The sequence below is a fragment of the Salvelinus fontinalis genome, chromosome 10, assembly GCF_029448725.1.
Source record: "Salvelinus fontinalis isolate EN_2023a chromosome 10, ASM2944872v1, whole genome shotgun sequence".
Classification (NCBI taxonomy): Eukaryota; Metazoa; Chordata; class Actinopteri; order Salmoniformes; family Salmonidae; genus Salvelinus; species Salvelinus fontinalis.
The window spans coordinates 14,316,534-14,388,622 of NC_074674.1; the positions used below are offsets into that span (position 1 = coordinate 14,316,534).

Sequence of the window (72,089 nt, forward strand, 5' to 3'; positions counted from 1 at the left end):
GACAGACGGGCGGCTCCGGCAGCTCAGGACAGACGGGTGGCTCTGGCAGCTCCTGACAGACGGGCGGCTCTGGCCTGGAGAGAGAACCTGGAGGGAGGAGACGGAGAGACAGCCTGGTGTGTGGGGCTGCCACAGGACCCACCAGGCTGGGGAGACCTACAGGAGGCCTGGTGCTTGGAGTAGGCACCGGAAGACCGGCTGTGGGGGAGCACTGGAGCTCTGATGCGCAGCCTTGGCACCACTCCCCCAGGCTGGATGACTACTCTAGCCCGGACCCTCCAGAGTGCAGGCACAGGTTGAACCGGGCTGTGGGTGAGCACTGGAGATCTGGTGCATACTACGCGCACCTCTCCTTTAGGCTCAATTCCCACATTCGCCCGGCACGAGCGGAGCGCATGCATAGGACGCACTGCACCCTCCCAGCGCCCCGGAGACACAGCACGCAGAGCCGGCGCAGGATACTCTGGACCGAAACGGCGTACCGGAGACCAGACACGCTGAGCCGGCACAATACGCCCTGGCTGGATGCCCACACTCGCATGACACTTTCGGGGGGCTGTCCTATAGCGCACCGGGCTATGGGCGCATACTGGCGACACCGTGCGCTTAACCGTGCCTGACCAGTACAACGCTGCTTACGATAAGCACGAGGAGTGGGCTCAGGTCTCCAGCCTGACTCCGCCACACAAAAATTTGGGGGGCTGCCTCTCGTGCCTGTCGCGCTGCCGTGCTACCTCCTTATATCGCCGCCGCTCAGCTTTCGCTGCCTCCAGTTCTTTCTTGGGTCCCTTACCGTCCAATATCTCCTCCCATGTCCAGGAGTCCAGAATCCTCTGCTTCTGTTTACCACGCTGCTTGGTCCTTGGTTTGTTGGGTGGTTCTGTAACGGATTCCTTCTTCGTCTGAAGAGGAGTAGCAAGGATCGGACCAATGTGCAGCGTGGTAAGTGTCCATAATGAGATATTTAATAAACCAACAGAATACTTAACAAACAACCGAAACAGTCCCGTAAGGTGCAAACACAGACACAGGAAACAACCACCCACAACACACAATAGAAAACAGGCTACCTAAATATGGCTCCTGTATCAGAGACAACGACTGACACCTGCCTCTGATTGAGTACCATACTAGGCCAAACACATAGAAAAACAACATAGAATGCCCACCCCAACTCACGCCCTGACCAAACTAAAATAAAGACATAAAAAAGGAACAAAGGTCAGAATGTGACAGTAGAGCAGCGCATCTGTAGTGATGCCTCAAGCACTGCGATGGAGTGCCTTAGACAGTTGCGCTACTTGGGAGGCCCCTGAGTAGATTATTATTGCAAACGTAATAAAATGGTGGTCCAATATTTATTCCACGGGACAAAACTAGGACCAGGGTATGACTGTGATAATGCGTAGGTCCAGAGACACGTTGGACAAAACCCAATGAGTCTATAATGGCTCCGAAAACCCTTTGGAGTGGGTCTGTGGACTTTTCCATGTGAATATTTAAGTAAACCAAAAATGTGAATATTTTCTGCCATGACTACAAAATCAGCGAACTCAGTGAGGAACGCATTGTAGGGCCCAGGAGGCCTGTAAACAGTAGCTATAAAAAGTGATTGAGTACTCTGATTAGATTTCATGACTGTAAGCTCAAAAGACAAAAAGGCAGTCCTATTTTTTTTTGTAAATTGAAATTTGCTGCCGTAAATGTTAGCAACACCTCCGCCTTTGTGGGATGCACAGGGAATATGGTCGCTAGTGTAACCAGGAGGAGAGGCCTCATTTAACATAGTCAATTCAACAGGCTTGTGACATGTTTCAGTCAGGCTAATCACATCAAGGTCATAATCAGTGATTAGTTCATTGACTATGATTGCCTTATAGGACTGAATAATTGAAATACGTTTAAATCGCTAATCTCGTTACATGACCCTATGTGCAGACTTAGGCCTAAATGTCTTTATGGAGAACTTTTGCACGTCCATAAGAAATACTAGGCTCCTGTCAATTGTATCATTGCCTACGTGCCAGGCAGATTCTCAAAATAATCTGCCACTGATATGGCATTATAGGAGGACTGAATAGTTTGGAGGAGCTTGTCTTTGGTAATCAGACGAGGGCACACTTTGAAAATGGGGATGGATAGCCTACTTAAACAAGTGAAATGTGAATAATGAAAAAGCATGAGGGCGAAAAACCTCCAAAATATCTCAAAGAACTCTCAGTATACCATTTAAAACCCCTTTATTCATACTGTAGGCTACTTGGCTAATGGCCTGTATAAAAAGACACACCTACAGTGCATTCAGAAAGTATTCAATACCCCTTTTTTCACATTTTGTTACTTACTGTAACAGCCTTATTCTAAAATTGATTTCCCCCCTACCAATCTACACACAATAGCCCATAATGACAAAGCAAAAACTGGTTTTTAGAAATGTTTGCAAATTTAATTTAAAAACCTGAATGCACATTTACATAAGTATTTAGTCCCTTGACTCAGTACTTGTTGAAGCACCTTTGGCAGATTACAGCCTCAAGTATTCTTGGGTATGATGCTACAAGCTTGGCACACCTGTATTTGGGGAGTTTCTCCCATTATTTTCTGCAGATCCTCTCAATCTCTGTCAAGTTGGATGGGGAGCGTCGCTGCACGGCTATTTTCAGGTCTCTCCAGAGATGTTTGATTGGGTTCAAGTCTGGCCTCTGGCTGGGCCACTCAAAGACTTGCCCTGAAGCCACTCCTTCGTTGTCTTGGCTGTGTACTTTGGGTTGTTTTTCTGTTAGAAGGTGAACTTTCACCCCAGTCTGAGGTCCTGAGCGCTCTGGAGCAGGTTTTCATCAAGGATCTCTCTGTACTTTGCTCCGTTAATCTTTCCCTCGATCCTGACTAGTCTCCCGGTCCCTGCTGCTGAAAAATATACCCATATTCTCCAATCAAGTTGTAGAAATCTCAAGGAAGATCAATGGAAACAGGATGCACCTGAGCTCAATTTCGAGTCTCATAGCGAAGGGTCTGAATACTGATGTAAATAGGGTATCTGTATTTAATTTGTACAAAATTTGCAAAAATGTCTACAAACCTGTTTTTGCTTTCTCATTATGGGATATTGTGTGTAGACTGATGAGGATTTTTTTTAAATTTAATACACTTTAGAATTAGGCTGTAAGGTAACAAAATTTGGAAAAACTCAAGGGGTCTAAATACTTCCTGAATGCACTGTATGTCATGCTGCTAAACCAGCCTTGATTAAGGGGAGGGTAGGCTATGCTTGGTTTTTAATCAAATTACACAAAATGGGGGGGAACCAATCGTTTTCATGTTTCACTGGCACAAAAGGCACATCTCTCTTCCATGGGCACTGTGCGTCATGGCTGGATAGGCTCAGTCCTTTGCGTTATATTGTCACGCTGGCATAAATGGTCGGGAGACAGGCGCAGGAATGCGTAATCGTTTTTAAAATGTCTTTACCCAAATTCCAGCGTGCCGTGTACAGACACGGGGACGAAGACCAAACAAACACGTTACAAAACACAGGGTTGAGACCCAAACAAAAGAGCGAGGAGTACCTTGAATATATACACAAGCGCACAATGATTATCACACATGACGAGACCCGTAATCATCTGCACAATACACGTGGCACGAAAGCCAAAACAACACAGCACAGGTACTCACACGACCACCGGACATTGTAACAATAAAGACAGCCCAATGGTTAACCAAAGGGCACATTTATACAATACAATCAGTGGGAATGGGGACCAGGTGTGCGTAATGACTCGGTTCCGGAGAGATCCGTGACATATATCCCTCCTCCGCGACTCTCGGCCCCTGCTACCAGCATTAGGACCAGATGGAGGCCGTTGCATCACTCGTCCACAGTGCTGTAGAAGTTCTTCCCGGTCGGGATCTCCTGCAGAAGAGTTGGGAAGTTCAGAGCAATGAGTCGCTCCGCCTGTGACTTTGCCGATCATAGATAGATCCTGCTAAACCTTTCGTTGCTCCTTAGCCTTTGTTTCTGCCGAAGGGCAGCCACTTTCTCCTGGACAATGTAGTTCCATGTATGAGAATGTGTGCATGCATGCGTGTGTGTGTGTGTGCAGGTGAGAATGTATGTGTGTGTGCCACAGGAGGTTGGTGGCACCTTAATTGGGGAGGGCAGGCTTGTGGTAATGGCTGGAGCGGAATATGAAATGGTATCAAATACATCAAACATATGGTTTCCATGTGTTTGATGCCATTCAATTTGCTCCATTCCAGCTATTATTATGAGCCCTCCTCCCCTCAGAAGCCTCCTGCGGTTTGCGTGTGTGTCAGTATGAGAAAGCGTGCGTGTGTCCAATTGTCCATCCCTCTGGCTTTCCATCACACTGTGTGACTCCGGAGCTGAAACAGTGTGTGTGTGTGAGTCACTGTGAATGACCTGGTGTCTGCACTCCCAGGGGAGATTCTAGGATTGTTTTAATGGGGTGGCTAACGGGAGACAAAAGAAACAGTCATGGGTGGCCATGGGAAAATAGAACATTGTATCATATATACTTTGAAAATTGGCTTGAACTATTCAATAACTGTTTCAACTGTTAATTTGTATCTGCACTAATTTATTCAAATAAATCAATTTGAACTGATCCACATTCAAGTTAGATTCATGTTCACTGGTAACTTGCTCTCCAAGGAATGTAAAAGCTCAAAAATGCTATTTCGACAACAGCAAAAACACTGTTAACTCCAGTCATTATCATCATGGCTGCTGTTGCTTCATTCACCTCTGTCAATAAGGGACATGCATAACATTCTAGAACAAACTCATGCCATAGCCTACAGGAATGACCTATTAGCTAGCTCAGCACCGAGATTAAAAACTAGTTTAGTTTCCTGTCAGCAGTTACCTAGACATCTTCCATCTTTGCACTGCTTTCGTCAACTCAAAAGAGAGAAGTAGCGCTGTTCGATCACTATAGTTGTATTCCTATAGCCAGCCAGCCAATCCAATAGCATTCCCGCCGGCTCTGAGACTTCTGCATGGTCCTGAAGCAGTGTTTCCTAACTCCGGTCCTCGAGTACCCCCTGGACCAAAACTGATTCTGGTGGCCACAGATGGGGCTTGATGATTAGTTGACAGGTAGAATCAGGTGTGCTTGTCCGGGGCCACAACATACTGTTGGCATCAAATATTAATACGCCCCCTCCCCATTATCTCTAAAGGACATCTTATTTCTCATTAAAACATCTGTGGCCACCAGCTTTTCTATTCGCCACTAGCGGGAATGTAAGGTCACGTTTTGAAGTCTCATCTTATCTCTGTTTTTGTAATTTACAGATTATAATACCAGACAATCCTTCCATTACTGATGCTCAAGCAGAGACACTGCTAGAATATTAAACACTTATCTGCATAGCTGTGATGTTGCACAGCCCAAAATGGGCTAGTTATCACAGCAGCGAACACTCTGATTTGTGTGCCTCTTGTTAGGGATGTCTTTTCAGTTTTGGACCAGTCTCGCGTTGCCATACCGACCAAATGACGTTGTTGTCATGCCTTCCCTTGGAGGTCTGGGGAATTTTTTATTGCAAAATCGGTTTGAATGGTCTGTTGGCTCCCAGAGACAATATTTTTTATTGGGTGTTACATTTCAAGAACCCTCCCCTCACATGCCCAAGAAGAGGTGCTGTGTGTTATCTGCATCACTGTTTGTTGTTGCCTATAGTAGTTTCAAGTGTTAGTTTTGAACTTATCAAGTGTGGCCGACAGTCTGCGATTGAAATTTAAATTGAAAGTGGATTACACTGGTAAAGACAAATGTCACAACATGTTCTAAACTGCTCTAGTGACAGACTTTTTTCCTCGTTTCCATTCGTACACATGGCTGCTGGCTGAGCTTTGCTATCACAAAATTTAATTAATATTGCCCATTATTTTGTTTTTATAAGGACCCAAAAAAGGGAGAACCTATTCAAGTAAGTAAGCACATTTTGGGAAAAAAACAAAAAACAATCTATTATTAGCTACCTAGCTAAAGTAGGGCACTTTGTAGGCTAACTCAACTGAGCTGCTAGCGAGCTAGCTGATTTACACACTGTTTAGCTAAGTTAATTAAAAGTAATCAGCTAGCTAACTTCCTATTAAAGGATGTGGACAGCTGCTCGTCGAACACCTCATTCCAAAATCATGGGCATTAATATGCCCTATTCTGGGAAGGCAGTTCACTAGATGTTAAAATATTGCTGTGAAGACTTGCTTCCATTCTGCCACAAGAGCATTAGTGATGTTGGGCAATTAGGCCTGGCTCACAGTCGGCGTTCCAATTCATCCCAAAGGTGTTCGATGGGGTAAAGTCCAGGGCTCTATGCAGGTCAGTCAAGGTCTTCCACACCGATCTCGACAAACCATTTCTATATGGAGCTCACTTTGTGCATGGGGGTATTGTCAAGCTGAAACAGCAAAGGGCCTTCCCCAAACTGTTGCCACAAAATTGGAGGCACAAAATGGTCTAGTATGTCAATGTATGCTGTAATGTTAAGACTTCCCTTCACTGGAACTAAGGGGAAATATGGAAATAAGCCCCAGACTGTTATTCCCTCTCCACCAAACTTTACAGTTGGCACTATAAATTGGGTCAGGCAGCGTTCTCCTGGCAGCCGCCAAACCCAGAATCTGTTGTCGGACTGAAAGATGGTGAAGCATGGTTAATCACTCCAGAGAACGTGTTTAAACTGCTCAATAATAAAATGGGGGCGAGCTTTACACCACTCCAGCCAAAGCTTGGCATTGCGCATGGTGATCTTGGGCTTGTGTGCGGCTGCTCTGCCATGGAAACCCATTTCATGAAGCTCCCAATGAACAGTTCTTGTGCTGACGTTGCTTCCAGAGGCAGTTTGGACCTCGGTAGTGAGTGTTGCAACCGAGGACAGGCGATTTTACACGCTACACGCCTCAGCACTCTGCGGTTCCGTTCTGTGAGCTTGTTTGGCCTACCACTTTGTGTGGACTTAAGAAAAAACTAGGAGTCATCGGCATTCATTGACACTTGTTTTTATCCCCAGGATTTCTAATCTCTTAATGTTCTCGTTGAATCTAATTTTAATTGCTAGCATTTCAATGGCCATAATAAATAGATATGGATCCAACGGACAGCCTTGTTTTTCTCCTCTTAAACACTAAACACTCTCTGAGAAGTAACCATTGTTTACCATTTTACATCTGGGGTTCCTGTGCATAACTATATAAGAGATTCACCAAAATGAAAGTAATCCAGGCATTTATGTATGAATTCTAGTCGTGCTTTATCAAACGCTTTTTCAAAATCTGCTATGAAGACCAGGGTTGGTATCTTCGATGTTTCATAATGTTCAAGTGTTTCAAGTAATTGTCGTATATTATCTCCAATATATCGTCCATGTAATCCTGTCTGATCAGGATAAACAATATCTGGTCAAACCTTTTTTTATTTTATGTGCTATGCATTTCGCCATGAGACACAATTGACTGCTGTATTCGCGTAGTTAGGACAGTTTTACATTTTAAAATGCAGAGGTTTTATCATCTCAGAAATCCCAAGTCAACAAACCAGTGCAGGCATGTTGTGGACTGGGTAATAGGGAACAGTTACACTTTGTGTAAAACACAATTTTCAGAAGCTCAGGCCAATGAAAACATCATAAGACACAAATATAGTCCAATCAAAAATATATTTGATTTATTCCAAATGGACCCATGAATGTCTTGATTTAGTGAGACGACATAGGATAGACACTATTTTGAGCTAAACAAAAGCTAATAAGATTATGTTAAGCAGTAGATGTGAATAAACATCTACTTAGTCGAATGCCCAACTGCATTGTGTGGGGTTTTGCAAAGCCTAGCGTGCTAAAATAACTATAAACTAGAAGGATTTTGCATTAATTAAAGTTTAAGCTACTGACTCATGTAGGCCTGACATTTGTCTTTGTTCTCAGGAGTAACAGCCTAACCATGGGGCCACAGCCTGAAATATGTGTGTGTATGCAACAATGTACAAGACCCAAGATATGAACAATAATGTGTGTGTGGCAAGAATGGCTCTGTACTATGTGACCGAAACTGTGCTAATCTTAGAGAGGCACAGGAGGGGTGTAGAGGGAGGGGGGTGAATCAGGAGACTGCTGACTATGGTGTACAATAGACAATAACAGATAAACTATACACACAAAGAACATCTGTGAGGTTCTGAGTTATGCACTATAACCCAATACTATAACACGTGATTGAATATTAGCAACTGTTGGCCTGGGAGCCTGGGTGTGTGTGCTGGAAGTAACAGTTAGCCTCAGATAAGAGTGCTGGGAAGCTGTAGTTAGCCTTGAGCGAGAACAGTGGGCTTTGTATACAGGTGCATATAGCTCAGACAATGTTGTAAGAGCTGTCTGACCTCAGTCTCTGGGGTGAGGGAGCGTAATCTACACAGCAACAGCGACGGGACACCAGAGAGCGCAAAGGGGCTGGGACCAGCTTATGCGCCAACACCAACGATAGGCTGGGTGAGTCTAAACCACGCCCAGTCTCTACTCTGACAGGCCGGCTCGGAAGCGGGAACTATCTCTGTCATGAGTATAATATAGTATCTTTGTCAGGAACAAATCAGTTCTCTGTCTTATCCTGCGTGATGAAACATTGAACCCGTATATACGGAAATTGCATTTGCCATTTATTCACTTTTGAATTAAACAATTATTTTAACCAAGTTCAGGTGTGCTATTGTTCCTATCTCAGTTGAACCTTCGCAGCCTTAACAATTGTCCAATCCGTTTTGAAATTGTGTATTTTTCTCCAGTGAAACAATTGACTGCATTTAGATAACGCATTGAAAAATCTGTTTCTCTCTTCACTTATTTCTCCCTTATTCCCACATCCCTTCATTCACTCATTCAACAGGAAGTGCATGTGCTAACCCTATCTATATGTCTCTGGACTCTATTATAAAGGAGCCAGACCTTAGTGTCCTGAGAAGGCCTGATGTCCCACTCCTGTATCTCGCATAGCCCCCAGAGCTACACACATCTAATGTAAACCAGGCTGTACTGTAGACAGCTCTGGAGTAATGGGGAATTGAGGGGGAGGTGGGAGGTTTTAGGCCTGATATAGACTCTATGGTGGGAGAATAATATTGTGCTGCCTGCCGTCAAAATGTCTGTGGGAATTGGCTACATTGGGGGCTTGGAAGGTTGGGAGTCTACATTCTCTCATTGGATAGAGAATGGGTCACAGGGGATGGAGGAGTTTGGCTATCAGTGAGGGTTAGGAAAGGTACCAGACATACCTTGGGGTTTGATATTCGGAGTCTTATTTTTGATTGGATATTCATTTAGCGTCTTGAATGGATGTAACTGGCTATCGAGGGATGTCCTAAGCCTGTAGCTAGACCTATATACCCAAAAAGTTAACGAGAAAATAACAAAATATCCAATCAAAATCGGCCTTTGTTCTTTTTCGGTTTTTAATAACCCCCCCCCCCCCCCCCCCCCTAAATTAATCCACAAAAGAGGGAGACGGGGGATGGGGTGGTAGTGAGTTTGTGTGAAGCAGCAGGCTGCGTTAGCTTGGATTAAAGAGGTACTGAGGCCCCTTTGGGTGTGTGTTTACCGTATGTGTGTGTACAGTGTGTGTATGTGTGTGTGTGTGTGTACAGTGTGTGTTTGCGCACGTGTGTCTGTGTTACTAGGGCTCCGTATGGGCCTGGTTTCCATTTGGGGGCTCCCAGTAAACGCCGCTGTTGCTTTCCACTGGAAATTATTATTAGTTTAAAAAAAAAAGTCCAAACTAAATAAATGTGAATGTGGTCGCAGCTACATTGGAAAAATGTTGATTACCAGCGTGGTTACAATTTAGAACGAAATAATTACAGATTAGCTCGACATGGCTCTCGCAGGACTAACTCCAGTTAACAGGAGCAGAAATGAGCTAGAATGCAGATTCAGGGGTCATGTCGAAGTGGACTTGTTTGGGGTTAGCAGACTGACTGGCAACAACAAATAAAGGTTGCTCAAGCGGATGCTCAATTAAATAAAAGTTCTGCTGCACTAGTGGTCATGCATCACATTTTGGCACGGGATATTAAGACTCATATTCAACTACAGAAGCACCACTATTTTAGACAGGGTACTGATTGCCAAATTCAATCTGTGCAAAAGAAACTACTGAACAGTTTTCTATCCTACAAATAGATCAAATTACGGGGCCATTTGATCTCTCAGTTTCAAATGGACATAGTACCGGAGTCTAACTAATTCATTGCAGTTTAAAAGGAGCCCCTTAAGAACAAGGTTATGTAGGGATTTAGAGCAGGCCTGTATTTTCCAGTAGCAAACCCTTGACTTAAGCTCACGAAGCAGTGTTGTTACTACTCCTCTGTCCCCGATTGGCTATACATTGAACCGCCCCGCTTGAGTCCTCTTCATTGATTGGTCCTCGAGGTGTTTGAACCGCAGTGTTCATTCATTGATCGGTGAGTTATATTCACATCAAACCCACCGACAGCAATGAATGTTTATCGCAGCAATCAGCTCATGAAGGGAGGAGATCCAACTGGAGGATCCAAATAGACTTCTGTCAAACCAGGGAGACAGGAAATATGTACACTACCTTTCAAAAGTTTGGGGTCACTTAGAAATGTCCTTGTTTTTGAAAGAAAAGCACATTTTTGTCCATTAAAATAACATTTTTAATCAGAAATACACTGTAGACGTTGTAAATGACTATTGTAGCTGGAATATCTACATAGGTGTACCGAGTCCCATTATCAGCAACCATCACTCCCGGGTTCCAATGGCACGTTGTGTTAGCTAATCCAAGTTTATCATTTTAAAAGGCTAATTGATCATTAGAAAATAATTTTGCAATTATGTTAGCACAGCTGAAAACTGTTGTCCTGATTAAAGAAGCAATAAAACTGGCCTTCTTTAGACTTGTTGAGTATCTGGAGCATCAGTGCCTGGATTTGAACCCGATTGAACATCTCTGCGCAGCGACGCTCCCCATCCAACCTGACAGCGCTTGAGAGGATCTGCAGAGAATAATGGGAGAAACTCCCCAAATACAGGTGTGGCAAGCTTGTAGCATCAAACACAAGAAGACTCGAGGCTGTAATTGCTTTTATTTTTTTGCAAACATTCTAAAAACCTGTTTTTTGCTTTGTCATTATGGGGTATTGTGTGTAGATTGAGGACAATTACATATATTTTTAACCCATTTTAGAATAAGGCAGTAACGTAACAAAATGTGGAAAAAGTCAAATGGTCTGAATACTTTCCAAATGCACTGTAACTCAGTTCTTTCTCCATGGCTAAACTAGGCTTGTAATTAAATGTTTTTATTCATATTTACAGATCACATTTCAGCTTGTCATTAATGCACATGAAAGTTCAAATATTCAATTAGGCTTTTGTTGTGTATTGATATTCTAGTTTTGTCCCTTTAGGGCACCTGTAACCCGCCTTGAAATGCTTGGAATGTTCTTCCTGTGAAACGCATTAAACAATGCCCACGTTAATTTCTACTCCTGTCCTTATATTAGTTGTAAAAGTAATACAGTGTGCTATACAACAGCTTTTTTTCTCAATTGTCCCTACTGTGATGTAGGAACTAGCGCCAAACGCCCACCTTCCTGAATCCGGTGATGTGTTTGTGTGTGTGCGTGCGTGCTCTTTAGAATTCAAGTTTGTGTGTGTGCCTTTAGGATTCAACTTCACGTTTGTGTGTGTGTTTAGGATTCTCAGTGGCTTCCATGCATGAGCGTGTGTGTTCATCCACCTGGACGGGAACAGTGGCTCTCAGGGTACAGTCAACCGTCGATGGTTTCTGTCAGAGGCTCAAACTCACCGACAGCGTTGAATGTTCCCCGAAAGCACCGGAGTTATAGCTAGCTCTCTGCACACGAAATCAGAAGCTATTCTGTGTCACACCCTGATCTGTTTCACCTGTCTTGTGATTATCTATAACCCTCACTAGGTGCCTCCCATTACCTCGTGTCTATCTATAACTAGGTTTTCTGTTTGTCTGTTTCCCGTCAAGTCCTACCAGCGTGTTCCCGTGTTTCCTGTGCTCTAGTTTTTTACCTTTCTGCCTGTCCCTGATCCTGCCTGCTGTCCTGTATCTGCCTGACTCTGATTTGGATTACGACTCTTTGCCTGCCTTGACTACACTTTCGCCTGCCCCTTGTACTATAATGAACTCTGAGACTCGTACTATCCACCTCCTGTGTCTGCATTTGGGTCTTCGCCTGAGCCGTGATCGGCTGTGTATTCGGTTTACTCACTGTGCTGAGGGCTGATCCTGGATCTGTTGTTCGGTCCATATGGCCTGTTTTACTGTATTTCACTATGCTAAGGCTGCTCATACACCTGTTGTTGGGTCTATGGCCTCTCTTACTACTGTTACCTGTCCTGTACAGGCTTCCTTTCCGTTAAAACATCAGGCTCTCTGACCACAGTCACCAGGTGTTCGTGTCTATGCAAGTGTGTGTGTGTTCGAGACAGAACTATCAATTAGAATGGTCCTCCTTCAGGGATCTCTCTCGAGGTGTCATGGCTGACCCATTGGCACGTGCTGCATTGTAAACGTTCCCCTGGTGCCAACAAACACCACCAAGAGATACCATCTGGAAAGAGAGGGAAACAAAAAGAGGAGGAAATACATCAATGGAGTACTCGTTTCCCCTAAACATCCTCACAATTACTGCCAAAGGACACACTGCGGCTATAATCGTGTAAATCCTAATATAGAACACAAATAATTGAGCATGTTTTAGTTCTAAGTTAGGGTAACACTTTTCTCAGTAGGGTATCACAGTCACTTGATCTTCACAGTTGCATTGATATGCAAGCGCATGCACACACAACTTGCTCTTCCTGTGGTGCGCTGAAGTTTACAGTGTTCCATGTAGGGGCATAACTTTGTGCGGCAAATTGGGGGGGGGGGGGGGGGGTTCAGGGTCAATGGGATCAATACCCTCCTAGGGAAGTCCAGGGCATGCTGGATCAGTGTGATTTTATTTTGAAAGAAACAGCTGTGAATTGGTTATTTCTGGAGAATTTGTAAGGAAAAATAGCCAAACCCATCTCTCAGAACCTCCCCTATCATTTCCTTGTAACCATATCTACTGTTTGTTTGTTTATGCATTTCTGTGATAACCAACAATTTACGAAGTTTGGAATGAGACTAACGTGAGGTAAAGAATAATTCATTAATTGGAAAACTAATTGATCAGATATTAAAATATCTGAAGTTATATTAGGAAAATTATAATTTTGTAATCTGAAGATTTTCCTTGGTGCCCCAACTTCCTAGTTAATTATATTTACATGATTAGTTTAATCATGTAATAAAAATTACAGAGAATTGATTTGATAAAATAACAGTCTTCAATTTAATGACGCCAAAGACACGACAGTGTGATAGCTGATACTTTTTTCTATCAAAATATACATTTCAAATTTTGTTAGTATTAAGACAAATATTTGTGGGGAAAAAGTTGAGATTGTCCCATCTTTCAAGAATCCCTGAGCTCTAAAAGTGTAGCGTTTTGTCTCAGGCTCATGGCAAAATAGCATGAGATTAGCTATGAAACTGCACATTTTTCTCTGTGCCCCATGGCTCTGGTCCTGCCATTGCCACCACACCCGTTTACAGTCTACACATTCAAAAACGAGCTCTCACTCTTTTTCTCCATCTTTCTCTGTCTTCCTCTTCTGAGAGCAGTCAGTGGCATCCCACCAACAATGCAACTCTAACATGCCATGAATGAGAAGGGGGAGAATCTAGGAGGAGAGCCTCCTTGGAGACAGATGGAGTTTGCATCAGTCCCACTCTTTGGCAACCAGCCCCCTACCTTCTAAACCTGGCCCCCTGCCTCACACTAACAAGATTGTATTTTTTCTTCTTCCCCAGAAATCACCCCCCTGCCCAAACCACAATGGCTTCTTTCCTATTTCGTGCATCTCCTCATTTGCATATATACCCGCCCTGCTTTCTCTGAGTGCCTGGCAGAGTCTGCAGATGACTCAAGCTGTCACTGAGCTTAACTCCCAGGTAGCATTTGAACTTTGCTTATTGGCCCCTCATAAATAAAGTGAAGAATGGGCACTAAGCAGAGGGCTTTGATAAGCCTGCATCCAGCAGCGCTGCATGGAAGTCCCGACCAGCCAGCTTGGTGGAGGCCAGCTACCGCCAGCAACAAAGCCGTGAGGGTGGAATAAATAAAAAGTCTGCACCATCAGCGGATTCCGACTGGCAGACAACAGCGGACTGCAGGAAGCAACACCAGCAAAGTATTTTTTCCCCCTTTTTTCACATTGACCCTGTTTTTATCCGAGCCCTGGGCAGTCCACTTAACACTCAAATAGAGTCCCCCATTGCCCATTGAACCCACACTGTAAGTTTTTTGTCGTAGTCTTAACTAAAGAACAGGGAGAGGGGGAGAAAAGCAATGGGGAAATGTTTCTGAGAGAACAATACAGCACCTTATGGGGGGAGCGTTTTGTCCTAGCTGTCCCAGTAGCTGAACGTGTGCAACTGCAGCACTACTGCCCCAGTGATGGCTCATTTGTCAAAGTGGACAGGGAGGGAGAAAAGGTAAACCGACACTGGCTGTCCAAATAGTCAAGATGACAGCAAAAAAAAAGACCATCGCAGAGGAATCCATTCTAACCCTGACCTCTTACATCATCCCACTAGCGACTCATTGCATTGCGCCCGTTTCTCCTGGACCACCAGCATCTAATAATGTTCATTCACAGAGCCCAGGGACTCTGAGGGGGGCATGAGATACATTCTATGATGTGAGGCGTAGAGTCTGTCCTAACCCCACGGCATGGTAAAGCCCTGTCGGGTAAGTCACACTGATTTCTGATCATGCACCTTTATCCTACAGCTTTCGAAATACTGTAATATTTAGCAAGTTATCAAGCGGAATCAGTGTGTTATGGCAATCTTATCACTTGGCACTCTTAACCCCTTCAGAAAAATATTATGTGGGAATTTGACTACCTTGGACCAAGCACTAGGTCCATAACACTTTATTCCCTCACCTATTTGTGCCTTTCAACTAGTAACACATACACACTTTTATACATTACTCAGGTCTCGAAGTTGCACCAACAACATGCAGCAAAAAGATTGGCCATAGTCTATAAATTAAGCAGGATGATGTGATACCTCTCTAATACCTGGTGTTTTAAATTATGTTGAAATAGACCCTTATACTGAGCTTCTACCTGGCTTAGAGAGAGGGAAATGAGACTCATTAGACACGTTTTAAACCAGTCTACATTGCTTCTAAACACTCTGGGTAAGCCAGACTTACGTTTGAGGATTGGATATGCCGAGCACAAACGAATCCTCGGCCATATGACGGCATCCTTTGGATCTCATATGTGGAGGCGTTTCTTTTTCCTTTACTCTTTTCCCCCTGCAGAATAGGTCAGGTGTATAGGTTTCCCTCAATTTCCTTCAAAGCCTTGATATTGTTGGAGCTTCAGAGGCAAAATCCTCAAGAACGGTTTAATTCTCTGAATCATGTGGCGTGACACACCACTTTATTCTTGTCAAAAGCTTTTAAGAGGGGGAGGGCAGCAAAAAGGACTGGCCCCCTCTATTCCTGGATTTGAATAATGCAGTGGGGTTCCTCAATCGTTTCAGGACATATCTCACTTTGAAGTAGTTCACTGGGATATCGCAAAACTGCCGATATTCACGAAGAGATCAACTCGTAGTTGTTAGAGCAGGTTGCTAATGCCTCTTAATAAACGAGAACCATTGTTTTGTGAATGACTGCACATCATATCGGCCAAATTAGCATGAAAAAATATATATGTTATGGACTAACATCTATTTAACATATTTGAATTGAAATTACGTATTTTTTCCAAATCCCTTTAACATATTCGCCACCCTCCCTCTGCGGGAGGGATATGAATAGGCCCACAAGGGCCTGCTGTATCAAGCAACAGGTTGGACGGCACTTGTTTACGATTTGCCTAATCCACAGGTTTTAATCTCCTTAGCGGATGATGGCCTACCGTATAGCGCTACGTCCAGCTGACAGATAATTATCTCTGGACGGCCTTCAACGGTAGTAATAACCATAATCTTAAGAATTATTTGAATATTGGGGCAATAGGGCGTTCTTTCCAGACCTCGCCCCCTGATGGGAATCTGGGATGGGGAGTAGCTATCTTTCAGTAGAAAGGAGGTAATAGACTAGTGAATTGCCGTTGTTGCAGAGCACAACAACTTGTCCTCCCTCACGGGCTAATTACAGACGCAGAGAAAGACAGAGAAAGCTGCACTATGTTCAAAAAACAAATCCCCAAATACTTGAAAATATAGGCTGTACTCCGAGCTAGACCGAGTGCTCCATTTATCACTTCAGCTGGGTCTTGGGGCCTATGGCTGACGGAATGGAGGCAGAAGAAGAGGCATGTGGGTGCAGGCGGGGGTGGAGTGGGACAAGGGGGTTGGGCGAGAGGGTGGGGGTAGTGCGGGGTGGTATTGTTAGTCCCCGCAGTGCTGCCTGCCCACTTCTTCATCTTCAACTTCACTGTAAATCGCAGCGATGGCCACTGACCCAGAAGTGGTGCGGGGGGTTGGGGTAGAAGAGTGTGAGTGTGGGGTGGAGGGCAGGGGTGGGGGGGCTGTCTCCTCGTCACTCCGTGTATAAGTAAAAAAAAAAAAAGAAGGTGGCCGAGCTGCAACTGCAGTAGCAGCCCTTGAGCCAGCGCTGTAGTGCGTGTGTGTATGTGTGTGTGTGGAAAGGAGGGGGCTGAGAATGGGGGGGCGGGGGGAGTTGTCGTGCCCCCCTATCAGAGCATGTGACGAGAGGCTCAGCTGTCAACTCGATGTGCACGCTCCCCTGTCTCTTTCTGGGGCCATGTCAAAGATTCACAAAGTGAGGTTCAGTGAGGCTATTGCTGCTGCACAGGAGCCGATCTAACCCGGACTCTGATTCGGACTTGCTCAGCATTTTGGTTCGCTTTCCCTTGACCTTTGTTCAAACTCTTAGGACTTCACCGGAATGACTACTGACAAAAAGGAATTGTGGGTGCTGTCTCAAATTTGCGGTCGTTCCATCTTCATCCATCATCTGTTTTGAGTAGCTCTGGGCATTTTCAAGACTTGTCTGCGACATCAGATTGAATCAATATGAGTGCTAAGAGTTATTTAACCCCTCACAGCATACTAGACGCCATGAACTCATTATCCCTATCGTAAGGTTTCAACCTGTCAATTAGCAAATTGCTACTAGACCAATGAAGCCTGATTGTTTTCACTATTGCATGTGTTTGCTTTAAACCCCCTTTTATCCAAGTCAATCTTTTTATAACTTGCATCTCAGGGTCAGTCTCCCCAAAGCTCCAGAAATAGAGAAAAAAGTGGGTCTTGAGTCTTATAACAAGACTGTTAATTAAACATGCAGACTGCTGTGCTTTCTCTTCCCCCCCTCTTCCAGAGTCCCTATTTATCGCTTTCTCTCTCTCTCTAGCCGCCATGTGGAGCATTTCTCCTTCTAAAACTCCTGATTTATTATGTACTAATCTGTCACGGTTAGCAAGATTTTCTCCCTTTACCCTTAACGGTCATCTGGACAGCGGATTCGCTTACTGACAATTGACCACAGCCCCAGCCCCTTGCTCCTGACTTCCCTCTCCTCACTTCAAATCTGTTTGGAATTCATAGAGACCCCTGGCATTCCTGTGCCCTTGGTTAAGGCTGGATCCCATCGCTGCCACCAAACGCGGCAAGTATTTCTGTTCTGTGTCTTCCTTCCTCTCCCTAGCATAGACGGATTTTTGACCAGAGTCCCCCACATGGGGATTTACTATAACGGAAAGGCCCAGCTTTTCACCCGCAGAGATTTTTTTTTGTAGCAGATGAGTGCTTAGACTAATAAATGCTGTAGGACAGATATACAATGAAATAAGTCTCCATGAGTTGAAAACACGGTATGCACCAGCCAATAGCTGACAACCGAATCCCCAACAATACTGATGGAATTTATTTATTTATTTTATTTCACCTTTATTTAACCAGGTAGGCCAGTTGAGAACAAGTTCTCATTTACAACTGCGACCTGGCCAAGATAAAGCAAAGCAGTGCGACACAAACAACAACACAGAGTTAAACATGGAATAAACAAGCGTACAGTCAACAACACAATAGAAAAAAAGTCTATATACAGTGTGTGCAAATGGTGTGAGGAGGTAAGGCAATGAATAGGCCATAGTAGCGAAGTAACTACAATTGAGCAAATTAACACTGGAGTGATAGATGTGCAGATGATGATGTGTAAGTAGAAATACTGGTGTGCAAAAGAGCAGAAAAGTAAATAAAAACAATATGGGGATGAGGTACGTAGATTAGATGGGCTATGTACAGCTGCAGCGATTGGTTAGCTGCTCAGATAGCGGATGTTTAAAGAATTGATGCCCCCCCACCAAAAAAAGTGTGAGGACAGTTGATAAGTGTACACGAGGCAACTCCCCTCTATCCCTTCCTCCCTTTCTATATCCCTTGCCCTCGCTCGCCTTTTCTCTGTGTTTCGATTCCATGCCTTCTCCACATTCTCATTCCAAAGACAAAAGGAGAGACAGGAATTGGCCCAAGTAGATGCTCTAGTTCCCCAGTCTGCAGATCAGAGCGACAGGCCTCTCGCTTTCTCGCTTTTTCTTTCAGCCCCTCCTTCTCTCTCTCTTTATTCTCAGTCTTCTCTCTTATCTGAAGTGCTCTGCGCTCTAACTGGAGAGAGCCTTTGATCCTCCACAGAAGCAAAAGTGCATAGGAAATGAGCCTTTGATTCAGAATGAAAGGGCTCGGCCCTGACAGAGCATTTTTCAGAGTGCTCACCTGCAACAAAACAGATTTCTGTCGAGCTATAATTTTTTGGCGGTGACATTTACTGAGCATTATTATTCTGGTGTCCCATTTGAAAGTTATTCAAAATCAAGTTGATTGCCAGATTGGAACATTTTGAGAAGACACAGTCGTTCTGTAAATGGCAAAGTCAATTTAGCCTTAACCAAAAAGCATTATTTATTTAGTGAACATTATTGATGAATCATTTATAATTTTTCTTTGAATTATTGAAAAACCTGGAAGGGTGGGGAGGGTGTGTTGGGGGCTACCACTTTAATCTTTCAGAGTGTTTGTGTTTAGCCTGTGTGTACTTCACCGTGTTATGCTTGGGCGTATGTTTCGCTGGGGGTGTGTGGGCGAATAGGATAGTGAGTGAGGAGCGCCTGGGAGATATGTGGGTCACCCAGGCAGATGACCATGGGCTAGGTCCCCTCCTACTGCACTGTGGGCCTGCTTGCCTAAAATGCACTAATGCGGAGAGAATAGCTGCCAGACGGGATTCATAATTGACCCTGATATTCAGTGAACAGAAAAAAAGCCTGTCAAATGACTCGTAGCCGCTGTGGTGAAAATGTGCTTACGTTTTAGTTTTCGTCATATATGTACAGTGAAATGTACATATACTGTGCCTTCGGAAATATTCAGACCCCTTGGCTTTTCCCACATTTTCTTAGGTTACAGCCTTATTCTAAAATGTATTACATCATTTTTTCCCCTCATCAATTTACACCCAATAATGACAACGCAAAAACAGGTTTTCAGAAATGTTTGCTAATTTATAATTTTAAAAAAATTGGAAAAATCCAAATTCATAAGTATTCAGACCCTGTACTTTGTTGAGGCACCTTTGGCAGCGATTACAGCCTCGAGTCTTCTTGGGTAAGATGCTACAAACTTGGCACAGCTGTATTTGGGGAGTTGCTCCCATTCTTCTCTGCAGATCCTCTCAAGCTCTTTCTGGTTGGATGGGGAGCATTGCTGCACAGCTATTTTCTGGTCTCTCCAGAGATGTTCGATTGGGTTCAAGTCCGGGCTTTAGCTGGGCCACTCAAGGACATTCAGAGACTTTTCCCGAAGCCATTCCTGCATTGCCTTGGCTACGTGCTTAGGGTCGTTGTCCTGTTGGAAGGTGAACCTTCCCCACAGTCTGAGGTCCTCGCTGTACTTTGCTCCGTTCATCTTTCCCTCGATCCAGACTAGTCTCCCAGTCCCTGCCTCTGAAAAACATCCACACAGACTGATGCTGCCACCACCATGCTTTACCGTAGGGATAGTGCCAGGTTTCCTCCAGACGTGAAGCTTGGCATTCAGTTCAATCTTGGTTTCATCAGAGAAGAGAATCTTTTACTGGGAAGTGGCTTCCGTCTGGCCACTCTACCATAAAGGCCTGATTGGTGGAGCGCTGCAGAGATGGTTGTCTTTCTGGAAGATTCTCCCATCTCCACAGAGGATCTCTATAGCTCTATCAGAGTGACCATCTGGTTCTTGGTCACCTCCCTGACCAAGGCCCTTCTCCCCCAATTTCTCAGCTTGGCCGGGCGGCCAGCTCTAGGAAGGGTCTTGGTGGTTCCAAATTTCTTCCATTTAAGAATGATGGATGGAGGCCACTCTGTTCTTGGGGACCTTCAATGTTGCAGATTTTTTTTGGTACCCTTCCCCAGATCTGTGCCTCGACACAATCCTGTCTCAGAGATTTACGGACAATTCCATCAACCTCATGGCTTGGTTTTTGCTCTGACATGCACTGTCAACTGTGGGACCTTATATAGACAGGTTGTGTGCCTTTCCAAATCATGTTTAATCAATTGAATTGTACCACATCAATTTGAATGTACCACAGGAATGTACCAATCAAGTTGTAGAAACATCTCAAGGAAGATCAATGGAAACAGGGTGCACCTGAGCTCAATTTCGAGTCTCATAGCAAAGTGTCTGAATATTGATGTATAAGGTATTTCCGTTATTTATTTTAATAGATTTGCTAACATTTTTAAAAACCTGTTTTCAATTTGTCATTATGCAGTATTTTGTGTAGATTGCTGAGGATTTTTATTTAATTTTAGAATAAGGCTGTAATGTAACAAAATGTGGAAAAAGTCCAAGGGCCTGAATACTTTCCGAAGTGTTAGGTTCTAAATATCTGAGTAAGAAATGTATGGACACTATAAAAGTTCCAACAAAGTTTATTCACCCAAAGGATCGAACAGCTGAACAGACAAAGACATATTTCCACCAGTGGTAATATATGTACCCCAATTTGGGTGGAATCTCCTCAGGCTGTAATGTTACAAAATGTGGAAAAAGTCAAGGGGTCTGAATACTGTATGTGGTGGTTGAAGTATATATAATAGCAATCATTTAAATTAACACATTGTAACAGTAGTCCTGGAAGATCAATATCTATTGATTTAAATATTTATTGATAATTCATTAATTTGGGGTTTGATTAAATTGCTGCGGTTAGATAATACTCGTTAGAAAAACCAAAATTGAGATAATGCCGTCTGTTCATTTCTCATGTCTGTATGAAAATGCTCCATTGAACTAGGTGTCACAGAGATTAGCCACGCTACAACAAAATGGTTGCACGTAATTACATGGACAACACAATGGCGACAATGAGCCAGATGCCCGTCTGTTCCAGAGAGACAGAAAAAATGTGGATTTGACACGCTGTCAACATCTCCCAAATTCATATTTAACTTAATCAAATCCAGAAGAGGGTTCGTTACTGTGACCAAAACAGTCGCACTGGCGACTTTTTGACTTGGCATAGCGTTTTTTTTTTTTTTAAAGCAATTGGAACCAAAAACTATTATGATTTATTCAAACAGTAATGTGCAATTGACCAAAAATATACCAACTTTCTGAAGAGGCAACAACGGCACGGGAGTGCCCCTGTCTGTGTGTGTCAGGGCTCGACATACAGGGTAGCCCACCCCCAGGGCCTGTCGATCATCCCGGTCAGTGGCTCGCTTGGGCCAGTGAAAACAGTATTGTAATAATGCCATTTTTAATCTAGGCTATATAATTGATTAAAAAATGATTAATTCCCGAAGTTGTTTGTCCGTTATGTCCGATTATCTATCACACGCACATTGTACACAGATAATCTGTCAGAAAAGCCTGCAGCTCTCAAACATCCAGTTGTTGCGTGGAGCAGCTCGCCCGAAAACCAAAAGATGTTCTAAGTTATGATATCTACTAGTTAATGTTAAGGCAAGAATGGGTATGCAAAGCAGGTATTTAAAAAGTTAAAAGTCTTGGTTAAATAGTTGCGATGAGCAATTCACTCATCATGGAATAGCCTACCTTGAAAATGTCCTCTAGGCTATTTGGTCCTTGAAAAGCCATTGAAGTTATGGTAGCCAATGTATACGTTCTGCTGCTCCAATATAATTATTCTGTGATGTCATTTCTGATCAGTTTTTATGAGAGATGTAGCCGCTTTCGTTTGTTTCCCACCATTTCAATTGAAGAGTCATGCGCTAGTTGCCATATAAATAACAATGAATAGTTCGGGCTTGGAAGCTCTAACCCTGGCGATTCACTGGTAAACTCATGGGTACACTCGCAATGGCTGCCTGGTATTGTGGTTCAACCATTTCCATGGTATTATGGAATGTTCTATCAACTGATGCTGGATTGCCATGGTAATGTAGAATGTTCATTCAAATGATGCTAACTGATGCAGCTAATTTAGTGGAATGTAATTTTTGTAATGTCAGCTGAGTTGACTCAACAAATCACAGCACAGATAAGGGTACAATTCCTGCTTTTACTTCATGACATAGGTACACTCAAAATGGCTGCCAGTCCATGCATTATGCCATCATTGACTTGAATGGAGACACCCTTTCTATTCATTCTCACTTCTAAGCTAGTTATTATGAACAAGACAACATCGAATGTTGGCTTCAACTTGGTTTTCTATACCGTCCATTTTTGGTCGCTTTCTCATTTTTAAAACATGATGCAATATCCCCCTAATAACTCTTCAACATCTCTAATGGCGAGGCTGACTACTACCAATGACCCCATGTACACTCGCACAGTATTTCGGATAGTAACTCATATCCCACTTAAGGTCTTATTCGGAATAACCTGTTTACGTGCACCTGCCTGTATCCATGAATAAACAAAATATTCCTAATTTAAGTATGGGTTAAATTGAATAGTAACTGAAATATGGACAATGAATGTAGGCCTATAACGTCCCACATGTAGCATAATAAAATATAAACTCCTGCAGAATTAGGCTTTTTTTTTACCCCTTTTTCTCCCCAATTTCGTGGTATCCAATTGGTAGTTACAGTCTTGTCTCATCGCTGCAACTCCAGTACGAACTCAGGAGAGGCGAAGGTTGAGAGCCGTGCGTCCTCCGAAACACAACCAAACCAAGCCGCACTGCTTCTTGACACAATGTGGAAGCCAGACACACCAATGTGTCAGAGGAAACACTGTGGGTGCACTGCGCCTGGGCCTGACACAGGAGTCGTTAGCGCGCGATGGGACGCTGGTTCAATCGTGCGCCGCTCCATGGGTTTCCCGGGTCGCGGCCGGTTGCGACAGAGTCTGGACTCAAACCCAGAATCTCTAGTCACACAGCTAGCACTGCGATGCAGTGCCTTAGACCACTGCGCTGGCTGTGAAATTATACAACAAACTTTAATTTTGTCCCAGTAACAGGAGTTGAGAAATATGATATATTTATTTCAGTATCTCCGGAGAAAATGCGAATGCGCGTGTTGTGTATTCTCTTTAACACTTGTGCAAGCAGACAGTATTTCAATCACATAAAAATATGCACCCAAGACGAATTGAAGTCTTATCAGAAATGTGTTTAGTTATATTCTCAGCTTTTCATATCCTTGAAACTGATGACAAACTGTCTTGCTGGTGCACACCTAAATTAAAAGGTAACTACACAAAAAAATAAAATGTCTCCGATTTTTCCCAGATCTCAAAAATGGTCCCCTGATGTGGTTTAAGCATCAAATGTAGTTGTTTTTCTATTCAAATGTATGATATCATGAGCGAAAACCTGGGAGAAATCACAGTCCTTTTTGCTGTGTTGGTATCAAGTATTGTATTTTTCAAATTCTGCTCTCTAGGGGTCTTATGGCAATATGAATGGCACTATGAAATATGCAATAAGTACATTTTACACTTTATTTTAATAGTCTCTTTTCTTTGCTGTTACAGTAAATCAATTCAAATCAATGTAAGAATACAAGGGTATGTAATTTAAAACATGGCGTGTCACTATTAGCCTGGTTCTGTATGGAATGCAGGCACATTATGGGAAACACGCCTCGTCATTATAAATTCAATTGTTTTTTATATTTAAAAAAAACGGTGCTACCAATTCATGTGTTGGTGCCACCAACTGAAAAAGTTGTCGCCTCCTTTGGAAAAAGTTAGTGTAGAATCCTGCCAAAACTGTACTCCGTGATTAAGTGTTAACTGCGTGTTCCTTTTCACATTTTTTCCAGTACAGGACGAGAACACAGCCTTTTCTTTTGTGTCAAAATAATTTCCACCCTTATGTAAAACAAGATTCGCTTCCCCTCCATCTTTGCTTCATTGTGTTAATCAGTTTCATGCTGCCATTTTTCCTTATTTATTCAAATACATTTTTACTGAAGAGGTATATCACTTTCACTTTAGAACTCAACAGGCTATATTTTGTCCAGACATCCATTTCCCCCGCAAATTTGCTAAAAACTCAATTTAATCTTCTGAGAACCTGTCGCCTCTCTTAATCATGAGTATTCCCGTCCGGGCCCTATTTTTAGCTTTTGTATTTAGCGTTTTGTTTGCTTTGCAGTGCGGCTGTAGTTATTATAGTGCTCAGGAATGCTTTGAGTCACTGAACGAGACTAGAATGGGCTTCTCTCTGGGCATGTGGAAACAGCTTTGCATACTACAGCCTCTCCTGCCATGTCACCTAGCACACATCCCCTCCAAACATAAACACACACACTCACACACATACATACACACACACAATATGTTACTCTTAATCACACACACACACGCCACTGACATTGTCAATCTGTTACTCTTAATCATTAAAAACAAACATCACACACATGAAACGGCAGCTATCGTAACAGTCAAAATGCCTTAATGTAATACATTTTAAGGGGAGCATAAAGGTTTGGAAAGCTGTGAGGATGCTAAAAACAAACAGTTGGTTGTCAGCTATAATGGATGCTCCTGACTGTATAGTATGTTCGCAGATTGACACACATATGCTCAATCCCTCTCCCTTCCCATTCACACGCATACCCTCTAACACACACGTGCACTCTTTCACACACATACAAGCATTTACCCAAAGTCACACTCCGCCCCACGGTATATCACACAACACTCTGTATTAGTCAGTGCTAGCTAACTATATATCCATCCTCACAGGTAGTAGGCCTTAAAGTGAAAAACTGACAACACAATGCTTCCCTGCCTTGCCAAGGTGGCCTCCAAGACACACACACACACACATTTTCCACATCTTCCATGTGGAAGTCCAAGCAGATGCCCGTCCATTCAACACTTCAAACCTGTCTTGCCCAAAGGCACCATGGGAGGTAAAGGGGGTCACAAAGCAAAGGACAGAACAGCACAGGTGACCACAGCGAACCCGAAACACACACACACACACTCACGAATGTCTTTGTCTATAAACAGCGATGCAGAACTACGCTGACAGGGAGCAGTTTTAAGATTGTGCCTTGGCGAGGCGGCTCAATTCCCTCCACTGCAGAAGAAAGTTACAATTAAGGGCTTTGACAAGGTTGGGCCCTTGTCTCGGAAACGTAAACAACGTCTACTTTTACTCGCTCCCTACATTCCCGACCACGCTTAGCCTAGCGGGTTGGAGTGTAGCTGCTAGCTAGATGAAGGGGGTCAATAGTGCGAGATAAGATGTTGCAGATTTTTTTGGGGGGGGGGGGCTGTTTTTTTTTTACCTCATTTACTCTCTTGTGGTTGTTCTTTTCCTTTGTTGTTGATGTATGTTCTAGAGATTACGACTCAAGCGTTCTCCCTAAAGTCTGTGTCAAGCATGTCTGCGGTTCCTCTCTGAAAGAGGGGGAGAGATGGAGGGATAAAAAAAGATGAAAAGAGGAACTGCCGGGAGGAATGCAGATGCATGGCGAGACATAGGAGAGAGAGAGAGAGGACCTTGGAAAGAAGGAGGGGTGGCATAAATTAACCCCCTTCCGAGTGTTTGTTTTTGTGGCACCTGACTTCTTTAACAACCGTGTCATTGGCAGAAGAAGTGGAAGGTAGGTTCTGGGGCTTGATGTCGTTTCTCTCTTCCCTCTATCCCTCGTTCTCTCGCTCTCTCTCCTCACACATTTTTTTTACTGCACCAAATTGGCTGAGAAAGGGCCCCCAGGTGGAAGGTTCAGACGGAATGTTGCCATGGCACGCCCGACTAGCATCACCACCCTGGACGGTTCCGACCTAGAATATGTGGACATCTACAAGTACCTAGGTGTCTGGCTAGACTGCAAACTCTCCTTCCAGACTCATATCAAACATCTCCAATCCAAAATCAAATCTAGAGTCGGCTTTCTATTTCGCAACAAAGCCTCCTTCACTCACGCCGCCAAACTTACCCTAGTAAAACTGACTATCCTACCGATCCTCGACTTCGGCGATGTCATCTAAAAAATAGCTTCCAATGCTCTACTCAGCAAACTGGATGCAGTTTATCACAGTGCCATCCGTTTTGTTACTAAAGCACCTTATACGACCCACCACTGCGACCTGTATGCCCTAGTCGGCTGGCCCTCGCTACATGTTCGTCGTCAGACCCACTGGCTCCAGGTCATCTACAAGAATATGCTAGGTAAAGTGCCGCCTTATCTCAGTTCACTGGTCACGATGGCTACACCCACCCGTAGCACGCGCTCCAGCAGGTGTATCTCACTGATCATCCCTAAAGCCAAAACCTCATTTGGACGCCTTTCCTTCCAGTTCTCTGCTGCCTGCGACTGGAACAAATTGCAAAAATCTCTGAAGTTGGAGACTTTTATCTCCCTCAACAACTTTAAACATCTGCTATCCAAGCAGCTAACCGATCGCTGCAGCTGTACATAGTCCATCGGTATATAGCCCACCCAATTTACCTACCTCACCCCCCATACTGCTTTTATTTATTTACTTTTCTGCTCTTTTGCACACCAGTATCTCTACTTGCACATGATCATCTGATGATTTATCACTCCAGTGTTAATCTGCTAAATTGTATTTATTCAATTTATTGCCTACCTCATGCCTTTTGCACACATTGTATATAGATTCTCTTTTTTTCTACCATGTTATTGACTTGTTTATTGTTTACTCCATGTGTAACTCTGTGTTGTTGTCTGTTCACACTGCTATGCTTTATCTTGGCCAGGTCGCAGTTGCAAATGAGAACTTGTTCTCAACTAGCCTACCTGGTTAAATAAAGGTGAAATATATATATATTTTTTTAAATTGCTCGCTCCTTTTGGGGAGTGCCAATCTGTAAGGGGTTTATCAAAGGCAGACATTTCCTGTCCACTGCTACCACCCTCTCAAATCCTGACCCCCCTTCCTCCAAAAAACACCCACCCTCTGTACACTAACCCTCTAAATCGCAACCCCTCTTTTCTCCCTCCCTCTTTTTCTCCTGCTCGGGGCAGCTCCACTCTTGGTTGGGGGAAGGGGGTTGGTTTTAGGACTGGGTGCTAACTGATCCCCATTGTCTGGCCAGCGTATTTGAATGGCGACTGAGCCCAGTGAATTGCCTGTCTGGCTTCTATTCAAATCCAGGTAGAGGCTGGGAGAGGCAGGAGGACGGACAGACACCAGAGGGAGGAGGGGTAGACGATAGCTAAGGCACTAGGACATTTTAATGGCTGCATGTGAACAAAGTGAAGGTGTCCCTCAGGCCGTAAGGGCAGCTTAAACAAACCGCTGCCCTCCTCTACATCCCTCATAAAGTAGAGAGAAAAAAAAGCAAAATTCTTGCTCCTAGTTTGCTGTCTGGCTGGTTGCCCCCACTGTTGGCCCTGTCATCAACAGTGGTGTGTATTCATGGATGCCAAGAGAAGCCAGGCTTCCCCACATACTTGACCATTAACTTCTTTATGATAGGGGGCAGCATTTTCACTTTTGGATGAATTGCGTGCCCATAGTGAACTGCCTCCTACTCTGTCCCAGATGCTAATATATGCATATTATTATTACTATTGGATATAAAACACTGTGAAGTTTCTAAAACTGTTTGAATGATGAGTATAACAGAACTCATATGGCAGGCAAAAACCTGAGAAAAAATCCAAACAGGAAGTGAGAATTCTGAGACTGGTCATTGTTCAACTGTTTGCACTTCCTACGCCTTCCACTAGATGTCAACAGTCTGTAGAATGTTGAATTAAGTTTATACTGTGTTGTGGGGCCGGATGAGAGGGGGAATGAGAATGAGAAAGTGGTCTGGCAGATTGCCAGTTCCTGGTCACGCGCTTTCCTCATGATATCGCCTTGCGTTCCATAACTTCTACAGACAGACGGAGAATGCTCCGGTTGGAACGTTATTGGATATATATGATAACAACATCCTGAAGATTGATTTGCTACTTAGTTTCACCAGTTTATTTGACCTGTTATATAACTTTTTGAAGTTTTCGTCCGAGTTTGCCTGCATCTGCGCGAGCAGTGGACTAAACATGCTAGCAAAAGTAGCTACTTAGACATAAGTAATGGACATTATCGAACAAAACAACGATTTATTGTTAAACTAGGATTAAACTAGGATTCCTGGGAGTGCATTCTGATGAAGATGATCAAAGGTAAGGGAATATTTATGATGTCATTTCGTATTTCTGTTGACTCCAACATGGCGGAGAAATGTTGTTATTTTTTAGCGCCGTCTCAGATTATTGCATGGTGTGCTTTTTACGTAAAGTTTTTTTTAAATCTGATACAGCGGTTGCATTAAGAACAAGTGTATCTTTAATTATATGTAAAACATGTATCTTTCATCAAAGTTTATGATGAGTATTTCTGTTATTTGACGTGGCTCTCTGCAATTTCTCCGGATATTTTGGAGGCATTTCTGGATATAAATATGCACATTATAGAACAAAACAAATGTATTGTGTAACATGATGTCCTATGAGTGTCATCTGATGAAGATCATCAAAGGTTAGTGATTCATTTTATCTCTATTTCTGCTTTTTGTGACTACTATCTTTTGCTGGGAAAATGGCTGTGTTTTTCTGTGGCTGTGTACTGAGCTAACATAATCGTTTGGTGTGCTTTCGCCGTAAATCCTTTTTGAAATCAGACATGTTGGCTGGATTCACAACATGTGTAGCTTTAATTTGGTGTCTTTCATAGATACATTTTCAAAGATACATTTTTATAGTAATATATTTGAATTTGGCGCGCTACATTTTTCTGGCTTTTGGCCAAGTGGGATGCTACCGTCCCACATATCCCAGAGAAGTTAAATACATAAAAATGATAAAATAATTAATCTTTCCTCTCTCTCTGTGTTTTCTTAATTTCCGTCAATTCGCAAGTGGCTGAATCTCACCGGAGAAATCATCCAAGCAAGGGAAACAGCGCCCCTCTCTCTCAGTATGTGTAGCCCATATACATACTTTCCAAATTTGGTTACGTTACAGCCTTATTATAAATTGATTAAATTGTTTTTCCCCCTCATCAATCTACACACAGTACCCCATAATGACAAAGCAAAAACAAGTTTTTAGACATTTTTGCAAATTTAGAAAACCCCCCGGAAATATCACATTTACATAAGTATTCAGACAATTTACTCAGTACTTTGTTGAAGCACCTTTGGCAGCGATTACAGATTTGTGTCTTCTTGGGTATGACGCTACAAACTTGTATTTGGGGAGTTTCTCCCATTCTTCTCTGCAGATCCTCTCAAGCTCTGTCAGGTTGGATGGGGAGCATCACTGCACAGCTATTTTCAGATCTCTCCAGAGAGAGAGTTCAGGTTCAAGTCTGGGCTGGGCCACTCAAGGATATTCAGAGACTTGTCCCGAAGCCACTACTGTGTTGTCTTGGCTGTGTGTTTAGGGTCATTGTACTGTTGGAAGGTGAACCTTCGCTCCAGTCTGAGGCCCTCAGCGCTCTGGAGAAGGTTTTCATCAAGGATCTCTGTACTTTGCTCCGTTCATTTTTCTCTTGATTCTGACTAGTCTCCCAGTCCCTGCCACTGAAAAACATCCCCACAGCGTTATGCTGCCACCACCATGCTTCACCGTAGGGATGGTGCCAGGGTTCCTCCAGACGTGAAGCTTGGCATTCAAGACAAAGTGTTCAATCTTGGTTTCATCAGACCAGAGAATCTTGTTTCTCATGGTCTGAGAGTCTTTAGGTGCCTTTTGGCAAACTCCAAGTGGGCTGTCATGTGCCTGTTACTGGGGAGTTGCTTCCGTTTGGCCACTCTAGCATAAAGGCCTGATTGGTGGAGTGCTGCAGAGACGGGTGCCCTTCTCCTCCGATTGCTCAGTTTTGCCAGGCGGCCAGCTCTAGGAAGAGTCTTGGTGGTTCCAAACTTCTTCCATTTAAGAATGATGGAGACCACTATGTTCTTGAAGACCTTCAATGCTGCAGAATTGTTTTGGTACCCTTCCCCGGGTCTGTGCCTCGATACAATCCTGTCTCGGAGCTCTACGGACAATTCCTTCGACCTCATGGCTCGGTTTTTGCTCTGACATGCACTATCAACTTTTGGGACCTTACAGTGAATTCGGAAAGTATTCAGACCCCTTGACTTTTTCCACGTTTTGTTACGTTACACCCTTATTCATGCACTGTCAACTGTGGGACCTTATATAGACAGGTGTGTGCCTTTCCAAATCCTGTTTAATCAATTGAATTTACCAAGGGAATTTACCATCATCTCAAGGATGATCTATGGAAACAGGATGCATCTGAGCTCAATTCTGAGTCTCATAGCAACAGGTCTGAATACTTAGGTAAATAAGGTATATATTTCTAGGATCAGCGTGGCGCTAGCGGCACAACCCCCCCCCCCCCACTGAAAAACCAGTGCCGCGAAATTCAAAAAAAATATTTTTTAAAAATATTTAACTTTCACACATTAAAGTCCAATACAGCTAATGAAAGACACAGATCTTGTGAATCCAGTCAACATTTCCGATTTTTAAAATGTTTTACAGGGAAGACACAATATGTAAAGATGTACATCTATTACCTAAAAACACATTAGCATAATCCACCATCTTTTATTTGTCCACCAACACCAGTAGCCATCACCAATTCGGCTAAACTAAGATATTTATAGCCCCTAACCAACAAAAAAACTCATTAGATGACAGTCTGATAACATATTTATGGTATGGGATAGGTTTTGTTAGAAAAAAGTGCATATTTCAGGTAGATGGCATAGTTTACAATTGCACCCACCGTCACAAATGGACTAGAATAATTACAATGAGCAACGTGTTTACCTAACTACTAATCATCAAACATTTCGTAAAAATACACAGCATACACGAATCGAAAGACACAGATCCTGTGAATACAGACAATATTTCAGATTTTCTAAGTGTCTTACAGCGAAAACACAATAAATCGTTATATTAGCTTAGCACATAGCAATTAGCAGCCCAGCATTGATTCTAGCCAAAGTGAGCGATAAAAGTCAACATCGCCAAAAGATATTAATTTTTTCACTAACCTTCTCAGAATTCTTCCGATGACACTCCTGTAACATCACATTACAACATGCATATACAGTTTGATCGAAAATGTTTATATTTAGCCACCAAAATCATGGTTAGACAATGTGAAATGTAGACAAGCTGGTAAAGAAAAAGTCCTTGCGCCACTTAGACAGTGATCTACTCTTATACATAAATACTCATAAACGTGACTAAAAAATATAGGGTGGACAGGGATTGATAGACAATTTAATTCTTAATACAATTGCGTTATTACATTTTTTAATTTATCCTTACTTTTCAATACAGTTTGCGCCAAGCGAAGCTACGTCAAAAAACATGGCGTCCTAAGCCACTAAAATGTTTCGACAGAAACACGATTTATCATAATAAAAATGTCCTACCTTGAGCTGTTCTTCCATCAGTATCTTGGGCAAAGGATCCTTTCTTGGGAGAAATCGTCTTTTGGTGGAAAGCTGTCCTCTTGCCATGTGGAAATGTCAACTGCGTTCGGGATGAACTGAAAAGCGTGCCCAACTTTTCACATCGTTGCAAAAATAAATGTCCCAAAATCGCACTAAACGGATATAAATTGCTATAAAACGCTTTAAATTAACTACCTTATGATGTTTTTAACTCCTATAACGAGTGAAAAGATGACCGGAGAAATATAACAGGCTAAACTAACGCTTGGAACAGGTGCGCGCCGGTGTCCTCTAGGCTCATGACGCAGCTCCAAAAGAATGACTAGCTTCAGGGTTTTTTCATTTGTAGGGCCTGTGAACGCGCAATCAACCCCATTGGAATCGTCATCACGTAAAGGCATCCAGGGGAAGACGTAAGAAGTGTCCGTATAGTCATAGCAATGACAGTGCCCTTTTAACTGACTTCAGAAGAGTGGCCAACATTTCTCAAATCTGACTCCATGTCAGGGAAATTGCTGTAGAATGGGCTCTGTTCCACTTAGAGACAAAATTTCAACTCCTATAGAAACTATAGACTGTTTTCTATCCAATAATAATAATAATATGCATATTGTACGATCAAGGATTTTGTGGGAAGCCGTTTAAAAAATTAGCCAAATTAGCATAAATAGTCTAAACAGCGCCCCCATCCCCAACAGGTTAGGTAAATAAGGTATTTCATTTTTTGGGGAGAAAAAATGTCTAAAAACCTGTTTTGGCTTTGTCATTATGGGGTATTGTGTGTAGATTTATGAAGGAAAAATGTATTTAATCAATTTTAGAATAAGACTGTAAAGTAACAAAATGTGGGAAAAATCAAGGGGTCTGAATACTTTCCGAATGCACTGTATCTGATGCTGTCTGGACCAAAAGAGTATAACAACTTGCCGCCGTAGCATTTAATTGCTAAAAAACATTAGAAATAATTAATTAGATAATAAATAATTAGAGATAATTAGCCAATCAGCGTTGAGCTGAGCTCAACTGTGGGCTGTCCCGGTGCAGCAAAACACCACCCAAGGGAGGCCAGTTTGGATTTGGCTTCAGACCAATCAAATCTCTTCCTTGCAAAATATAATTTTCTGAAAAAGGTGTCTGTTTCTGGTCTGCTTGTGTTGATGTCCTGCAGTAGCTAGCTTGCTAAATCAACCTTTTCCTAAACCATGGATGGAGATGGGGATTTGGACTTGAGGTTTTTACTTAATACTCTGTACAGGCCAATGATTATGACACCGATTCTGATCTTACAATAAATGAATATGTTGTGCCAATGGCCTGAGACGACTGAAGTTCAATATGTAGCCTAGATGTAGTCTAGTAGTCTCACATTAGGTAGCTAACTTGGCTGGTTCATTGTTGCCCATGCGAGGAAGTCAGGCTAGCAAGCATTTTAGCTAGGTAGCCTATGACAACATAAAACCTAAAAGTGTACTGTATGAGAGAGCCATAGACCTCAAAGACAGGAGGGTGGCATTGGCCACTAGACTTCAAGTAGGGTGAGTCAACATTTTGTGTTTTACTTGCACACACACACAGAAATCAGTACTATGGACAGCCACATGACATTTAGCGACATTGATTGGACTAAATTGTTTTGATTATCTTTAAGTTTGTTTTCAGTGTTTTAAACGAAGCATATATAGCCTAGTTGATTTGATGTTTAAATGTTTAAGTTGAAACGGGGCTGGAATAGTGGAGGCAGTGCTCCTGTTGTCGTTGTGCTGACTTGCGGTAACTCCGTGGTTCTAAATCTGTAGTCGTTTAGTAAACTGTTGAAAACACTAACATGCTTGACCATGCTGCAGGTGAAATAACTGTTTGCTTTGTGGACTTCACTGGACAGATGTTGCTTTCCTATTTTGTAACGAAACAAATATATTCCGCCACTATGTGACTTGTCTTTTTGTTGGCACAGCCTTACTGTACGTCACGGTGGCGTATGTACTAATGGTTATAGAGCAAACAACACAATTATCCCAACATAGGTTGTAATATGGCTTTTTTACTGGCTTGGCTTCCTCAGTGATTTTACCCACGCACTGCTACTGGTCCTACTGGTCATCAACTAGTTTACACAAATATCAGCGGGTACTTGCCAACATCGCTTTACTGAACGTGTGTGAGAAAAAAAAACCTTGAGCAGTGGTAGCACTAACTGAGTTTCTATGCAACTGCAACATTGTCTGACTCTGACTGTTCTGATTTATCCTGTACTATCCTTCACTTTGCCCCAGGCAATGTTTCTATTTTAGCTACCGGTGTCCAGACTTGAATCACATTTGAGCAGAAACCGCAAGAGATTTATGTCATATTGCTTCCCAGCTTCCTCTTAACCCAAGTTGACCGATACAGTTATTTAAAGAATTTAGATTTTTGAGATATGTGAATATTGGATTTGACTTCCGTCTTATGGATAAATGCGGTTTGATCTCCCACTTAAAAATCACTTGAATGGGGATAGTAGCTTGTTTAACGTTGACACTTGCTGCCCTGAAGGTTTATATTTAGAAGCAAATATTGTTGTCATTGCCTCTTTTAGCTTTGGAGAAAAAACACAAAAGGTCAGACAAAGCATTTCCTGTCACTCAACACATTCCAACACCCCCTCCTACCCCCACCTCCCTGAAAAAACCTCAACCCGCTCTCCGTCCTTTCATAATTGCTGCATTTCTTTCCCCTCGTCTTTTTTGGGACGAAATCTCTCCTTGTATTTTGCCATGTTGCCATCCGGCCACTTTCTTTTCCATCGTGGAAAAAATTGAGAGAGAGTAAATAAAAGCCGGTCAGTCGAAAGCTGCATATAAGCACCTCTGCAACCAGGGCCTCTCTTCCCTCACCCCAGCTTCCGTGACCCTTGGTCTCTCTCCCCCCAGCAGTTAGCTTTCCTGTCTTATCCAGTCCCTAGCAGTGGGACCGGGCCTTCTGATTTTGTCCAATGTGTATCCCAGGTCCTCACTCCACAATCACGACCCCTTCTTTTTCCTCAAGGCCGGGCTCTCCTCTCCATCCCCCGTCGTCGTCAGGCACGTCGCAACTCCCCTAGTCTCACCCCGACAACCCCCTTCTCCACACACTCTCCGTGGAAAGAAAAACTGCTTTTCTCTCCCGGAAAATCCCCCTCCCTCCACCCACCCACCTGTGCTAACGGATTTGCCGGTAGCGATGACAATAAACGTCCTCACCCTGTCGCCAGTGACTAGCGACTAATTACGAAGTAGACCCTCTCTGTTCGAATGGAATCTTAACCCCAAACGGTCTTTGAACCGACAAGCACACCTGGACATGAAGCTGGTCTAAAATGAAACAGCAACCACTGCAGAAGTGGAAGTGAACAGAGCGGCGAGAGAGAAAAAGGAAATCGAAACATGCTCAGGGGAGTAAGTTAGTCACAGCACAGCACATCACCATTGTACACAGTAGACAGGAGGAAAAAATTATATTTATTTTGCTTACCTAAACAAAGAGAGAAGTATGTCCTGTGAGCTTCTCCCCGCGTCACATGGGGGTGGGGGGGGCATGCTTGAGAAATGAGAGTAATCTGTCCAGAAATCAAATAAACGGAAATACACAAAAAGGGGAAAATAGGATGAAAAAAAGAGGGAGCACAGCAGCGAGCAACATTGAGCAGAGGATGATTTCCATTAAATGTGCTCTTGTGAAAAGTTGGACTGGAAATGAGAGGAATGGGAGTTTCTCTCTCTCTCACTCACTCACCAGGCTAGACAACGTTTTGAACATGCTTCCACCCAGCCTCCTCTGCCCCACTTGAAATGAACTATATATGACCCAGTTGATGGAAAGGCGCAAATTCAGTCATGTGAACAGAATGAACACTCCCTATTGGCTGAGCCTCCAGAATCCGTGGGCTGGGGCTATGCGATTGGCAGAAACAGGGATCATTGAAGCATGAGTCCCATTCACAGGCTGCAGAGCTGGGCAGGGTCACTGTTTGGGTGTCTGGCACTAATCCCAGCCCATTGAGAGGAGGTGAATTAGTTTCTACCAGACCCTTCTTTAATGCTGCTGCTATGCTCTGTATATTATCTACGCAGGGCACTTTAACTCTACCTACATGTACACTACCGTTCAAAAGTTTGGGATCACTTAGAAATTTCCTATAATTCAAATAATAATTGTGTCCTTCAAACTTTGCTTTCGTCAAAGTATTCCTCCATTTGCAGCAATTACAGCCTTGCAGACCGCTGACATTCTAGAGATTTCACCCCATGCTTCCTGAAGCACCTCCCACAAATTGGATGGGTTTTACCGGCACTTGATAGGTACAATACGATCAAGCTCTCATAATCAACGTGCCATTGGAACACAGAAGTGAAGGTTGCTGATTATGGGCCTCTGTACACCTATGTAGATATTCCATAAAGAAAAATCTGCCGTTTCCAGCTACAATAGTCATTTACAACATTAACAAAGTCTACACTGTATTTCTGATCAATTTTATGTTATTTTAATGGATAAAAAATGTGCTTTTCTTTCAAAAACAAGGACATTCTAAGTGACCACAAACTTTTGGATGGTAGTGTACATATTACCTCAATTACTAACTGGCTTGACTAACTGGTGCCCCCGCACATTCACTCTGTACCGGTACCCCTTGTATATAGCCTCGCTATTTTTATTTTACTGCTGCTCTTTAATTATTTGTTACTTGTATTTTCTACTTTTTCTTAAAACTTCTTAAAGCATTATTAGTTAAGGGATTGTAAGTAAGCAATTCACTGTAATGTCTGCAACTGTTTTATTCGGCGCATGTGACAAATCAAATTTAATTTGATTTTGTTTGGAGGATATATTGGCACTGGTGTTGTTAGGCTCGAGATGAAGTCGAGGGCAGGCAAAGCATGCCAATATATCCTCCAAACACCGGCTTCGAGGGCATTATCACTTTTATACAACAGGTTACCAACATATTCAAATAATGATTGACATATTTTAATTAAAAAAGTTATTTTGATGAATTTATTCATATTATATCATCCTTCCACAAGTTATAGTCCCAACACAAATCAAGGGTTGCTAACCAAGCCAGCTGGTCGTTCGTTCTATTGGTTCCGTTGCTAGAGACGTACTAGTCATTCAGTCATTTTGTTCCATTGCCATACTGGCTGGCAATGTTCTTATCTCTTGCTTGTTATAGCTAGCCAACTACGGCTAACTTACAGTCACGTCAAAAAGTGAAGCCAGAATAAGAGCAAAGTAGCTTCGTTTGCATTTGTCTAAGCTGTTTTCGGGTGACATTTATATCAAATCAAATGTTAATGGTCACATAAACATGGTTAGCAGATGTTATTGTGATTGTAGCGACATGCTTGTTCTTCTAGTTCCGACAGTGCAGCAATATCTAACAAGTAATAACAATTCCACAACAAATACCAAATACACACAAATCTAAGTAAGGAATGGAATAAGATTTTCTAAATATAAATATATGGATGAGCAATGACCGAGCGGCATAGGCTACGATGCACTAGATAATACAGAATACAGTATATACTGTACATATGCAAGAGAAAGTGGTAGTGACTGGTTATGTTTTCAGGTTGGTCTTGTAGCTTTATTGGCCAAGGAGCAGGAGCATTTTGAAAGGCTACCTCTGTATTCATATGGTTCTCATTCAAACCCATGTTAATTTATGCATATGAAATGAATATATTGAAATATTCATATATATATATATATATACATATTCATATATATTCATATATATTGAAACTTTTTGAAATGAATACATTTCAAAAAGTAATAATTGTATAATCTAAATTGGGTCAGTCTGAAGCCTATGGAGCTTTTATGAACATTTAAAATGGTTATAGTTCAAAACGTATAAAAAATCTGATCGCAAGCAACCTAAGTTGGGTCAGTCTGAACATCTTAGTGTTGGGATAAAGTTGAACGGTGAGACGAGATACAGGTAACTGACAGTATAAAGGAAACACTTGAGTAATGAGGTATATATCTCAACCCAATTGTACACAGCCACCATCAACAGAACACCAAATGATGGATTTTCTCATGGAAGAATGGCGTCGCATCCCTCCAGAGACTTGTAGTGCCTTCAGAAAGTATTCACACCCCTTCACTTTTCCACATTTTGTTGTGTTACAGCCTGAATTTAAAATGGATTAAATTAAGATTTTGTGTCACTGGCCAACACACAATACCCATAATGTCAAAGAGGATATTTTTTATTAATTTTTTTACAAATGTATAAAAAATTCAAAGCTGAAATGGTTTGAGTCAATAAGTATTCAACCCCTTTGTTATGGTAAGCCTAAATGTTCAGGAGTAAAAATGTGTTTAATAGTTACATAATAAGTTGCATGAAGTCAATTTTTTGTGCAATAATAGTGTTTAAAAATATTTTTGAACAGAACAAAACATGAAAAAAGTCAAGGGGTGTGAATACTCTCGGAATGCAGTGTATGCCAAGGTGCATTGAAACTGTTCTGGTGTCTCGTGGTGGCCCAATATCCTTTTAAGACACTTAATTTGGGTGTTTCATTTATTTTGCCTTTCATTTGTATTTTATTTTTTACCTGTAGGTCTAGATTTTTTTTTTTTTACCATTCAAGTCTATGGGTCTTTTTTTGCCATTGAAATGCATTGGGAAGCTAATATAAATATTGTTGTAGTTTAAAAAGTTTAAATGCTACCAAAAATACATTCAAGCAAACTAAATTGGGGCGGTCTGGACAGTTAAAAGTGTTGTGTTAATAGCTTGAATCATTCCAGAGTGGGCTGAGTTTGAATGGCTCTAGAGCGGGCTGAAGAAATAGAAAAATAATACGACTATGAGAGAAATCTTAAGTTGTGCTTTGCCTTCAGCAAAACACACCTAATTAAAATGTGCTCAGAAGAAATGCGATGCCATTGTTGAGTGTGTGATAAATAGGCAACATAAAACTGCAATGTCTAAGGCAAAGTTCCCTTCAAGGACAAACTTAAACTTATTAACAAACAATTAATTTGCTCATTGAAAGGATCCTACATTTTGGGTTATGCTGTGTAGGCAGAGGGGGGAAAATAGATTGTGTATGTTTTGCCGTGAATGTGAATATTATTACGTAGCGAGAGAAGCAGCCGGCGTTTACAACAAGGTCACACTCCATATTTAATGCTACGGTGACGATGGCACACTTATTTTTGTTTTATGTCAACCTTAATGAATCCAAATTTGAAGAAAGAGCTGACTATTGGAAAAAACAATATATTACAGTGAAAGGACAAAATTTCCCTATAATTTCCTCTCTTTCGTTCTTTCCCACATAAACAAAAATCCTACAGTAAACTATAGTTTCTCGCTTTCGTTCTTTCCCACATAAACAAAAATCCTACAGTAAACTACTACACACTGTAGTATCCTTCGTTCATGTGTAGTAATTAGTATAGCATTTTGTAGTATACTGTAGAATACTGTAGAGCAGTGGTTCCCAAACTTTGTATAGTCCCGTACCCCTTCAAACATTCAACATCCACCTCTAGCACCAGGGTCAGCGCAATCTCAAATGTTGTTTTTTTGCCATCATTGTAAGCCTGCCACACACACAGTATACGATTTATTAAACATAAGAATGAGTGTGTTTTTGTCACAACCCGGCACGTGGGAAGTGACAAAGAGCTCTTATAGGACCAGGGCACAAATAATAATAATAATCAATAATTTTGCTCTTTATTTAGCCATCTTACATATAAAACTTTATTTGTTCATCGGAAATTGTGAATAACTCACCACAGGTTCATGAGAAGGGTGTGCTTGAAAGGATGCACATAACTATGCAATGTTGGGTTGTATTGGAGAGAGTCTTAAAACTTCTTATGGCTGCAAGGCAAAGTGTTGAGTAGCCAGTGAAATCGTGCCCATTTCAAACGGCCTCCTACTCAAATCTTGCTCGTACAATATGAATATTATTATTCTTTTTGGATAGAAAACACTTTCTAGTTTCTAAAAGAGTTGGAATTATTTCTCTGAGTGAAACATAAGTCCTTCTGCAGCACTTTTCCTGACCAGGAAGTGAAATGTCAGAAATCAATGCTCTTTTCAACATGATGCCTATACATGGTCTTAACACTTAGGAGTCTGCTGACACTATACGCCTTCCTATTGGTGTAAAGAGGAAGTCAGATAAAAACATTTGCTCCTCTTGGTCTGTGGTGGAAAAAAAACTATTTCTTTGATGTGACGGTCCACTTCCGGTACTCTGAAGGAAGTGCGATTGACTTCTGTTTTGCCTTGGTAACGAACGGCTAACGTCTCCGGCTCGATTTTTTTTTGAAACATGTGACCATATCATCGTAATGTATGTTTTTTCAATATAGTTTAATCAGATTTGCCTTCACCTCCAGTTTGCCTTCACCTCCCTTATCTCACCTCACTTGCTCATATTGTATATAGACTTATTTTTCACTGTATTATTGACTGTATGTTTGTTTTACTCCATGTGTAACTATGTGTTGTTGTATGTGCCGAACTGCTTTGCTTTATCTTGGCCAGGTCGCAATTGTAAATGAGAACGTGTTCTCAATTTGCCTACCTGGTTAAATAAAGGTGAAATAAATAAATAAATAAAAAAATTATTGAAACTTTATTCGGGAGTTTTGCCGTGTTCCGTCCTCTGACTGTGTTTACGTTGGAGAAATTTATGCCACTCGGCTAGTGCCAATGCTAATTGAAGAGGGACATTTGCCATTCTGAATCGAAACAATGACTCATCTGGACAGAGGACACGTTCTTCAACATTCTGATGAAAGATCAGCAAAAGTAAGACCCATTTTATGATGTTATTTCATATATCTGTCGTGCATGTGAACTGGCCGTGGGCGCCCAATTATTTCTGTCTATTGTAGCTACGCTAATATAGCGATACATTTTGTTTGCGCTGTAAAACATTTAATAAATCGGAAATATTGTTTGGAATCACAAGATGCCTGTCTTTCAATTGCTGCAGACGATGTATTTTTCAGAAATGTTTTATGATGAGTAATTAGCTATTTGACGTTGGTGTCTGTAAATATTCTGTCTGCTTTCGGTGCAATTTCGGATTGTAGCTGAAATGTAAACTATGGTTTATACATGAAATATGCAAATTTTTCGAACAAAACATATGCTATACAATAAATATGTTATCAGACTGTCATCTGATGAATTTTTTTTCGTGGTTAGTGGCTATTTATATCTTTATTTGGTCGAATTTGTGATAGCACCTGATGGAGTAAGAAACTGATGGAGTTAGAAAAGTTGTGTCTTTTGCTAATGTGGTTAGCTAATAGATTTACATATTTTGTCTTCCCTGTAAAACATTTTAAAAATCGGACATGTTGGCTTGATTCACAAGATGTGCACCTTTCATCTGGTGTCTTGGACTTGTTAATGTGTGAAAGTTAAATATAAAAAAAAAATAGATTTTGAATTTCGCGCCCTGCACTTTGAGCTGGATGTTGTCATAAGTGTACCGGTGTCGGGCTGCCCCCGTAAAAGGTTAAATCATTTTCCACACACAGTCTGTGCCTGTATTTAGCTTTATGCTAGTGAGGGCCGAGAATCCACTCTCACATAGGTACGTGGTTGCAAAGGGCATCAGTGTCTTAACAGCACGATTTGCCAAGGCAGGATATTCTGAGCGAGAAATATGGCAGTGGCCTCACATTTTCACAGAACCGCTTGTTGCAATTTCAATGAGGCTCTCTTGTTCAGATATCGGTAAGTGGACTGGAGGCAGGGCATGAAAGGGATAATGAATCCAGTTGTTTTTGTCATCCATTTCAGGTAAGTATGTGTGTAATTGCCCACCCAACTCACTCAGGTGCTTCGCTATATCACATTTGACATTGTCCGTAAGCTTAAGTTCATTTGCACACAAAAAATGATGAATGATAGATGAATGAATGATAGAAAGACCTGTGTGTTGTCCTTGTTAATTCAGACAGAGAAGAGCTCCGACTTCTTAATCATAGCTTCAATTCTGTCCCGCACATTGAATATAGCTGCGGAGAGTACCTGTTATCCTAGATTCAGATCATTCAGGCGAGAAAAAACATCACCCAGATAGGCCAGTTGTGTGAGAAACTCGTCATCATGTAAGCGGTCAGACAAGTGAAAATGATGGTCAATAAAGAAAACTTTAAGCTCGTCTCTCAATTCAAAAATACATGTCAATACTTTGCCCCTTGATAACCAGCGCACTTCTGTATGCTGTAAAAGCATTACTTGGATGCTGCCCATATCGTTGCATAGTGCAGAAAATTCTGAGTTCAGGGGCCTTGCTTTAACAAAGTTAACCATTTTCACTGTAGTGTCCAAAACGTATTTCAAGCTGTCAGGCATTCCGTGGCAGCAAGAGCCTCTCGGTGGGTGCTGCAGTGTACCCAAGTGGCGTCGGGAGAAACTGCTTGCATGCGCGTTACCACTCCACTATGTCTCCCTGTCATGGCTTTTGCGCCATCAGTACAGATACCAACACATCTTGACCAGCAAAGTCCATTTGATGTCACAAAGCTGTCGAGTACTTTAAAAACATCCTTGCATGTTGTCCTGGATTCCAGTGGTTTGTAGAAGAGGATGTCTTCCTTAATTGACCCCCCATAAACGTAACGAACATATACCAGGAGCTGTGCCAGGACCACCACGTTTGTTGGCTCATCCAGCTGTAACGCATAGAATTCCCTGGCTTGTATGCGAAGCAGTAATTGTTTCTAAACATCTCCTGCCATGTCACTGATGTGTCGTGAAACAGTGTTGTTTGATGAAGAAATTGTCTGTATAGTTTTTTTTGTCCTTTTCCCCCAGCATTGTCCCAGCCATATCCGCTGCAGCAGGAAGAATTAAGTCCTCCACAATAGTATGGGGCTTGCCTGTCCTAGCCACTTGGTAGCTCACCATGTAAGATGCTTCTAGCCCCTTCTTATTAATGTTATAATAATAATTAATGGCATTATACATGTCTTAATTCTCACTCAAAAACCTCCTGTGGTTTATTTTTGGCATGTTTTGTTTCTAAATGTCTGCGCAAGAGTGAAGGCTTCATCGAGTTGTGAGATAGTACTTTAGCACATATAACACACTGTGGCTGAGGAAAGGCACTATTCCCAATGTAAGTGAACCCCAAATCAATGTAGTTCTCATCATATTTGCACCTCTTCGATGGTCCAACGTCCCTGTCTGTTGTTCGGTGCTTTCCCGGGTAAGGGGGCAGTAGCTCTTCGGCTGCATCAGATTCACAACTGTCATTGTCCATGATAGTTGGGCTAACAACAAATGTAGAATTACTGATGCTAGCATTGGATGTGCTCATGGAAGCAGAACAACTTGCAGGTGTAGTACTGCTGGTAGTAGCAGTCTCTATGGATGCTGGCCGTACTTTTTTTAAACCATTTATCAATTTTTGAACAAAAAGAATGAGCTACATACGTTTGGCTACATACGGACCATTAGTGGAATTCCCAGGAGAGAGAAATGGTTAATGTGATTGGATGTTAATTATTTGACAGGCTACCTCTATTTGACATTGTGTTGTTATTTCGCTGAACACTAGATGGTTTACTTTTTGGCAGTGAAACGAGGCTACTCAGGTGAGAGAAAAAAGCCTCACCCAAATGTATAGCCCTGTTGGAAAATATACATGGACTGCTTAAAAATGTGAATTTAATTTAATTTAGAAAAAATGTGAATCACATTTTTATTTGGCGTACCCCCGACGGCATTGCTGTTTAGGAATACCTGCTGTAGAATAATATCCACACAAAAAAACATTGTTGTAAATACCACAGAAATGTCAGCAAAAACACTACATTTACTGTATAAAACTATAGGAAATACTACAGTATTTAAATTGCATTTACCCTGCCCATTCCCCTCCCCCTATCCCAATTTGTGCCACCCGTAAGTGAGAAACCTACACAATAAAAAAAGCAGAAGCCCTGAACTCTACATAGAAAAGAGCAGAAACTCTGAATACTCTGTATACTACTGTTTGCAAAAATACTACAGTATACTACTGTTTGTCAAACACTACAGTAAATACTACAATATACTACAGTAGAGTCCACAAAAACACTACAGTAAATACTATAGTATTCCTTCTATAGTATACACTATATACATTTTATGTTGGTTCTCTTTCCTTCATCTTTCTCCTTCAATCTACCACTCTTTCATTTCTCTCATTCTCTTTCTCACTCTCCCTCTTTTTGTCAACCTCTGTCTCTCACCCTGTCTTTCATTGACCATGTCCTATCCATAGTCCAATTTTCAACACCATCGCTCTTATTTCTTTAGGATGCCATTCAGTTTGCACAGACCCAGAGGCTTCATTCAATGGCCAAAAACCATTCAGGAATGACAGCTACAGTTTTATCGCTTGTAAATCATTTAATGCTTACTGAACGCGACCCACAGATCTGTCTCACGGGTTAGCAGGGTGCAGAGGTTAGACACTGGCGAGCTCCCCTTCTGAGTTTTGGCTTGACAAATTGCCCTGACCCTGCAAAACAACAATCTGCCCACCTTGCAACAATCTCTCAAAGCTGCAGCACACCCCAGAAATTGCCATATTTTGTAAGTCTCCATTTTCCATGTATTCCACCTGTTCTCCATTTTTGCCTGGAGGCATATCTGTAACATTTTAACTAATTTTATAACTTCTTAACTTTTCTGTAACTTATGGGCTCGAGTGGATTCATACAATGCTGCCCTACCAATATGAACGGTTGTGGACGGTGAAAAGGGAGAAGGAAGTATATCTCTGTGTAGAGAGGCCTTGTGAGAGGTGATGTAGAGAGGCCTTGTGAGAGGTGATGTAGAGAGGCCTTGTGAGAGGTGATGAGAGAGGCCTGGTAGAAAGGCAGTGAGGTGAGGCAGAAAGATGGATTGAGAGGGAGAGAGAGTAAGTAGGAGAGTGGAAGAACCTCACGTGACCCCCATTAAACCTGTTGAACCCAGGGGTCGCCATGAAAAGTCTCTCAGTTAGACTTCCTTCTCCGTTATCATTGGCTGGTGGCTGGGCAGTGGGGGCCTGCTCTGCCTGGTTTCCAATGTTACACACACACACACAACAACACACACAAACACACACAGACACAGTCCGTCAGACAGAACACCCTGTTCCTCTGGCTTGGTTTGACCTTCCCTGGCTAACTCTATTGCCACTCGCCACAGGACTGTCGTCTTGTCCTTAATTACCAATGACAAAAATAATATGGCCTTCCCTTCTTTCCAGAGCAGTCCAGAAGTATTGCCAGCTGCTTCAATTTAACCCTCTCTCTCTTCTCTTCAGCAACACTTGCTTCTGTCACAGGCCTGGGTTATATAATTGCTATTCCTGTCCTGCCTGCCCAACAGCCATTCAATCATGGGCAGAGGAAGCCACACATTAGGGGTAGGAGAGAAATAAAAAGGACCTGGTATATGTAAAAGGAACCTACTGTACTAGGGGTGAGAAGGAGTGTGTTGCGTAAGGGCAGATCTGAGATCAGATGATAGGTTAGTGGGTGATTATATGTCTAGTGGTTGGAGGGAGGGTGTATCAGAAGCTTGGGACTCGCAGCGACTCAAGGGCTCTTGAACTCAGACTTGAGGATTTTGCTGGGTTGGAGGGTATTTGCTAGGTGTTCTTTTATCGTTCTGTCTTTTTTCTTGAGGGGAGCAAGTTTAGTAGGCTGTAGGAGGTGGCCGAGGTTTATGCGAGGGGGCGAGAGTGCAGACGGGACAAGTCACTCTTGCTCTCTTTTCTCTCTCTTTCTTTTTCTCCTTCACTCGCTCGTCGCAGCAGCCACTCCCAGCCCGAAATGAAATCCAAATGTTCCCAGTTAGCGGCATGGCTGTGGCCAGCTCCCTCCCTGGACCTCTTTCCTTCCCTTCATCCCTCCATCCCTTCCCTCATTCCGTCTCTTCACCCGCTGAGGCCACAGCCAACCATGAGTGACAGGGTGTTTTCACACATAGTTTTGAGTTATAGTTTGAATCAGAGTTTTATTATGTGTTACATTGCTTTCTTTTTTGGTTACATTGTCAAATGTCAAACAAAAATGTCTAAACAAATAAAATCAAGTTTTATTTGTCGCATGCTTCCTAAACAACAGGTGTGGACTAACAGTGAATTGCTTACCTACCTTCCCAACAATGCAGAGAAAGAAAAGAGAGAAATAATCAAAAAGTAAAAGTAAAAAAGGTAATAATAGATACAATGAGTAACGAGAACTTGGCTATACTGTATTCAACAGGTACCAGTACCAAGTCGATGTGCAGGGGTACGAGGTAATTGAGGTAGATACTTTTTGTCATGTAGTGTATGTGGACACCTGCTCGTAGAACATCTCATTCCAAAATCATGGGCATTAATATGTAGTTGGTCCCCCCTTTGCTGCTATAACAGCCTCCACTCTTCTGGAAAGGCTTCCTGCTAGATGTTGGAACATTGCTGCAGGGACTTGCTTCCATTCAGCCACAAGAGCATTAGTGAGGTCGGGCACGGATGTTGGGCGATTAGGCCTGGCTCGCAGTCCGCATTCCAATTCATCCCAAATGTGTTCAATAGGGTTGAGGTCAAGGCTTTGTGCAGTCCAGTCAAGTTCTTCCACACCGCTCTTGACAAACCATTTCTGTATGGATCTCGCTTTGTGCACGGTGGCATTGTCATGCAGAAACAGGCCTTCTCCAAACTGTTGCCTCAAAGTTGGAAGCACAGAATCGTCTAGAATGTCATTGTATGCTGTATCATTAAGATTTCCCTTCCACTGGAACTAAGGCGCCTAGCCCGAACCATGAAAAACAACCCCAGACCATTAGTCCTCCTCCGCCAAACTTTACAGTTGGCACTATGCATTGGGGCAGGTAGCATTCTCCTGGCATCCGCCAAACCCAGATTAGTCCGTCGGACTGCCAGATGGCGAAGCGTGATTCATCACGCCAGAGAAGGCGTTTCCACTGCTGTAGAGTCCAATGGTGGCAAGCGTTACATCACTCCACCTGACACTTGGCATAGCGCATGGTGATCTTAGGCTTGTGTGCAGATGCTCGGCCATGGAAACCCATTTCATGAAGCTTCTGACGAACAGTTCTTGTGCTGTCGTTGCATCCAGAGGCAGTTTGGAACTCGGTAGTGAGTGTTGCAACCGAGGACAGATGTTTTTTGTGAACTACGCACTTCAGCGGTCCCGTTCTATGAGCTTGTGTGGCCTACCACTTTGCGGCTGAGCCGTTGTTGCTCCTACACATTTCCACATTACAATAACATCACTTACAGTTGACCGGGCCAGCTCTGGCAGGGCAGATATTTGATGAACTGACCTATTGGAAAGGTGGCATCCTATGACGGTGCCACCTTGAAGGTCACTGAGCTCTTCCGTGAGGCCATCCTACTGCCAATATTTGTCTATGGCTGTGTGCTTGATTATGTACCTGTCAGCAACGGGTGTGGCTGAAAATGTCAAATCCACTCATTTGAAGGGGTGTCCACATACTTTTGCATATATAGTGTACTTTTGCATGTACACGTTGAAGTAACAGAAGTCTTCTCTCTGATCACTCCTATGACCTCCGGGTTAAGATGCAGTGCTGCACAAGCACATCTTCCTGGGCACAGACAACAAAATCACACCACTGCTTATCGGGGTTTTCAACAATTCAGATTTTATTTCGATTGATCAGGTTCACCATTAAATTTTTTTTTTTTTTAAACAGTCAGTGTATTTGGTGATTTTCACATGAACAGGGTAGGACCCTAATTTCATAAAAGACAGAAATAATTTAGCATTCATATTTTTATTGAATATCCGAAACATACAATATACTTGCAGTGAAGCCGCTCAACAACTACACCATACCAGTCATCCAACAGACTCCCATTCAGAGTGACACCCAGAAGCATCCAGGGTCAATGCCCTGCTCAAGGGCACATTAACAGACCTCCCACCAGGCCAAAAACCGTGAACCCGAACACTCCAAGATTCCCCCACAGTTCCCCAATAGCTGTCCCTCAACCATTCGAGACCCCTCCCACAGTCCCCCCTCCCAAGAAGAAAAATAAAAAAATATGATAAATTCCATTCCCCACCCCCAAGAACCCCCCAATGCACCAACAACCAAGAGAATGAACTAAAGAGAAAAAAGAAAGACAGAAGAAAACAGCAAACAATGCAAAAAAAATAAATAAACGAATAACAAATAAAATCATAACAGCAATGCCAAATGTATATGTTTGTGTGCATGTCTGACACTATTACATGCATGTGTGTGTTCTTGTATGCGTTTATTTGAATGAGTTTGTGTATATGCATGTGTACAAAGACCTGCACAGCATCAGCCTCAGGCAAACCGGCATTAGCTGTAAAAGCACTGCTACTTAGTGTCATTCAAATGTACTTTTTATTATGTTTTATTTTGACTTTATTTTGGACTTTTATCTTTGACCATCATTCTATCTCCCGCACAGCAACTCAACTCCCACTTGTCTCTAATTCCACATCCCAGCCCTCAGCTTCCCTCAGCCCATCCCACCTATTTCTGCTGCTGGCCACCCGCTTCGGATTTCTACGAAACATATATCTTTCAAATATGCTGTGATGTTTAACGTACAATTTCAATCTATTTAATCGAATAAAATCCACAGATTGCGAGTTGAAGATAAATACTTTTACTAAGAGTATTAGTATATTAGTAATTGACTGACCCTGTCACGACTTCTGCCGAAGTCGTTGCCTCTCCTTGTCCGGGCAGTGTTCGGCGGTCGACTTCACCGGTCTTCTAGTCATCATCGATCCATTTTTCATTTTCCATTGGTTTTGTCTTGTCTTCCCACACACCTGTTGTCAATCCCATTCATTACCTGTTGTGTATTTAACCCTCTGTTTCCCTTCATGTGTTTGTCAGAGATTGTTCATTGTCAAGTGTTGTGTTAATTGTGTATAGGTGTGCGACGGGTCTTCGTACCCAGATTTGTTTTTTTATATTTTTCCCGTGAGTGTTATGGAGCAGATTACTGGGACTTTAATTAAAGTACTCCATTCTACACTCTATTTGACTCTCCTGCGCCTGACTTCCTCTGCCACTTATACACCCCATTGTGACAGAATCTCTGACCATAAAAAATGAAGTCAGCAGGAGGAGGCACTTCACTAATGGAGGTTGAGGAACGCGTCCTGGAACACGCGGCGGAGATTGACAGTCTGTGCGCTGCCATGGATCGCATTGTCCAGAGTATGGACCGCTGGGAGAGACAGGGAGCGTGTCCAGTACCTCCACCACCCCCTGGAATTCCTTCGAACGTTTTTTATCCTCCGGAACAGAACAGGATCCAGTTATCCCTACCCACGGGATACAATGGAGATACTGCCAGCTGCCAGGGTTTTCTCCTAAAACTGAACTTGTATCTGGCCACGGTCTCTCCAGTACCATCAGACCGTGAGAAAAGCTTCGCCCTCGTCTCCTGCCTTACCGGGAAAGCCCTGGAGTGGGCCAACGCTGTGTGTGGAGAGGATAAGGCGTTGGACCATTTTGAGGAGCTCATCTGCCATTTCCGGAAGGTATTCGACCACCCATCCGAAGGCAGAGCAGCAGGTGAGCTCCTCTATCATCTGAGGCAGGGGAAGAGGAGTGCTCAGGAGTTCGCGTTGGAGTTTAGGACTTTGGCTGCCGGCGCTGGATGGAGCGACAGGGCCCTGATCGACCACTACCGTTGTAGTCTACGCGAGGACGTCCGTCGGGAGCTGGCCTGTAGAGACACCACCCTCAACTTCGACCAACTGGTGGATATGTCCATCAGGCTGGACAACATGCTGGCTACTCGGGGACGTCTAGATCGGGGTCTGGTTGTTCCATCCTCCCGCACTCTCTCTCCCGAACCTATGGAATTGGGAGGGATGGTGCGCAGGGAGACCGGAGGGGGTACCCGCTCGAGCACCATCTATGATCGCAGAGATCACACTGCTGATCGGTGCCGGGTTGGTTCCTCTGGGAATAGAGAAGGCAGGCAGGGCACTCTGGCATCACCCCAGGTGAGTAGGCACCATACTCATCCAGAGCCCTCTGCTGCACTTATGTTTGTTTCTGTCACCTTTCCGGATTTTTCCCTGCATTCCCAGTATAAGGCGCTAGTAGATTCAGGCGCGGCTGGGAATTTCATTAATAAAAATTTTGCTCATAGTTTAGGGATTCCTGTTGTTTCTGTGGATATGCCTTTCCCTATTCATGCCTTAGATAGTCGACCAATAGGGTCAGGGTTTATCAGGGAGGTCACCGCACCTTTGTCTATGATAACGCAGGAGGGTCACAAGGAGAAGATTAGTCTTTTCCTTATTGATTCCCCTGCGTATTCTGTGGTGTTAGGCCTACCCTGGTTAACTACTCATTACCCCACTGTTTCTTGGCCACAGAGGGCTCTCACGGGGTGGTCGCGAGAGTGCTCAGGTAGGTGTGTAGGGGTTTCCGTTGGTGCTACTACGGTGGAAAGTCCAGACCAGGTTTCCACCGTGCGCATTCCCTCAGAATATGCCGATTTGGCACTCGCCTTCTGTAAAAAGAAGGCGACTCAATTACCACCCCATCGACAGGGGGATTGTGCGATAGATCTCCTGGTAGATATATATATCCCAGGAGTCATGTGTATCCTCTGTCGCAAACGGAGACAGTGGCTATGGATAATTATATCTCTGAATCCCTGCGTCAGGGGTTCATTAAGCCATCCATTTCACCCGCCTCTTCGAGTTTCTTTTTTGTGAAGAAGGATGGCGGTTTACGCCCGTGCATTGATTATCGAGACCTTAATAAAATCACGGTAAAATATAGTTACCCGCTACCTTTGATCAATACAGTAATGGAGTCAATGCGCGGGGCCCGCTTCTTCACAAAATTGGATCTCAGGAGTGCGTACAATCTGGTGCGTATTAGGAGGGGTGATGAGTGGAAGACGGCATTTAGCACCACCTCAGGTCATTATGAGTACCTGGTCATGCCATATGGGTTGATGAATGCTCCATCAGTCTTCCAATCGTTTGTAGATGAGATCTTCAGGGACCTGAACGGGCAGGGTGTAGTGGTGTATATCGATGATATTTTGATATACTCTGCTACACGCGCTGAACATGTGTCCTTGGTGCGCAGGGTGCTTGGTCGCCTGTTGGAGCATGATTTATATGTCAAGGCTGAGAAATGCTTGTTCTTCCAACAATCCATCTCCTTCCTAGGGCATCAGATTTCCACTTCAGGAGTGGAAATGGAGAGCGACCGCATTACAGCCGTGCGTAATTGGCCGACTCCAACCACGGTAAAGGAGGTGCAGCGTTTTTTAGGGTTTGCCAATTACTACCGGAGATTTATCCGGGGTTTTGGTCAGGTTGCAGCTCCCATTACCTCACTGCTATAGGGGGGACCGGTGCGCTTGCAGTGGTCGGCCGAGGCGAATAGGGCTTTTGGTAAACTGAAGGCTCTGTTTACCTCGGCGCCTGTGTTGGCTCATCCGGATCCCTCTTTGCCATTCATAGTAGAGGTGGACGCATCCGAAGCTGGGATAGGAGCAGTGCTCTCTCAGCGTTCGGGTGTGCCACCGAAGCTTCGCCCCTGTGCTTTCTTTTCGAAGAAGCTCAGCCCGGCGGAGCGTAACTATGATGTGGGGGACCGAGAGCTGTTAGCTGTCGTAAAAGCCTTGAAGGTGTGGAGGCATTGGCTTGAGGGGGCTAATCACCCTTTTCTCATCTGGACTGACCACCGCAATCTGGAGTACATCCGGCAGGCGAAGAGACTAAATCCTCGCCAGGCAAGGTGGGCCATGTTTTTCACTCGTTTTGTGTTTACGCTTACTTACAGACCAGGCTCCCAGAACGTCAAGGCAGACGCATTGTCTCGGCTGTATGACACAGAGGAGCGACCCATGGATCCCACTCCCATACTCCCAGAGTCGTGTTTGGTGGCGCCAGTAGTGTGGGAGCTGGACGCGGACATTGAGCGGGCGTCACGTGCAGAGCCCTCTCCTCCTGAGTGTCCAGCTGGTCGTCTGTACGTTCCGTCTGCTGTCCGCGACCGATTGATCTATTGGGCTCACACATCACCCTCCTCTGGTCATCCTGGGATAGGTCGGACGATGCGCTGTCTTGATGGGAGGTACTGGTGGCCCACTCTAGCTAAGGACGTGAGGATTTATGTTTCCTACTGTTCGGTGTGCGCCCAGTGCAAGGCTCCTAGACACCTGCCTAGAGGTAAGCTTTTACCTTTACCCGTTCCTCAACGGCCGTGGTCGCACCTGTCAGTGGATTTTGTGACTGATCTTCCACCTTCACAGGGTTACACCACGATCCTGGTCGTTGTGGATCGGTTCTCTAAGTCCTGTCGTCTTCTCCCTTTGCCCGGTCTCCCTACGGCCTTACAAACTGCGGAGGCTCTGTTTACACATGTTTTCCGGCATTATGGGGTGCCTGAGGATATAGTGTCTGATCGAGGTCCCCAGTTCACGTCAAGGGTCTGGAAGGCGTTCATGGAACGTCTGGGGATCTCGGTTAGTCTTACCTCAGGTTTTCACCCCGAGAGTAATGGGCAGGTGGAGAGAGTTAACCAGGATGTGGGCAGGTTTCTGCGGTCCTATTGCCAGGACCGGCCAGGGGAGTGGGCGAAGTTCGTGCCCTGGGCAGAGATAGCCCAGAACTCGCTACGTCACTCCTCCACTAACCTTACCCCTTTTCAATGTGTATTAGGGTATCAGCCGGTTCTGGCTCCTTGGCATCAGTCAGACCGACGCTCCTGCGGTGGACAATTGGTTTCGGCACGCTGAGGAAACGTGGGAGGCAGCCCACGTCCACCTTCAGCGTGCCATAAGGCGCCAGAAAATTGGCGCAGACCGTCGCCGCAGTGAGGCCCCGGTGTTCGTACCAGGGGACAGGGTCTGGCTCTCGACCCGAAACCTGCCCCTCCGCCTGCTCTGCCGGAAGCTGTGTCCGCGGTTTGTGGGGCCGTTTAAAGTCCTGAGGAGAGTGAACGAGGTATGTTATAGATTACAACTGCCCACTAATTACCGTATTAACCCCTCGTTCCATGTGTCTCTCCTCAGGCCGGTGGTGGCTGGCCCGCTCCAGGAGGCTGAAGTGCGTGAAGTTCCTCCGCCTCCTCTAGACATCGAGGGGGTCCCGGCGTACGCTATTCGATCCATTTTGGATTCGAGACGTCGGGCGAGGGGCCTTCAGTACCTCGTGGACTGGGAGGGGTACGGGCCGGAGGAGAGATGCTGGGTTCCGGTGGAGGACGTTTTAGATCCTTCTATGTTAAAAGAATTCCACCGCCTCCATCCGGATCGCCCTGCACCTCGCCCTCCGGGTCGTCCCCGAGGCCGGTGTCGACGCGCTGCTGGAGCCGCGCGTCAGGGGGGGGGTAATGTCACGACTTCTGCCGAAGTCGTTGCCTCTCCGTGTTCGGCGGTCGACTTCACCGGTCTTCTAGTCATCATCGATCCATTTTCCATTGGTTTTGTCTTGTCTTCCCACACACCTGTTGTCAATCCCATTCATTACCTGTTGTGTATTTAACCCTCTGTTTCCCTTCATGTGTTTGTCAGAGATTGTTCATTGTCAAGTGTTGTGTTAATTGTGTATAGGTGTGCGACGGGTCTTCGTACCCAGATTTGTTTTTTATATTTTTCCCGTGAGTGTTATGGAGCAGATTACTGGGACTTTAATTAAAGTACTCCATTCTACACTATTTGACTCTCCTGCGCCTGACTTCCTCTGCCACTTATACACGCCATTGTGACAGACCCGGTCTCTCCAGATCTCCTAACAGTACTATTTCTAGGGTCAATTTTAGATTAATGCTATGCATTTTCAGCCATTCCTGAACCTGAGACCAGAAACAGGCTACCTGAGGGCAATACCAAAATATATGGTCTATTGATTATGCATCCTCACAACTAAATCTGCAGAGATGATTTTATGCCCCAAATATTCAACATTTTGTTGGTGGAAAGAATTCTATATAATAATTTTAGCTGAAAAGCACAGTCTTGAATCTTGCGTTGTTTTATATATCAACTCATACACCGTGTACCATGGAATCGGTACATCAAAAATCTCTTCCCAAATATTTTGCTATCTGTATGGCACAGTTGTAATCATCCTGGTCCTCAAATGAAACTGGCATCCTTTTATGGTATTTTTATTCCTCTGCCAGTTTCGATCCTTTATATTGGGCAGACAGACCAGTTCCCTACCTCCTGCTGCCACCTGCATTACAGTAATGCTGTAATCAATTAGTTGTACTCTTTGATTGAGCAGACCTTCCGTACAATTCTTGTCACGGCCGTCAAAAGGAGGAGACCAAAGCGCAGCGTGGTATGCGTACATTCTTCTTTATTATAAGAATGAACACTGAACAAAAGTAACTAAACGAACCGTGAAGCTATACAAATGAGTGCTGACAGGCAACTACACATAGACAAGAACCCACGAACACAAAAGGGAAAAAGGCTACCCTAAATATGATCCCCAATCAGAGACAACAATAAACAGCTGCCTCTAATTGGGAACCATATCAGGCCACCATAGACATATAAATCACCTAGACCTACAACAACCCGTGACATACAAAAACCTTAGACAATACAAAACTAACGTACCCACCATAGTCACACCCTGACCTAACCAAAATATAAAGAAAACAGAGATAACTCAGGTCAGGTCGTGACAATTCTGATAACTTCCTTGAAGGGCATAACTATACCATTCCAATTTACAAAATCATTTAATTTCTTTGGGATAGGGGGGCGCTGTTTTCACTTAGTAAAAAATCTTTCCCAAATTAAACTGCCTCGTACTCAATTCTTGCTCATACAATTTGCATATTACTATTGGATAGAAAACACTCAAGTTTCTAAAACCGTTTGAATTATATCTGTGAGTAAAACAGAACTCATTTTGCAGCAAAGTTCCTGTTAGGAAGTGAAAAATCTGAAATCGAGGCTCTGTTCCAGGGCCTTCCTATTAATTTGCTTGAAATCTATGGATATACATGCACTTCATACGCCTTCCACTAGATGTCAAGAGGCAGTGAGAGGTGGAATGGGGTGTCTAGCTTGATCTGAGGTCGAACAAGAGCTCTTGGAATGACGTGACCACTATTTCCTTTGTTCAGCAAGGCGCGGGAAGGAACTGAAAAGCTTTCGTTATAGACGGCTAATATCTCCGGCTTTGATTTTATTTGATACATGTGATAATATCATCGTCCATATGGTTTTATCAGATTATTCAACATTTATCGGGAGTTTTGGCGGGTTCCGTTCTCTGCGTTTGGTGAAGATGGACAGCTTCGTGCTACTTGGCTAGCTTTGGTTGCTAATTCGACAGGAGAAAAGGACATTCTAAAACCAAACAACGATTGTTCTGGACAAAGGACCCCTTGTACAACATTCTGATGGAAGCTCAGCAAAAGTAGGAACCATTTATGATGTTATTTCGTATTTCTGTGGAAAATGTTTAGTACTATTTTCCGCCCTCATTGCAGGCGCTGTCTCGCTATAACGTAAGCTGTATGCCGTACTAAAGTTATTTTTAGAATTCTAACACGGCGATTGCATTAAGAACTAGTGTATCTTTCAGTAAAGTTTATGAATAGTTATTTGGTCAGAAATATATCCGGACATTCTGGGAAAAGATGCTAAGTTTTCACAATGTATAACCATGGATTTCAGCTCTAAATATGCACATTTTCGAACAAACCATATGTATTGTGTAATATGATGTTATAGGACTGTCATCTGATGAAGTTTAGTGAAATAATTAATATCTTTTGCTGGTTTTGTCGCTATCGCTACTGTTGCCTTGAATGAATGTAGCTGTGTGGTTGGCTATTGTAGGAAGCTAATATAATGCTATATTGTGTTTTCGCTGTAAAACACTTAAAGAATTGGAAATATTGGCTGGATTCACAAGATGTTTGTCTTTCATTTGCTGTACACCATGTATTTTTCATAAATGTTTTATGATGAGTATTTAGGTATTTCAATTTGGTCTCTGTAATTGTTCTAGCTGCTTCGGTGCTATTTACTAAAAAATACATGTTTTATAGGAAATGATAAATACACTAGTTCTTAATGCAATCGCCGTGTTAGAATTCTAAACATAACTTCAGTACGACATGCAGCTTACGTTATAGTGAGAGAGCGCCCAAAATCTGAGCGCAAACTAATAGTGAACATGTTCGACAGATATATGAAATAACATCATAAATGGGTCCTACTTTTGATGATCTTCCATCAGAATGTTGTACAAGGGGTCCTTTGTCCAGACCAATCGTTGTTTGGTTTTAGAATTGCCTTTTTCCCTCTCGAATTACCAAGCAAAACTAGCCAAGTGGCGCTAAGCTGTCCATCGTCACCAAAAAGGCAGAGAACGCAACACGCCTAAACTCCCGAAAAAATTTCAATAACCGGATAAAACTACACTGCTCAAAAAATAAAGGGAACACTTAAACAACACAATGTAACTCCAAGTCAATTACACTTCTGTGAAATCAAACTGTCCACTTAGGAAGCAACACTGATTGACAATACATTTCACATGCTGTTGTGCAAATGGAATAGACAAAAGGTGGAAATTATAGGCAATTAGCAAGACACCCCCAATAAAGGAGTGATTCTGCAGGTGGTGACCACAGACCACTTCCCAGTTCCTATGCTTCCTGGCTGATGTTTTGGTCACTTTTGAATGCTGGCGGTGCTTTCACTCTAGTGGTAGCATGAGACGGAGTCTACAACCCACACAAGTGGCTCAGGGAGTGCAGTTCATCCAGGATGGCACATCATTGCGAGCTGTGGCAAAAAGGTTTGCTGTGTCTGTCAGCGTATTGTCCAGAGCATGGAGGTGCTACCAGGAGACAGGCCAGTACATCAGGAGATGTGGAGGAGGCCGTAGGAGGGCAACAACCCAGCAGCAGGACCGCTACCTCCACCTTTGTGCAAGGAGGTGCACTGCCAGAGCCCTGCAAAATCACCTCCAGCAGGCCACAAATGTGCATTTCCGTCAAATTCAACTTTGGACGAAGCGTTCGTGGTAATTACACACACTAAACAAACGTTTATACAGTCATGGTTGGTTTCATTGCAATCCTCTGTTTGTTACTAACACAATCATACATGATGGCTCTTTTCACGGGATGTATTGACCGAAACAAACCGATTGGAAGACACCAATCAATGACCTCATTGCGCACCGATGGTAGGACCGGTCTATCGTTGATTGACTGTATTTTGGCCCAATGACCACTGATCATCTTGAAATCTAGCTTGGAAGATAGCCAATGAGCTGAGGTAAACGGCAATATGTAATGGTTATACGTTTGAAGACCAGCCTTTGTCGTGAACTCTGGCGTAAGAGAGGTTCATTCGCCATTGCAAATCCTACTTGACGGAGCCACGAGTGTAACGCATAGCAGTACATATTCAATAGCATTTTCAACAAGTTTATATATTTAAATTATGGCGAATAAATCAGGAAAAGCTAAAACAAAGTCTAGAGTCTGTTAACACCACAACCAGTGGTGTTCACCTGCCCAGATTCATCTCTGCAGGTATGAATGTGCCTCAGGGCAAAAAGGGCACAGTAGGGAGACGTCGTTGTGCGCTTTGTCACAGGAAATGCCGCACCACCTGTCCAGTAAGCCTCTGCTTTACAGCAGAAAGAGACTGCTATGGGCCATGGCCCCAGCAGCACAATATTGTGTAGAGGACTGAGGGTCTTCACAATATTGTAAATAGAAAATGTGTAAATAGTTACCCTTTGTAACGGCTTTCCTCTTCCTCCTCTGAGGATGAAGAGTAACAAGGATCGGAGAACCAATGCGCAGCGTGGTAAGTGTTCATGATGAGTTTAAATAGAACAAAACTGAACACTGAAATACAAAACAATAAAGTAACGAACGAAAACCGAAACAGTTCTGTGTGGAACATACAGACACGGAAGACAACCACCCACAAAACACAACAGAAAACAGGCTACCTAAATATGGTTCCCAATCAGAGACAATGACTAACACCTGACTCTGATTGAGAACCATATCAGGCCAAACGAGAAACCCAACATAGAAACACAAAACATACACTGCTCAAAAAAATCAAGGGAACACTTAAACAACACAATGTAACTCCAAGTCAATCACACTTCTGTGAAATCAAACTGTCCACTTAGGAAGCAACACTGATTGACAATAAATTTCACATGCTGTTGTGCAAATGGAATAGACAAAAGGTGGAAATTATAGGCAATTAGCAAGACAACCCCAAAAAGGAGTGATTCTGCAGGTGGTGACCACAGACCACTTCTCAGTTCCTATGCTTCCTGGCTGATGTTTTGGTCACTTTTGAATGCTGGCGGTGCTCTCACTCTAGTGGTAGCATGAGACGGAGTCTACAACCCACACAAGTGGCTCAGGTAGTGCAGTTCATCCAGGATGGCACATCAATGCGAGCTGTGGCAAAAAGGTTTGCTGTGTCTGTCAGCGTAGTGTCCAGAGCATGGAGGCGCTACCAGGAGACAGGCCAGTACATCAGGAGACGTGGAGGAGGCCGTAGGAGGGCAAAAACCCAGCAGCAGGACCGCTACCTCCGCCTTTGTGCAAGGAGGTGCACTGCCAGCGCCCTGCAAAATGACCTCCAGCAGGCCACAAATGTGCATGTGTCTGCTCAAACGGTCAGAAACAGACTCCATGAGGGTGGTATGAGGGCCCGACGTCCACAGGTGGGGGTTGTGCTTACAGCCCAACACCGTGCAGGACGTTTGGCATTTGCCAGAGAACACCAAGATTGGCAAATTCGCCACTGGCGCCCTGTGCTCTTCACAGATGAAATCAGGTTCACACTGAGCACATGAGCACATGTGACAGACGTGACAGAGTCTGGAGACGCCGTGGAGAACGTTCTGCTGCCTGCAACATCCTCCAGCATGACCGGTTTGGCGATGGGTCAGTCATGGTGTGGGGTGGCATTTCTTTGTGGGGCCGCACAGCTCTCCATGTGCTCGCCAGAGGTAGCCTGACTGCCATTAGGTATCGAGATGAGATTCTCAGACCCCTTGTGAGACCATATGCTGACACATGCACATTTGTGGCCTGCTGGAGGTCATTTTGCAGGGCGCTGGCAGTGCACCTCCTTGCACAAAGGCGGAGGTAGCGGTCCTGCTGCTGGGTTTTTGCCCTCCTACGGCCTCCTCCACGTCTCCTGATGTACTGGCCTGTCTCCTGGTAGCGCCTCCATGCTCTGGACACTACGCTGACAGACACAGCAAACCTTTTTGCCACAGCTCGCATTGATGTGCTATCCTGGATGAACTGCACTACCTGAGCCACTTGTGTGGGTTGTAGACTCCGTCTCATGCTACCACTAGAGTGAGAGCACCGCCAGCATTCAAAAGTGACCAAAACATCAGCCAGGAAGCATAGGAACTGAGAAGTGGTCTGTGGTCACCACCTGCAGAATCACTCCTTTTTGGGGTTGTCTTGCTAATTGCCTATAATTTCCACCTTTTGTCTATTCCATTTGCACAACAGCATGTGAAATTTATTGTCAATCAGTGTTGCTTCCTAAGTGGACAGTTTGATTTCATAGAAGTGTGATTGACTTGGAGTTACATTGTGTTGTTTAAGTGTTCCCTTTATTTTTTTGAGCAGTGTATAATTCTGGCCCCTAGCGTCAAGAAGTTAACACTGTGTTAAAGTTTCCTACCATAATGATTTGATAATTTGTTGTCTTCAAGTTCAATAAATTGGTATAAATATTTTCGAAGAAGTTTGGATCATCCTGATTTGGACCATATAGATTAATGAGTCAAATCTCTTTTTTGTCCAATTTCATATCCAAAAAGATCCACCTTCCTTGCGAATCATTCCTGACTATTTGGACATTCAGATCGACATTTTTGTTAATTAATATCATCACACCTTTTGAGTTCCTTTGTCCATGACAGAAAATTATTTCACCACTCCATTCCTTTTTCCATGCAACTTCATCTAACGATGTAGAGTAAGTTTCCTGTAAACAGTGAATGTTATATTCCTTTTCTTTTAGCCACGTAAAGAGTGATCTTCCTTTTTTATAATCTGCTAAACGATTACAATTATAACAGGCTATACTTATTTCCCTCCTTACCATAACTTGATACTATTCTCAGTCTAAATTGACCATAATTAGTGCTTGTAAAGTTACTGCCATCAGAGGTCAAAATTAGGCTATTACGATTGTCAAAATTATAGCTTTCAAATGTCTGATATTTAGAATTCAAGGTTCAATAGGTTCTAGCAATATTTGTTTTATTCCCTTGCCTGTTTGCCTGTGAGCCAATTCCACAGATGTTAGAACATTGAGACAAGACATTATGTGTGTAGTAAATCTGAGTAGGTTGATGTGTCTGATATTGGATGTGATTTAGTGAGTGTGTACGATGTCTGTATAAGAGTAAGACTATTACATGTGCTGTCCAAATAAATAATAACTTCGCCAATGTCCATGGTTGAGTGTCTATGTGTGTAACATGTAGTGTGTATAGCCTTAATATTCATAATGATAATTGTAATCCATATCGTATCACCGTCATAGTTGCATCATAATTACCTTTAACATCATTGAAAAAAACATCCCGGCATTTCCATAGCAATTGACATTTCACATGATCATGAAAGAGACGTTGTAATACTCTAGAGACAACAGCTGGAGGCAGGGCTTTCTCCTATAGAGATCCATTTGTATGGAATGGTCTGCCTACCCATGTGAGAGACGCAGACTCGGTCTCAACCTTTAGGGTATGCACTCAATCATATGATTGAGTGCAGTCTGGCCCAGGAGTGTGAAGGTGAACGGAAAGGCTCTGGAGCAACGAACCACCCTTGCTGTCTCTGCCTGGCCGGTTCCCCTTTCTCCACTGGGATTCTCTGCCTCTAACCCTGTTACAGGGGCTGAGTCACTGGCTTACTGGTGCTCTTCCATGCCGTCCCTAGGAGGGGTGCGTCACTTGAGTGGGTTGAGTCACTGACGTGATCTTCCTGTCTGGGTTGGCGCCCCCCCTTGGGTTGTGCCGTGGCGGAGAACTTTGTGGGCTATACTCGGCCTTGTCTCTGGATGGTGGTTGAAGATATCCCTCTAGTGGTGTGGGGGCTGTGCTTTGGCAAAGTGGGTGGGGTTATATCCTTCCTGTTTGGCCCTGTCCGGGGGTATCATCGGATGGGGCCACAGTGTCTCCTGACCCCTCCTGTCTCAGCCTCCAGTGTTTATGCTGCAGTAGTTTATGTGTCGGGTCTAGGGTCAGTCTGTTATATCTGGAGTACTTCTCCTGTCTTATCCGGTGTCCTGTGTGAATTTAAGTATGCTCTCTCTAATTCTCTCTTTATCTCTCTGAGGACCTGAGCCCTAGGACCATGCCTCAGGACTACCTGGCATGATGACTCCATGCTGTCCCCAGTCCACCTGGCCGTGCTGCTGCTCCAGTTTCAATTGTTCTGCCTGCGGAACCCTGACCTGTTCACCGGACGTGCTATCTGTCCCAGACCTGCTGTTTTCAACTCTCTAGAGACAGCAGGAGCGGTAGAGATACTCTTAATGATCTGCTATGAAAAGCCAATTGACATTTACTCCTGAGGTGCTGACTTGCTGCACCCTCGACAACTACTGTGATTATTATTATTTGACCATGCTTGTCATTTATGAACATGTGAACATCTTGGCCATGTTCTGTTATAATCTCCACCCGGCACAGCCAGAAGAGGACTGGCCACCCCTCAAATCCTGGTTTCTTCCTAGGTTTTGGCCTTTGTAGGGAGTTTTCCCTAGCAACCGTGCTTCTACACCTGCATTGCTTGCTGTTTGGGGTTTTAGGCTGGGTTTCTGTACAGCACTTTGAGATATCAGCTGATGTAAGAAGGGCTATATAAATAAATTTGATTTGATTTAGAGACGGCTTCGCTACAGTACAAATGTATTCCGTACAATATGTTATTATTCCCTAACATACCCTGAAGAAGGCACAGTGATGCCGAAATGTTGGTAAATACCTAATAAATTACTGCGAGTTTATAGATTGAGTGTGCGACATTCTTTATTTTGATAGTTTACAGTTTATTCACCGTTAGTCAGAACAACAACAACAACAACACACAAACACATTTTTCTGGGTGTGAGCCAGCGCATGTTTTTTAATCTATTATTCCTCAATGCCTCTATTCCGACACCTTCTTGCAAACATAAACTCAGCAAAAAAAAATAAACGTCCTCACATTGTCAACTGCGTTTATTTTCTGCCAACATAACATGTGAAAATATTTGTATGAACATAACAAGAATCAACAACTGAGACATAAACTGAACAAGTTCCACAGACATGTGACTAACAGAAATGTAATAATGTGTCCCTGAGCAAAGGGGGGAGGGGGGCTCAAAATCAAAAGTAATAGTCAGTATCTGGTGTGGCCACCAGCTGCATTAATAACCTCTTTCAGCTAGGGGGCAGAATTTCTATGTTTGGAAAAATAACGTTCCCAAGTATAACAGACTATTTCTCAGGCTCAGATATTAGAATATGCATGTAATTGACAGATTATGATAGAAAACACTAAAGTTTCCAAAACTGTCAAAATAACAGAACTGATTTTGCAGGCGAAAACCCGAGGAACTCCAACCCGGAAGTACATTTTATTTGGAAAAATCCCTGTTCCATTACTTGCCCCTCCTCCATTTAAAGGGGTATCAACCAGATTCCTTTCCCAATGGCTTCCTCAGGCTGTGACCAAGCTTTAGACATAGTTTCAAGCTTTTATTTTGAACATTTAGTGAGATTTATCAAAACGCGTCAGGTGTCCTTTGATTAGTTCCTGCGCAGGAGAGATGTGGCTCGACATTTTCTTTCTCTGTAGTATTGAACAGTTTACAGTCCGGTTGAAATATTATCGATTATGTATGTTAAAAACAACCTGAGGATTGATTATAAAAACCTTTGACATGTTTCTACAAACATTACGGATACTTTTTGGAATTTTCGTCTGCCCTTCACGACCGGAACGAGCTTGTTGTTTTCTGAACATAACGCCCAAACCAAATGGCGGTTTTAGGTTATAAAACTAATCTTCATCGAACAAAAATAACATTTATTGTGTAACTGGGAGTTTTGTGAGTGCGATTAATTTAATCCGAAGATTATCAAAGGTAAGCGATTAATTGTATTGCTTTTCTGACTTTCGTGACCAAGCTAATTTAAGGCTAGCTGTTCTAGCAGTGATTGATACACTCAAACGCTTGGATTGCTTTCGCTGTAAAGCATATTTTCAAAATCTGACACAATAGGTGGATTAACAAGCTAAGCTGTGTTTTGGTATATTTCACTTGTGATTCCATGATTATAAATATTTTTTGTATTATTTTTGAATTTGGCGCACTGCAATTCAGCGGTTGTTTACAAAAATGATCCCGTAAAAGGGATCCGTGCGGCAAGAAGATAACCTCTTGAGAGTATAGGGGGTGCTGTTTCGACTTAGCGTAAATTGGTCTCCAAATTAAACTGCCTAGTACTCAATTCTTGCTCGTACAATATGCATATTATTATTATTATTGGATAGAAAACACTCTCTAGTTTCTATAACCGTTGGAATTATGTCTCTGAGTGAAACAGAACTCATTCTACAGCACTTTTCCTGACAGGGAGTAAGATTTCAGAAATCTTGGCCCCTGTTCCCAGGTCAGTTTTAATGTCCCTGTGAATGCTATGGGGATACAAACACTGCCTACGCCTTCCTCTAGATGTCAGTAAGTGGTGACAATTTGAATGGAGTCGATTGCGCAATCTGGGCCTGTATAAAAGACCAAAGGGCGGAAGTACATTTATTTTCCTCCCTGCGCCTGACGCACGATGGACATCGGACTGGCCTCCTTCCAAGCTGTGGTTTAGCCAGTAATATATCTCCGGTCATGTTTTTACTCGTTATAGGTGTTAAAAACATCATAAGGTAGTTAATTTAAACCGTTTTATAGCAATTTATATCCGTTTAGTGCGATTTTCTGGCATTTCTTTGTGACGCACTCCCAAGAGCTGGGCACTTTTCCAGTACATGCCGAACGTTAGTGGCCATTTCGACAGGACAAGAGGACAACTTTCGACCAAAAGACGATTAGACCGGAGAAAGGATACATTGCCCAAGATTCTGATGGAAGTTCAGCTAATAGTAAGAACTATTTATGATGATAAATCGTTGTTCTGTAGAAAAATGTTAAACGCATATTCCGCCATTTTCTTTGGGGTAGCTTCGCTTTGGCGCACCCTGTATTGCACAGTAGGGATAATTTAAAAAATGTAATTCAGCGATTGCATTAAGAACTAATTTGTCTTTCAATTGCTGTCCACCCTGTATTTTTTAGTCAAGTTTATGAATATTTATTCATTATACTAGATCACTGTCCAATATGGCGCCCGACATTTTCAGGCCAGCTTTGCTACTATTCTCATTGTATAACTACGTTTTTTTGTGGCTAAATATGCACATTTTCGAACAAACTCTATATGTATTTTGTAATATGATGTTACAGGAGTGTCATCGGAAGAATTCTGAGAAGGTTAGTGAAAAAATTAATACATTTTGGTGGTGATAATGCTATCGCTCTTTTTGCCTTGAATCAATGCTGGGGTAATGTTTGCACATGTGGTATGCTAAAATAACGATTTATTGTGTTTTCGCTGTAAGACACTTAGAAAATCTGAAATATTGTCTGGATTCACAGGATCTGTGTCTTTCAATTACTGTACGCTGTGTATTTTTAAGAAATGTTTTATGATTAATAATTAGGTAATACACGTTGCTCTCTGTATATATTCTAGTCGAGTTGTGATGGTGGGTGCAATTGTAAAATATGATTTCTACCTGAAATATGCACATTTTTCTAACAAAACCTATCCTATACAATAAATATGTTATCCTGTTGAGGCTAGGGGGTGCTGTTGTCACTATTTATGGAAATCGTGTAATTTTTAAACGGCTTCCTACTAAATTCTTGATCGTACAATATGCATATTATTATTATTATTGGATAGAAAACAGTCTCTAGTTTCTATAGCCGTTGAAATTATGTCTCTGAGTGGAACAGAACTCATTCTACAGCAATTTCCCTGACATGGAGTCAGATTTCACACATTTTGGTCCCTGATCTGGAGTCAGTTTAAAGGCCACTGTGAACGCTATGAGCATACAGACACTGCTTACGTCTTCCCCTGGATGCCTTTACGTGATGACGATTTGAATGGTATCGATTGCGCAATCACAGCCCCTATAAAACAAAAACACGTGTAGGTAGGAACTCCTTTCCAGCTGCGTCGGGCGCGCGGTGGACACCGACCTGCTCTTTTTCCAAGCACTAGTGTAGCCAGTTATATTTCTCCGGTCATGTTTCTACTCGTTATAGGAGTTAAAAACATCATAAGGTAGTTAATTTAAACCGTTTTATAGCAATTTATATCCGTTTAGTGCGATTTTGGGACATTTATTTCTGAGACACTGTGAATCTCTGGGCACGGTTCCAGTTCATGCCGAACGCAATGGGCATTTCTACATGGCAAGAGGACAGCTTTCGACCAAAAGACGATTAGACCCAAGAAAGGATTCTTTGCCCAAGATTCTGATGGAAGAACAGCTCAAAGTAGGAACAATTTATTATGATAAATCGTGTTTCTGTCGAGAAATGTTAATCGCTTATGACGCCATCTTGTTTGACGTAGCTTCGCTTGGCGCAAACTGTATTGAAAAGTAAGGATAATTTTAAAAATGTAAATCAGCGATTGTATTAAGAATTAAATTGTCTATCAATCGCTGTCCACCCTATATTTTTTAGTCACGTTTATGAGTATTTATGTATACGGCTAGATCACTGTCTAATATGGCGCACGACATTGTCTGACCAGCTGGGCAACTTTTGTCATTGTCTAACCATGATTTTGGTGGCTAAATATGCACATTTTCGAACAAACTGTATATGGATTGTGTAATATGATGTTACAGGAGTGTCATCGGAAGAATTCTGAGATGGTTAGTGAAAAAATTAATATATTTTGGCGATGTTTACGTTATCGCTCTCTTTGGCTAGAATCAATGCTCTGGTAACGTTTGCATATGTGGTATGCTAATATAACGATTTATTGTGTTTTCGCTGTAAGACACTTAGAAAATCTGAAATATTGTCTGTATTCACAGGATCTGTGTCTTTCGATTAGTGTATGCTGTGTATTTTTACGAAATGTTTGATGATTAGTAGTTAGGTAAACACGTTGCTCATTGTAATTATTCTAGTCCATTTGTGACGGTGGGTGCAATTGTAACCTATGCCATCTACCTGAAATATGCACTTTTTTCTAACAAAACCTATCCCATACCATAAATATGTTATCAGACTGTCATCTGATGAGTTTTTTTGTTGGTTAGGGGCTATAAATATCTTAGTTTAGCCGAATTGGTGATGGCTACTGGTGTTGGTGGACAAATAAAAGATGGTGGATTATGCTAATGTGTTTTTAGGTAATAGATGTACATCTTTACATATTGTGTCTTCCCTGTAAAACATTTTAAAAATCGGACATGTTGACTGGATTCACACGATCTGTGTCTTTCATTAGCTGTATTGGACTTTAATGTGTGAAAGTTAAATATTTTAAAAATATATTTTTTTGAATTTCGCGGCACTGGTTTTCAGTGGGGGGGGAGGGGGGTGTGCCGCTAGCGGCACGCTCATCCTAGACAGGTTAAACTATATTGAAAAAACATACTTTACGATGATATGGTCACATGTATCAAATAAAATCAAAGCCGGAGATATTGGTCGTCCATAACGGCAGCTAAACAAACGGCAATCCCACTGTCCAGCGCGCGCTCCTCAGAGTACCGGAAATGAGGGACACGTCATACAAAGAGCCTGTATTCAACGTCAGACCAAGATAAACACGAAATTTCTTCTCTCACCGCCTCTTGACACCCAGGGGAAGGTGTATGAAGTGCACGTAGACTCTTACGCATCATGCCCATGTATAGGCAGGGAGTAGGAGAGCTTCGGTTTCAGACATTCCACTTCCTGGTCAGGAAGTGTGCTGCAGAATGACTTCTGTTTCACTCAGAGAAATAATTCAAACAGTTTTAGCAACTAGAGAGTGTTTTCTATCCAATAGTAATAATAATAATATGCATATTGTACGAGCAAGAATTGAGTACGAGGCCGTTTGAAATGGGCACATTTTATCTGGCTACTCAATGCGCCCCCTGCAGCCCAAACAGGTTAAGTGTTCCCTTTATTTTTTTGAGCAGTGTATATTCTGTCTCTCCACCTCTTGAGGTTGCGTTGGAATTCAAGAGTCGGTGGGAGGTGACAGAAAAATATTATGGACTTGGTCAGTTCAACTCAGGAAGGGATGCAGATAGCGCTTATCTCAGCGGCCGAAGTATGTGAGAACCTTAGGGCAATCGAAAACGGTACAGCAGCTGGGATAACAAAAACGGCACTGCTTGAATGGGATCCCTCTGGTGCGAAACTGGCCGATACATTTGACTTCGGGTACCCTGCCTGGTCCCTTTAAGAGGTCTTTGATACCCAAGACCGATGATCCGATTGTACTCACCCAGGTGTCTGGGTGGAGGCCTCTTACTATCGGGTCGGTGGTGTTGAGGCTATACTCTCGCATTCTGACACACAGGCTGGCGAGGGCATGTCCCATCAACCCACAGAAAGGATTTGTTTCCTCACTTGGATGTTCAGAAAATGTGATGATCTTGGGAGGATTAATCAAGCTGACTAGGACGAGATGTTGGCTGTGGTGTTGGTTGATTTTGCACATCTTGTAGGTACTCAGGCAGAGAGGACTTGATGAACATATCGTTGGAATCGTAGGTAACTCGTACACCGTGATGACAGTCAACGGAGAGCTCTCCTCTCCCGTTGACATGAGGGTAGGGTAGGGGTTAAACAGGGAGATCCAATGTTTCACACCCTCGAACGCTACGGCTTGGAGTACAAACTGGACGATCGTCAGATCGCAACCTTGGCCTTTGCTGATGATCTATTTTTGGGAGGGCATGGCACACAATATCCTGATTCTGGGAGAATTCAGACCAGATAGTGCCACGGTTTTCTCATTCAAAAAGTTCGGGGAGCGTGTTCGATCAACCTCTGTAAGCCCTGGATAATGGGTGATGAAGAGCTACACATGGTCAGGCTTGAGGGTGAATCCGTGGTATGGCATTATGGAGCCAGAACCTGTTGAACGACTCTAACTGGATTAGATTGATTGGGTGGTCACTGCTGAAGCCTTCACAGAAGGTGAGGATGTTGAATGTCCACGCAATTCCAAGGACGGTATATCAGGCGGATCGGGGCCAAAAGTCCTGAATGTACTCGATGGGATGATCAGGAAAGCGGTGAAAGTGTGGCTTCACCTTCGGCCGTGTACCTGTGACGGGCTGCTTTACTCGAGATGCCAGGAGGGGCACAGTAATGCTAGCTTGTCAAATCGCATCTATCCAAGCCAGAAGAGTCTCCCGTTTGTGGAATTCTGAGGATGCCATTACGCGGTTAGTTACCCGCAGGACACTGGAAACGAAGGAGTACCTCGGGATGTGGCAAGTTTGCCTCCCCTTGAAGTGCTGGTAGAAGGAGCTGTCGGGAGTACAGACCCTGCCAACTCGGTAAGGCCAAAATGCCCAGTCACACCGGACTGGAGGCAAGTAGAGTTCCTAAGATGACAGAACCTGACATCGCAAGGAATTGGAGTACAGGCCTTTGGTAGAGACAGAAACAGCAATCACTGGTTGGCAAATTCAGCAGCGGTGGGATTCAAACAACCCCACTATATTGCAGGTCTCCAACTAAGAGCAAATGTATATCCAACTTGCAAGGTATTGTCTAGGGGCAGGAAAGACTTACCTAAAGTCTGCCGCCACTGTCTATCTGAAACTGAATGTTGCTCGTACATTCTCGGACAGTATCCTGCAGTAAAGGATAGTCGCATCAAGCGAAATCACAGACTGTGTAACCTGTTGGCAAGTGAAGCCGAACGCACCGGATGGAACGTCAGAGAAATGTGCTTCAAAACCAGTACCGGGGCATTGCGATGCCCAGACCTGGTGTTCGTGAAAAATAGTACCGCTTTGGCGGTGGATGTTACTGTGCGGTACGAGATGGCCTTTGATACACTCATGGTTGCGGCTGCTGAGAAAGTCGCTCGGTACACCCCGATTACTTCGTACGTTATGACTGCCCTGGAAGTGAGGAAAGTAAAGGCGTTTGGCTTTCCACTGGGAGCTCGAGGCAAGTGGCCAACTGGGCAATAGCTGGTTGCTACGCGCTTTGGGGGTGAGTTGTGGTAGGAGGAAACAACTGGCCAGCAGAAGGGCTCTTCTGTCCTCAGGGACTTCTTCAGAACAGATGGGGAGGTGGTGGACTCGGATGGTGAGAGCGAAGATAGGCTCGGAAGGCGACTATCGAGGGGTGCCTGCCGCCAGGGGGGCTCCTTCACTATCCCTGAACGCTGTTCTGATTCCGATCAGGAGATTCCCAGATCCTCATGTCCAAACGCTGCCCTGGCTTTGGTCTATGGAGCATTTTGACTGTTGAAGTACCTCCGTAGCTTGCTGGGGAGGTGGCAGCAATGTCGAGTGTATTGAACGAACCCCCAACTTCGGTTGGGAGAAAAGGGCCAGGTTGTCTTGTACAACTATGCCCACATGTGAGAGGGTATTGCAGAAGGTGATTACTGGGCTCAGTGTCATCTTACCCTAAGAATTGCTGTGGGGCCCCAGTTGAACACTGCTCCAGTCCGGGCTGGAAGAGTGGATAGGCTGGTAAAGGGTCAAAATTAGCCGGATGGCGAAAAGTTAAGAGCTGTTGCTCATTGGTTATGTTATAAGGGAGAAGTTACTAGGAACCTGCTCTCTCAGGATTCCCAGAAGATGCCTGAAAGCGGCAGGTTCTTTGCCACAGGAATATAAGGGAGTAAGGTCAGAGGGAACCTGAGGGTTACAGGTCCCATGAAGGAGAAGGGCCACGGTTGGTCGGTGGTATGCATATATTAACAACTGGGACTGAGTTAACCTGTCTAGGATGAGAGTGCCGCTAGCGGCACACCCCCCTCCCCCCCCACTGAAAAACCAGTGCCGCGAAATTCAAAAAAAATATTTTTTTAAAATATTTAACTTTCACACATTAAAGTCCAATACAGCTAATGAAAGACACAGATCTTGTGAATCCAGTCAACATGTCCGATTTTTAAAATGTTTTACAGGGAAGACACAATATGTAAAGATGCACATCTATTACCTAAAAACACATTAGCATAATCCACCATCTTTTATTTGTCCACCAACACCAGTAGCTATCACCAATTCGGCTAAACTAAGATATTTATAGCCCCTAACCAAGAAAAAAACTCATTAGATGACAGTCTGATAACATATTTATGGTATGGGATAGGTTTTGTTAGAAAAAAGTGCATATTTCAGGTAGATGGCATAGGTTACAATTGCACCCACCGTCACAAATGGACTAGAAGAACTACATTGAGCAACGTGTTTACCTACTTACTAATCATCAAACATTTCGTAAAAATACACAGCATACACGAATCGAAAGACACAGATCCTGTGAATACAGACAATATTTCAGATTTTCTAAGTGTCTTACAGCGAAAACACAATGAATCGTTATATTAGCATAGCACATGTGCAAACATTACCCCAGCATTGATTCTAGCCAAAGAGAGCGATAACGTAAACATCGCCAAAATATATTAATTTTTTCACTAACCTTCTCAGAATTCAGATGACACTCCTGTAACATCACATTACAACATACATATACAGTTTGTTCGAAAATGTGCATATTTAGCCACCAAAATCATGGTTAGACAATGAGAAAAGTAGCCCAGCTGGTCAGAAAATGTTTGTGCGCCATATTAGACAGTGATCTAGTCGTATACATAAATACTCATAAACGTGACTAAAAAATATAGGGTGGACAGCGATTGATAGACAATTTAATTCTTAATACAATCGCGGAATTACATTTTTTTAATTATCCTTACTGTTTGCGCCAAGCGAAGCTAAGTCAAAAAAAATGGCGTCCTAAGCCACTAACATTTTGACAGAAACACGATTTATCATAAATTGTTCCTACTTTGAGCTGTTCTTCCATCAGAATCTTGGTCAAAGAATCCTTTCTTGGGTCTAATCGTCTTTTGGTCGAAAGCTGTCCTCTTGCCATGCAGAAATGCACATTGCGTTCGGCATGAACTGGAACAGTGCCCAGAGATTCACAGTGGCTCAGAAATAAATGTCCCAAAATCGCACTAAACGGATATAAATTGCTATAAAACGCTTTAAATTAACTACCTTATGATGTTTTTAACTCCTATAACGAGTAAAAATATGACCGGAGAAATATAACTGGCTACACTAATGCTTGGAAAAACAGTAGGTCGGTATCCTCCGCGCGCATGACGCACCAAGAAAAGAGTTCCTACCTACAGGGTTTTTTCATTTATAGTGGCTGTGATTGGGCAATCGATACCATTCAAAGCGTCATCACGTAAAGGCATCCAGGGGAAGACGTAAGCAGTGTCCGTATACTCATAGGAATAACAGTGGCCTTAAAACTGACTCCAGAACAGGGGCCAAAATGTGTGAAATCTGACTCCATGTCAGGGAAATTGCTGTAGAATGAGTTCTGTTCCACTTAGAGACAAAATTTCAACGCCTATAGAAACTATATGCTGTTTTCTATCCAAGAATAATAATAATAATATGCATATTGTACGATCAAGAATTTTGTAGGAAGCCGTTTCAAAAATTACACGATTTCCATAAATAGTGACAACAGCACCCCCTATCCTTAACAGGTTAATCGTGGTAGCAGGTGAGTCAATGCACGGAGCGCGCTTCACCAAATTAGATCTCAGGAGCACTCTCTGGTGCGTATCCGTTAGGGAGACGAGTGGAAGAAGGCTTTCAGCACCACTTCAGGGCACTATGAGTACCTCGTCATGATGTACGGGTTGATGAAT

The 72,089-nt window shown here is 43.1% G+C and overlaps 1 long non-coding RNA gene across 2 annotated transcripts; it reads right to left on the reverse strand.

The window, feature by feature from the left end:
* Positions 1 to 2,500: 2,500 nt before the first annotated feature.
* On the reverse strand, positions 2,501 to 35,822 carry LOC129863659 (uncharacterized). 2 transcript variants are annotated; one of them, XR_008760997.1, is made up of 4 exons: positions 35,766 to 35,822; positions 35,505 to 35,589; positions 12,291 to 12,632; positions 2,501 to 3,913 (listed from the first exon to the last, which is right to left on the reverse strand). It is a non-coding gene; the product is annotated as an uncharacterized LOC129863659 (long non-coding RNA). The 2 variants fall into 2 exon arrangements; XR_008760996.1 differs by having other exon boundaries at positions 35,505 to 35,804.
* Between the last annotated feature and the right edge of the window lie 36,267 nt (positions 35,823 to 72,089).